We start from the raw sequence: 72,089 nt of genomic DNA on the forward strand, positions 1-72,089 counted from the left end.
AAGTTTATATTATTTTGTTTCTAATTACTTATTTATTTTATTTGTTATTTTGCATGCACCATTTTTCATGCATTTACTAATTATTTTGAGCTATAAGACCCTAAAATTGAAAAGCATTTCAAATGAACTCTGAAAAGGTTGAAAGTTGGCATGGTATCATCATTTCATCCACATAGCATGTGCAAGAAAGTTGAGAGGGTTACGGCAAAAACTGGATGCACTTCGTGTACAAAACGGACAATCTCTTTCAAAGTATCAGGATTTCATACGGAAACTCGTCTGTTACAAAGGGATTTCATTTTTTTAAACTTATTTGAACTCCTGACTTTTTGTGTGTTCAAAATGCACCATTCAAAGCCACATCATCATTTTTCAATCCTTTCTGACTTCATTTGTTATTTTTCATGCATTTACTAATTATTTTGAGCTATAAGACCATAAAATTGAAAAGCATTTCAAATGAACTCTGAAAAGGTTGAAAGTTGGCATGGTATCATCATTTCATCCACATAGCATGTGCAAGAAAGTTGAGAGGGTTACGGCAAAAACTGGATGCACTTCGTGTACAAAACGGACAATCTCTTTCAAAGTATCAGGATTTCATACGGAAACTCGTCTGTTACAAAGGGATTTCATTTTTTAAAACTTATTTGAACTCCTGACTTTTTGTGTGTTCAAAATGCACCATTCAAAGCCACATCATCATTTTTCAATCCTTTCTGACTTCATTTGTTATTTTTCATGCATTTACTAATTATTTTGAGCTATAAGACCCTAAAATTGAAAAGCATTTCAAATGAACTCTGAAAAGGTTGAAAGTTGGCATGGTATCATCATTTCATCCACATAGCATGTGCAAGAAAGTTGAGAGGGTTACGGCAAAAACTGGATGCACTTCGTGTACAAAACGGACAATCTCTTTCAAAGTATCAGGATTTCATACGGAAACTCGTCTGTTACAAAGGGATTTCATTTTTTTAAACTTATTTGAACTCCTGACTTTTTGTGTGTTCAAAATGCACCATTCAAAGCAACATCATCATTTTTCAATCCTTTCTGACTTCATTTGTTATTTTTCATGCATTTACTAATCCTTTCTGACTAACAGATGAGTTCTCGTCCGAAGCCCTGATACTCCGAAAGAGATTGTCCAGTTTGTACACGAAGTGTGTCCAGTTTTTGCCGTAACCCTCTCTACTCTTTTGCACATGCTATTTGGGTGAAATGATGATACCATGCCAAGTTTCAACATTATCAGAGTTCATTTTGTAGCGATTTTCAATTTCACGGTCATTTAGCTCTCTAAACAAATCGGTAAATGACTGAAAAACAGCAAATGATGTCAGAATGTGTTGGAAATTGATGACGTCGCTTTGAATGGTGCGTACTGAACGCAAAAATAGTCTGGAGTTCAATTAAGTTAAAAAAACATGAAGTGCCGGTGTAACAGATGAGTTCTCGTGCGAAGCCCTGATACTCCGAAAGATATTGTCCAGTTTGTACACGAAGTGCGTCCAGTTTTTGCCGTAACCCTCTCTACTCTCTTGCACATGCTATGTGGGTGAAATGATGATACCATGCCAAGTTTCAACATTTTCAGAATTCATTTTGTAGCGATTTTCAATTTCACGGTCATTTAGCTCTGAAAATAAATCGGTAAATGACTGAAAACAGCAAATGATGTCAGAAAGTGTTGAAAATTGATGACGTCGCTTTGAATGGTGCCTACTGAACGCAAAAAAGTCTGGAGTTGTAATAAGTTTAAAAAATGAAGTGTCGGTGTAACAGATGAGTTTTCGTCCGAAACAGGCCCTGATACTTCGAAAGAGATTGTCCAGTTTGGACACGAAGTGCATCCAGTTTTTGCCGTAACACAAGAAGTCCGGAGTTGTAATAAGTTATTAAAAATAAAAAAGAGGTGCAATGCTCGTTAGTTAGCTTCAAGCCTTTTGGAATAGTGTAGACTGCACTACACATAGCTCCATGCAGTCTACCTTATTCCTCAAGGCTTGAAGCTAAGCAACGTGAAGGTGAGCATTGCGCCTCTTCTTCATCGTCTCTGCACTCAGGGCTTATAAACCGCTCCTAGTGCCTCTCTCTTCGCGAGGTGGGACTAAAAACAGCTTAGTAAGAAACTCTAGTACCGGTTCGTGCCACGAACCGGTACTAAAGGTGCTCGTGGGGCCACAACCTCATTAGTACCGGTTCGTGGCACGAACCGGTGCTAAAGGTTCGCCACAAACCGGTACTAAAGAGCTACTCCCGCCTAGCCGTTGGAACCGACACTAATGGACATATTCAAAGCCACATCATCATTTTTCAAAGCCACATCATCATTTTTCAATGTATCATCAAATGAACTCTGAAAAGGTTGAAAGTTGGCATGGTATGATCATTTCATCCACATAGCATATGCAAGAAAGTTGAGAGGGTCCCGGCAAAAGGTGGATGCACTTCGTGAACAAAATGGACAAAATCTTTCGAAGTATCAGGGTTTCGGACGAAAACTCATCTGTTACAAAGGGATTTCATTTTCTCGAACTTATTTGAACTCCTGACTTTTTGTGTGCTTAAAATGAACCATTCAAAGCAGAGACTGATTTTGAATGGTGCATATTCAACACACAAAAAGTCTATAAAGAACGCCAACCCCAACATAAAAAATTAGCATAGATGCGCCTATAGAGAAAATTCAACCTAAATTCATAATAAATTTCTGTGAATTTCAGAGAAACTCACTATGAATTTATGTCAAATTCCCTGTATAAGGGCATCTATTTTCATTTTGAGAGGAGCTCAACAAGGCAGAGAGGGACGGGCTTATAAACCGGTGTGAGCGCCCTTCGGTTGGCGAGGTGGGACTAAACTGGACCAACCCTTTAGTCCCAGTTTGTGGCACAAACCGGGACTAATGGTCATGGGCCAGGGGCGAGGCGCATTGGTCCCGGTTCGTGCGTTGAACCGGGACCAAAAGGTCCAGACGAATCGGGACCAGTGGCCCGGCCGGCCCCCTGAGCTCACGAACCGGGACTAATGCACCCCATGGGTCCCAGTTCGTGCGGAACCAGGACTAATGGGCTGGCCAGGCCCGAAAGAAAGCCCAGTTTTCTACTAGTGCTTGGAGGAAAATCCGTATGCTCATTATATACACTGCTTTGCCCATCAATTGCAATTAGTTGTTGTTGTTGTTGATGCAAAGTGTTCTTCATCAGTAAGAGATTTTTTTGAATACACTAGCATGGTTGTCAACATTGTTAATGCTTCATGTAAAAGACATGATCAGTTCTCCCAAGAGCAACATGATGAATTTGTGCGCCAAGTGGAGGCTAGGGAACTTCCTGGGGGAAAGGGAAAAACCAATTAACTAACCTTGCACGACCTGGTGATACACGATGGGAGTCACATCGTATAGGACCTTGTGTGGACTAATTTCTATGTGGAAACCAGTTCTGAAGGTACTAGAAAATGTGTACAATGATGTTGATAATGTTGCACAAAGAACCTCAGCTGGGGTGGTGGGGGTAGATAAAGCACATGGAGACATTTAAATTTGTTCTCATATTGCATCTTATGATTAGATTATTGGGAAAGATTAATGATCTATCACAGTGCTTGCAACAAAAAAACAACACATTGTGCGTTCTGTGGGATTGATTAAAATCACAATGGACAAAATGCAAGAGATAAGGCAGAATGGGTGGGATGAGCTCTTCCAAGAGGTAACTGACTTCTGTCTCAAATACAATATTGTAGTGCCAAATATGGAAGATACAAGAACTGCTAATGGTCGTTCAAGAACTTGAGGCGGTCAATTGGTAACTTACCACCATCATTTTAGAAATGAAATATTCAATGTGGTGCATGATCAAATTATTGTGGAATTAAACAACGGCTTTATTGAAATATCTACTCAATTGTGAAGATGCATTGCTTGTCTTGATCTGAAGAATTATTTTGCCAAATATTGTGAAGACAAGCAGCTTGTTGACCTTGCTAGTTTGTATGTTGCCGATTTCTCTGCATATATGAAGTTAGTTCTGTCCTTAGTAATCAATTGGACTCATTCATTCATGAAGCAAGAGTTGATCCACATTTGATGAATTGAAATGACATTGGTCATCTTGCCATGAAGATGGTTTTGAGTAATATGCACACAAATTTCCGTTGGTTTACCGCCTTGTTGAGTTAGCATTAATTTTACCTGTTGCAACTACAACAGTGGAAAGGGCCTTCTCAGCAATGAGCATTATCAAGACCGACTTGAGGAACAGGATGGGTGATGATTGGTTGAATCACAGAATGGTATGCTACATTGAGCGAGATGTATTTGTTAGTATTGAAGAGTCAAAGATGATTGAGCGATTTCAGGATTATCGCACACGCAAAGGCATTTCACCTCGTCCTAGAGGTAATGTTTCATATTTTGCATCCAGTAGCAAATTTTTTTACTTGCTTTCTATGCACTTACTTGCATACCAAATTTTATACTTGAAGGTGAATCATCTGTTACAATTGAAGATGAAATCACGGGAAGCTAAAATCAAACAACCCTTTGATTTGGTACCCTCTTTTGTATTATTTATCCTTTATATTGTCTTTTGTTATGTGTTACATTACCAGATGAATCACTATTAAATAATATGTTCAGATTCTTATGGGTTGCAAATGAACGTTAATTTTGGTATGCCTTAAAACTGTGGTAGTTTTTGAGAAAAAAAATTGGCCCTTCATTTTTGGCCCGGGGCGTCGGCCAATCCTGGCTACGCCGTTGCACGTGGGTGGCATCAAGCCCCACCTAGACCCGGTCAAACCTGTGGAAACCGTGGATGGGTAATCTTGTGTGAAGTTTGGATCACCAAAACCTTCAGAAGTCGAAACGGATCCGCTGTTGTAGATGCAATTTTCTTCACACGTAGTTTTCCTTCGATCCAAAAAAACACAGGGCTTGTAGCGACTCGGCGGCGGCGTAGGAAACATTGCTGGCTATCGACTTCTTGGCGACTTGCCGTAGGGAACCGATTGCAACCCTAATTTCCTGGAATTTTAAATCTCACAGACTGTAAACTCGATGAACTTGAAGCTGATCCAACTCCTTCCAAACCGGCTCTTCCTCATCCAGAAAATTGCAAGCTTCTTGACCCTTGAGAAAAATCCCTCCAAGAACTCAACACCACCGTGCACAGGCCCCATTGTGGGCGCCAACTGTCGTGGAATTGTCACGGCAGATGTCCTAGTGTGAGGACTTAGCCGTGAGGCCAACGCATCTATGTAGTAGCTTGAGAGGGGTTGAGTGAGACGAGAGGCGCGAGGTTTTTACCCAGGTTCGGCCCCTCACGATGGAGGCAAAAGCCTACATCCTACTTCATTGATATTGACGATGATGATCACGATTACAGGGGTGCTCTATCTCGAGCGCTATTGACTTGTCTGTCTATCTAGACTTATCAAAAACCCTCCCCTCTTGGGGTGCCCTGGCCCTCCTTATATAAGTTGGAGGGGCGGGTTACATGACTAGTCCTAGTAGGATTAGGATTACTCTATTGCAAGTGGAGTCCTAGTCTTGCTTCCTTTGTAGGAGAATATTCCTTATGCCTTTCATCTCAAGCCGGCCCACCATATCATGAGCCGGCCGTCTGGGCCTTGGGCCTTGTCGTCCGTCTGACTCGCCCGCCGGGTCACCAGCGAGTCACAATGTTCAGGCGGGTTGTCCGTAAACCACCAGGTCCGAGCGGGTCGCCAGTGAGTCGCCAATCTCCGGGCGGCTTACAAATGAAACGCCAAGTCCCAGCCGGGTCATACCTCCGGCCGGATCACACCGCGGGGTATATCCCCAACATAAACCATTCAGTTTGCGTCAAGATTCATACTCTCCTTATATAGAAACGTCTCTCCTTATTCATCTGGATCTGGCACTTGGATGTTGTCGGCCGGCGCAGAGTGGTGGTCTTCTCCGCTGGCCTCATCGGATCGTTGGATCCGGCGCCTGGAGATCTACTGCGGCAGTTCTTCTTGATCCTCCTTCCTGGTGGGTTGAGCCCCATGGCACTTGCATCTCTGCTGGTTTCGGTTCGTGGTTCGCTGTCGGATCCGGAACAGACGGAGGTTTGGTGGTATAGGTTAGGGACCGGAGGAAACTTTGGTCGGCTGGTCCGGCCCAGCTTCGGCGGCATCCCTCAACGCCATTACCCTCCCTGGAGGCGAAGCCAAGGTCCCTCCTATCCACATCCGAACCCCTCCCGGACGAAAGTCCAAAATTCAGTCTGGATTGGGCAGCGGCGGCGTCCTGCGCGTCGTAACCTCCATGGAAGTGTCGTCTTGGGAGGCTTAGATGGTTAGGCGAGAGATGCTATGAGTGGTGGGCTCCGTGTAGCTCCAGCAGCGGCGACGGTATGAAGGTTGGCAGGAGGAGGGCCGTTGTATCTACCGCGTCTATGACGACGAGTATTGGCGGCATGGTGCAGTTGGATCTCGACGACGGACACGGCTGGATGAACGAGCGCAGGGAGGTGGGCCTGTTTGGCGCCGTGGCAGCGTTGACGGCTGGCCTAGCAAGGTCGATGCATCTGTACTTGCTCTGAAGATGGATCGGTGAAAGATGGCGGTGACGACCCTTGCAATATGCGCATGTGATGCCCACTAAAAGTGTGCCGGACCGGTGTGTTACCTAGACCAGGTGTTGTGGCTTGGATGGGGCATTCGACACTAGATGTTAGGTGTTAGTACGATGTCTGTTTGGTATTAGGCTCAGATATTCAGCACCCCTTCATCACAGAGATAGAAGTAGCGACAGATATTGCCAAGATGATGGTTTCAGGCTTATTGATATATTACCTTGTAATGGCTTTATGAATAATTAATAAGATGGCTGCATGCATCACCCACATGTAGAGGCCGGAGGTACATCCTCCTGTTCAAAAGAAAAAAAGCTCAAGGCTAGTGTCAGCAAGTCACTTATAGAAGTCTCGGACCAAAGTCTGCCTCTTTGCTGGAAAGAGCTGAAGGTATTCAAATCTGTGTCAGACGTCAAGAAAGAATTCAAGTCACTTTTCTTGAGTTTGCCCAGAAGTCTTGTCATGGAGACCCCTCCTGAAAACAACCCCATTGTCACCGTAACCGTAAGCGACGGATAACTAACTGACACTAATGTTTACTAAACATTGACTGAAAAAATAAGAGCTAAAATGTTCTTATATTGTTGTGCCAGAAGTATGGGAATGTATCCTTAGGCATCCTTTACGGTACGCCGTACGCGGCTAAACTGATATTCAGCACAACTGGAGGTATGAATTCACAGACACAGTACCCAGTTTCTAAAATTAGGATATCATGAATCTTGTAATAATTGCGATTGATCTTGTGTTCTGTAGACATCACAATGCAGGATCAGATGATAGTAATTGCAATTTATCCCTCATCACCTTATGGCTCTGTCCATTCTGTTTTAAACAGGGGAAATGTTGTGGGGAACATGGTCTGATAGCTGAAAGCCGTCGACTCGTCGGCCAAAACGAAAAATGCATGTCTCGAAAAAATTGCTATATAAAGTTGCCCACTACTACTGGGCACAATTCACTGTTACTCAAAAATGTACTATGTCTCGGCAAACAATGGATTTGAGGTACTCGTTCACAGCCATCATGGTCAGCTGTTCATGTCAGACCAGTAGGTGACTCACATCAACAACATTTCTGGGGAATTTGATCATTTGCTCCTGCTAAAAACATCACGCCTTTATTCCACACCCTAGTCAGACCACGGCGCCGGCACCGGCGTCCCTCAAGCCGGTGGGAGGGGGAGCGCGGCGACGGTCTTCTTCCAGGCGGGGCGGGCGGAGATCTCGTCCCACCACGCCTGCACGTGCGGCCTGGCCGCCACGAGCTCCGCCGCCCGGGGTGTCAGGCTCATGACGAACAGCTGCGCCATGTGGTTCACGTCGGCGAGCGTGAACGCGTCGCCGGCGAGGTACCTGTTCCCGGCGGCGAGGTGCGCGTCGTAGACGTCGAGCACGTCGGCGACCTTGCGGGCGAGCGCGTCAACCGCGGCCGGGTCGGGCGGCGCGCCGCCCGGCAGCCGGGGCCTGACCCGGAGCTCGTACACCAGGTCGGCCACGGCCGGGTAGAAGTGGTGCGACTCCACCTCCAGCCACACCTCCAGCTTCGCCGACGGCGTCACCGGCAGCAGGTCCGTGCCCGAGGACCGGTACTTCGCCGCGATGTACCGGCTTATGGCGCGCGACTCTGCACGCGATCCCAAACCAAGTCCGAGCAAATTCGTGCAGTTGATTAGCCCAAAATGCTTACAATTAACTCCGGCGAGTCTGAAAGATTGAGTTTCTTGGGCGTACCGAAGAGGGTGTCGTCGCCGTCCTGGAATGCCGGGACCTGGCCCAAGGGCTGCACGACGCACGCAAACGAGGTAAAAATTAGTGAACGATCGCATCGGCTGATGATCAGTAGCTGGGGAGTGCGTGGGCGGGCGTACGTACGTTGATGGCGAGGAACTCCGGCGACTTGGTGTCGTCGACGACGACGAGCTCGTAGTCGAGCCCCTTCTCGTTGAGCAGCGCCGCGATGCGCACCGAGTTGGACGACAGCTCGTACCCGTACAGCTTCCTTGTGCTCGCCGCCGCCGCCGCCGCCTCGGCCATGGTGCCTCGATCGCTTCTCTTCTGCTGGCAAGCACGGTGCGGCGACCGGCGAGATCCAAGATCGGAAGAGCTGCGGAGGGGAGCGTGGTAGGTGGCCGACAGAGCAGAGACTGCAAGTAGATACCAATGGCACCCCACCTAACGCAACCGGATCCTCTAAGAAGAAAAGTCAACCTAGCGTAAAATAAAAAATAAAAGTTAAAGAATATTGACAGGTTGTTTACTTTACTGTAGACATAAATAATCTAAAATTAATTTTATTTCAACATCAGTTGGTTTGTGTGTAATTATTATAAATGTACTTCGTAGTTCTGTAATTTACAGATTAATTTAATTTATTTTAGCCTTAATCATATGAATTAAAAATGGATTGAAAGAAGGCATATTAGGGTACGATATCTTCTCTAACATTCCTCTTGTATGTTAGAGGATCCAGCTCCCCACCTAACACGCCGCTTCGGGTCAGCTCTGCATATGTACTAACCATGGAAGCAACCACACTTGGTTAATTATTAGGGAAACGATTTCCTACGAGGCCGGTCGGTCGCGTCGCTCGCTCAACGCGGCAGGCTACACCCACCAACGCCATCACGCGTCCTTACGGACCCAAGCACATCCCTTCTTATTCCCTCTTGCTGGACTCTTCTCCCCTGATGCGCGCCGCCATGTTCGCGCTCCTTCTCATGCTTGTCGTCATGGTCATCTCTCCTCCTCTCGCCTAGTGCTTGTCGCCGTGGCCTCCTCCTCCTCCAACCTCAGCGAGTTTTTTCACAATTCCACAAATGTCGTAGCCGACATGCTCGTCGCTGGAACTCGCGTGGTTGCGTACTGCATTCCACAGCCATGGATGCGAGCTCTTGTTTAGGGTGGAGGCCATGTTGTTTTATGAGCTCAACCGTTGCGGCCCCGTGTTGCCACCGACTTTTTTTTGGCTGGAACTGACCATGCACTTTGCTGGAATGCGAGGTCGATGGCCGCGGCCGGCGATGCTATTTTGGCTATTTTTATAATAATATATTTTTTATTATTTTTTAGAAATATTACGCCAATTTTCTTTCTTTCAAAAATAATACATAGTCAGCCATCTGGTGGCCGACTGGATCCAGTGGTCAAGAGTAGGCCGATTAGTACCCTGTCAGCTAACAGCAGGTCGATTGGGCTCCTGTCGGCTAACTGTTGACCGACTGGAACTAATTGGCTTACGGTAGGCTGACTGGAACTAATTAACATACAGTAGGATGATTAGTTCTTATTGACTTACAGTAAGTTGATAGGTGCATGCCCCATTTAGAACTAATCGGCTCATTTAGAACTAATCGGCTTACTGTAAGCTAATTAGTTCCAGTCGGCCTACTGTAAACCAATTAGTTCCAATCGGCCAACAGTTAGCCGACAAGAGTGGGCAGGAGCCCAATCGGCCTGCTGTTAGCCAACAGGGTACTAATCAGCCTACACTTGGCTGACTATGTAGTATTTTTGAAAAAAAATAATTCAACGTAATATTTCTGAAAATTAATAAAAAAATGTATTATTTTAAAAAATAGTGCTATTTTTGCTGCAGCAGGCGATTTTTTTCCTAGAAGCGGCGACTGTCGCGACAACGACTTGCGCACGGCCACGATGACAACAGGGGTGTTGCAACTGGCAGCAGAAATGTTGGAATCATGGTGCAACTTGGCTGGAACCGGTGAGTTCGATTGCTACATCTAGCGACACAAAATGTTGCGACCTGCACGGCAAGCTTCAACCGGCGGCGATGACGATAATGATTTTGCTGCAACCTTGTCTCCATTTTGCTACGGCCGACAATGAAATTTGTTGCTATGACGGCGGCCATGGTTTTTGCGACCAACAGGGGTTGTTCCTCGGTGAGAGACGGTGAGCGTGGCGACTAAGGAGCGAGCGGTAGTGGCCGGCAGTAGCGGGACGAGGGAGGGGTGCGGAGAGGGCACGAACGAGCTTGCTCTGTGTGTGTGTGTGGGGTGTGTGTGTGTGTGTGTGGGTGGGGGGGGGGGGGGATTTGACCCGTGTTGGAGGAAGGAGAAGAAACAGATCACGCAGGACTACTCGCTCAAATCGGATGGCTCCTAGCCGACCGGTCGCCTGGCGCCTAACAGTGACCACTGTTAATTCCTCATAGTCATCTGACGTAACGTGTATTAGTCCACCCCCCACATTCGGACAAATGCTTTGAGGGCATGTGCATAGTTTTAAAAAACTGGTGGTTGGGTAGGAAAAAACTAAACCGGTGATCCCAATTGGTTTTATAAGCCCCATGGACCGTTCTGCTACTAGACCAGTAAAATTTGAATTAATCAAGCGGTTGTTTTGAAAAAAATTGAAATAAAACCAGGCGATTCAGCCAGAAAAATGTTTTGTGAAAATTCAGATGGAGTGAGAGTCCTACAGATTTGATGTCGTGACTTAGATAACCGTGGGTCAATAACAACGCCAGCTGGGCTTAATTGTTGCCTAGTTTTAGGAATACTTTCTATTTAACCAACTTTTAGTCTATATACATATCTATATCTATATCTATATCTATATCTATACCTACTAATAAAGTAAGGTGCGTTTCTTCAATTTTTTTCATCCGTTCACAGTTGAAAATATTTTTTTCTATCCGAGGTGGTACTAAACTTTTTTGCGTCTATCCGCTAGAAAAGAAAATAATTGTGCCAGTATTCGTAATTGGACCACGCACACTTCGGCCCAACTAAGCTAGCCCACTTATTATTGCCAATGCAGTTAGGAAGAACTTATTTCTCGCATAAGGTGATAAATAGTTGAAGCTGCCCACATGGCGCCTAAGACTTGGCCGGCCCATTTCCCCTTTTTCGTTGTCTTATTTCTATTTTTCCTTTTCTGTTCCTTTGTATTTCTCTTTTATATTTCTTTTTCCTTCTTTATTTTTTTGTCAAGTAAAAAATTTACAAAAATTCAGAATTTAAATATTTGTTCAAACATTAAAAACTGGGTCAAAATCCAAAAAACAATTTCCTGATTTGAAAAATGTAGGAAAATTTTAAAATAAATCCTATTTCGAAATTTTCTCATTTTTTAGAAAAATGTTTGTGTTCTTAAAATATTCTTCAATGTTTGCTTCTAAAAAATTAATTTTTATAAAATATTCCATATTTCAAAATATTCTTGTTTTAGTGAATATTCACAAATCCAAAATATATTTCGTCCAAGAAAATCTTATCTAAAATTGTTTTGCATGTTTTCCTTTTAAAAAATCCAATAAATCACAAAGTTTTGTGTTTTTATGAACTTTTCATGTTTTCAAAATATTGTTTGTGAATTTAAAAAGTATTAATGTTTCTAATTTTGTTCATGTATTTTCAAAAATATTGGAATTTTCAATATACAATTGTTCGCCATTTTTCAAAATTATTCGGATTTACAAAATTGTTCACGTTTCCAAGAATATTCGCCAATTAAATTTTTAATGTTAAAAATAATAAAAATATTTCTAATCTGACGCTATTGTATTTTCTTCAATATTCGCGCTGGCCATTGGTTACCGGTGCGTGTTCGTTCTATGCTGGTTGACTATAAATGGAAGTAATTGTGGGCATGTGCCAGTGAAAAAGAATATATTGTTTTGCTTTAGTTAGAGAAAAATTATGGGCACTTGAGCACTAAAATAATCCAAGAGAATAAACTCTCAAAAGGAAGGGACATTCATGCCTGATTATGCTAATGAAACGGGATTTATGCGTTGCAAATAATAATCCACCTGGTTACGCCGTCGTAGGATAGAGTGGTCGAAACAATCGTGTCCTAAAGGTTGCCTCGCAACCACCAAATAAGGAGGCAGGCACAACACAAGATGAAGGCAGATCTTGAGGAAAAAAGGCATGAGTTGGGTGCTCGCTATCATGCCGACCAACCGCACCACTATCAAGATTTCCCGTGTCAAACATGTCCAGCAAGAAGACCATGACTCTTTGCTCTGGCGCCTACCATTGTGGAGACCCTTTTTTTATGACACATCAATTATCTTTCCCGTTGCTTCTCGCAAAAAAAATCTCTTCCGTTACAACGCACGGGCATATGTGCTAGTTAACATATAAAGGCATGTTCAATGCGAACTCTCAAACCATCCGCGTACTTCCAGACCGCACGGTTTGGACGTATTTTGTTATCAAATGTGGTCTTTGATACATCTCCAACGTACCTATAATTTTTTATTGTTCCATATTACTATAGTATCAATTTTGGATGTTTTATATACAATTATATATTATTTTTTGGGACTAACCTATTAACCTAGTGCCCAGTGTCAGTTGTTGCTTTTTACTTGTTTTTGGCTTTTTAAGAAATCAATATCAAACACAGTCCAAACGGAGAAAAAAATAGATTAATTTTTGCTAGACCAGAAAAGACCCTAGAAGGTTCGGGAGAAGATCTGATGAGCCATGAGGGAGTGACAACCTCGGGAGGCGCGCCCCCCGTCATGTGGGCCCCTCGTGGCAACTCTAGACCTAATTATGCCTCTATAAATTCTCAAACATTCCCCTGACACCATACAGCCACCCGAAAATACGTTTTCCGCCGCCACAAGTTTTTGTTCTCGCGAGAACCCATCTGGAGGCCTTCTTCGGTACTCTGCTGGAGGGGAATCGACCACGGAGGGGCTCTACATCAACCTTCCTGCCCTTATAATGATATGTGAGTAGTTTACCACAGACCTACGGGTCCATAGCTAGTAGCTAGATGACTTCTTCTCTCTATCTGATCTTCAATACTATGTTTTCCTCGATGATTTTGGAGTTCTATTCGATGTAATCACTTTTTGTGGTGTGTTTGTTGGGTATTGATGAATTCTGAGTTTATGATCAGATTATCAATGAATATAATTTTATTGATATTTGAATTTTTTTTATGCATAATTATTATAGCTTTGTATTTCTCTTCAATGTATTGATTTGATTTGGTGGTGCTTTCTGATGGGCTCAATCTTGCGGTGACCTATATCCCAGTAACAGAAGGGGACAAGACACATATTTGTATTGTTGCCATTAAGGATAAAAAAAATTGGTTTATTCATACATGAGTTAACTTTGTCTACATCATGTCATCTTGTTTAAGGCGTTACTCCGTTCTTTATGATCTTAATATTCTAGATGCATGCTGGATAGCGGTCGATGTGTGGAGTAATAGTAGTAGATGCCGGTAGGAGTCCGTCTACTTGTCTCAGACATGATGCCTATATAAATAATCATTGCCTTGGATATCGTCATGATTATTCGCTTTTCTATCAATTGCCCAACAGTAATTTGTTTACCCACCATATGCTATTTTCAAGAGAGAAGCCTCTAGTGAAAACTATGGCCCCTGTGTCTAGTTTTTATCATATATTAAAATCCCAAAAATATCTTTCTGCAATTTTATTTACGTTATTTTTTTATATTTTTGTGCTATCTATCTATCACTACGAGATTTGATCCTTGCAATTAAGCGCCGAGGGGTTGACAACCCCTTGTTCGTGTTGGGTGCAAGTATTTGTTATTTTGTGTGTAGGTACTGCTAACGAGGTGTTGTGTGGTTCTCCTACTGGATTGATAAACTTGGTTCTTAATTGAGGGAAATACTTATCTCTACTGTACCGAATCATCCTTTCCTTTTCGAGGAAATCCCGATGCACCTCACAAGTAGCAGTCATGTATCCGCCCGTTGGGCCGGTCTGGATGTCTTTTTTCCCATAAATTGGAAGCAAACCAAGGGGGGGAGGGGCTTTGCGGGTGTCCGGTGTGGGGGTCAGCCTTGAAGCTGCCCTAATTGTTTATGCGATGCAACGGGCACATGCATATTCTAGTGGTTCAACACTAATTATATTTGACATATGTTTTGCACGCATCATATTTTTGATTTTGATAAGATTTAATTTGGTTTGAGTATGAGCAGGGAATGCAAGGCAAATTTTGATTTAGTTGAGGTTTTGATAAGATTTGATTTGATTTGGGTATTCATAGGGATGGAAAGATATTTTTTGATTTAGCTGTGATTTTGGGAAGATTTGATTTGATTTAATTGAGTTAATCATAGACATAATTTTGTCAAAGTAGCAATTTGGTATGGATTATTCCAAATTACTCTATTTATTTTGGTTTAATTTTGTGCAGTATCGATTGAGAGTATCAAAAATCAATAGAACACCTAAGAAAGAGGGGGTAATGGGGAGGATAAAATCAAGGAAAAAGGGGAAATGACGGAACCAACTTCTCTTTTAATAGTATATAGAGATCATTACTGAATATTTATTATTTCATGATTAATACTACCTTCATCCGGTGAAAAGTGTATATATAAAATTTTAAAACAAATTATAGAGTGAAGTAAAAAATGCATTGGAAAGGTGCAAGCCACCATCTCTTCTCTTGAATTACCTAACCTTCAATGAGCTAAGTATAAGTACATGTAGAAATTAAGAAGACTATATGTACAATATTATTGGTCTTGATTATCGTATAATAAAAGAGAAACATTTTTTTACTTTAAAGTGCATTGAAAAACATAAGTACACTCTTTTATGAACAATTTTAAAATGCATTGAAAACATAGAAGTACACTCTTTTATGGACAATTTTAAAGCCGAACGTACATTCTTTTGAGACAAATTTTAGAATCAAACATACACTCTTCATCGGACGGATGAAGTAGGTGAACCAACGATACGACATGTGAAAACCTGAACAAGCAGGGTCACCGGTCTGGTTTTTAAAACCATGGGCGCGTGGTATGTCTCGGCTGAACAAGAGCAAACCCCGGTCTCTTCTCGTGGTCCGCACTTTGCACTCCATGCTCCATGGTCCATCCATGTACACGCTCATCATGTCACCAGGCCCGGTCCTGAGGGGGGCGGGGGAGGGGGGGGGGGAGGGCGGCCGTCCCGGGCCCCCCAAAGTCAAGGGGGCCCTTTGACCAGGACGCAGGTCAGTTCATCATCTAGGGGCATGCAGTCGCGACACACCCTCACGTAGCAGGTGACTGACAACAGACCACACACGATTACGTCGTTGTATTTTTATCCTTCCGATCACAAAAAGGGGCCCTAGTAACCAACGTATGTTCAGATTTTGGGCCTGGCCTAGCGCGTGAGTCATTGTGGAAAGAGGTAAAAGCACCTCAGGTACCCCAACTTGCATAGAATGTGATGATTTAGTCCCAAACTTGCAAAATGCAACTCCATCACACCCCAACTTGCACTGGATGTGATGATTTAGTCCCCGGCCTATCACAACGTGACAAGTGGCAGCCAGCTAGTCGGACTGGTCGTCGCCCACACTTTTGCAAAAAACACCCTGCCGTTTTGCCTAATCAACCCGCAGTACATGGCCACCTGAATTAAATCTGCCTCCAACATGATCATGCACACCGCGCGGTGCGTCCAGTTCGCCGAGGGCGGCCCGGATCACGAGGTAAGCATAGGGTGCTCCGGCGGCGGTGGTAGCGCGAAAGAAGAAGAGTTGTGGGTGAGCGTCGACGGGAAGCGCGGTGCAGGCGCGGCCGCCGCGGCTGAACTTCAGGGGGAACCAGACCGTGTTCGTGGACGGAGCGCCGGTGGACGTCATGTGGGACCTGCACGGCTGTTGGTTCCGGGAGCCTACATACGGCAGCGCCATGGTCATGCTCTGGGCGCGCAGCGCGCTGGAGAGCCAGTGTTCTCGCTCGTCCGCCAGGCCTCCAGGCCGGGGTTCTCGCTCGTCCTCCAGGCCTTCAAGTCCCGCGCTGATGGGCTATCATCTGCCCCTGCCCATTGATCATACATGTAGCTACTCCATTCAAATGAGAAGACGGCGAACTTCGTGGAATTAAGCAAACTGCCTGTTTCACTGAAGTCGAAGGGATTAGTAAGTTTACAAGCAACATGATCATGAACATAACAGGTGAGTGTGTAGTGTAGGCAAATTTCATCTCCCTTGCTAGTTGATTTTACTCTTCTCCGAATCATAACTTGTGATGTGTGCAAGTACAGTTAGCAAAGAACAGCAAAAAAAAGTGTGCAATAGTTTGGATCCTTCTGTGTTGAATGGTGAAATCATACTTTAGATCCTTCTGTGTTGAAAGATGAAATCTTACTTTGGATCCTTCTGTGTTGAATGATGAGGTGGTGTAGATATGGTGGGCAATAGTTTCTGCTTGTTGCCACTTACCTTCACTACTGACTGTTCTTATGTAAATACACCAATAAGAGTGGTACAGTTACAAGTGATTGTTGCAGCATAAATAATCTATCAACAGGTAATAGTAGATGTAATTCTACTAATGCTGAGGGGTATTATCAACCTACTGTTTGATTGCCATTGACATTCACATGTTATCCTGGTGAGACCAGTCATGAAATTTTAGTTACCAAAAGAAAAGAAGATATGGATACATGATGCTTTACTAGACATACACTGTCTTCCCAGTCCCAAGTAGATGCAAACAGTTGATGTTCGGGAAGAAACTGTGCATGCCTGCCTGAGTACTTGAGTGTGATAAGCAGTCAACTGCTTGAGTGTGATCAACAAATAATGTGGTGCTTTAAGAAAAAACCTGAATGAATTCTCATATTTACATCAACTCCCTGTAAAACTAACATATAACAGCCATCCTTGCACACATGAAAATGTTTTTGATTCTACAGGTCTGCTAAGACCGCAGGAGAAGGAACTTCACGCAGCTTCTAGCTAGGCCTTGCATCATGGCAGCAAGCCAACACCGCGAGGACTCTCTATGTTTGATTTCACTGTCTTGCAAGTAAAATATCTGACACTCTTGTGTTGTAAGCTGTACATTGCCGAGACTGTGGATAATGTTTCTCTCTTTGCATCATTGAGGTAAGAGGAGACCGTCCAAGAAAAAAGATCACCACCGTAGAGACCAAATGCTAAAGAATGGGGGCATCATCCACAGCGGGGAATTGGAAACAGATTTAATTCAGGTGGCCATGTACTGCGGGTTGATTAGGCAAAACAGCAGGGTGTTTTTTGCAAAAGTGCGGGCGACGGCTGTTCCGGCCCGCTGGCTGCCACTTGTTGCGCTGTGATAGGTCAGGGACTAAATCATCACATCCAGTGCAAGTTGGGGTATGGTGGAGTTGCGTGTTGCAAGTTTGGAACTAAATCATCACATTCCCTGCAAGTTGGGGTACCTGAGGTGCTTTTACCTCTTGCGGAAACGTCCCAGCCCTAGTCCCCTTTTTTCTCCATAGACCGCCGACGCCAAACTTCCAGTCCCCAATTGTGGCGATCACATCGCGGCCGATCTGCCGATGCCATGACCGCGGCGACGTAGGACGAGCACGCCGGTTGGCTCGTCATCAGGCTTTTGGTAAGAATCGCTTCGCATGTATTTTATCGAATCTTGTGGGGTCTATATGGATTTTGAGATTACTCTCTTCCCCTGCTCCCGACGGGAAAATATATACTAACCATGAGTAGGATTTCCTTTTGGCATTCAAAACTTAGGAAGTGTGATGTTACAGATTGATTACGAAAATTTGGAGCATGGGAGATGATGTCTACTAAAGTAAGATTAACTCGGTGATTAATTTTATGGTTTTGTAGGGACGCTGCAAAAGCTTTATCTCAAAGGCGTTTGGATGGTTCCTTCCCTGTAGAAGATTTGAACTTAAAATCTCCAGAACCAAAGTTGTCAGAAAATATTGCTTTTGGATCTGCAGATGATATCAAGTAATATACCGAATCTTCTGTTGGACAATTTTACTCATATAGTTGATGAAAGTATATGAAACATAACTCATTATCTGTGTTATCTCTAGGGTTTAGAAGATGGTTCTAATGCTTGATCAAAGAGAACATGTATAACAAGGTACTACTGGATGTGTTGATGATGGCCGAGGTATGCTGCCTTATTTGATCATTACTGTCCTACTCGAAGTAGCACATACATCTTTTGGAGAGAGGTATAGATTGAGGAAAGCAACGTGAAGTTTGTAATTGTCCCGAGAGAGGTTAAATGGTTTGATAACTTTATGCATTTAGGAGATTGATATTCATACCATCAATGAACCTACATCTAAGAACTTTATAATTTTTCTTAAGGTAAAACTAGCACATATGCCCGTGCGTTGCAACGGAAGAGATATTTTTTTTGCGAGAAGCAACGGGAAAGATAATTGATGTGTCATAAAAAAAGGGTCTCCACAATGGTAGGCGCCAGAGCAAAGAGTCATGGTCTTCTTGCTGGACATGTTTGACACGGGAAATCTTGATAGTGGTGCGGTTGGTCAGCATGATAGCGAGCACCCAACTCATGCCTTTTTTCCTTAGGATCTGCCTCCATCTTGTGTTGTGCCTGCCTCCTCATTTGGTGGTTGCGGGGCAACCTTTAGGACACGATTGTTTCGACCACTCTATCCTACGACGGCATAACCAGGTGGATTATTATTTGCAACGCATAAATCCCGTTTCATTAGCATAATCAGGCATGAATGTCCCTTCCTTTTGAGGGTTTATTCTCTTGGATTATTTTAGTGCTTTTTTTTAACATAAAGATTTTATTAACTTAGGAGCATTTGACAGAGACAAGCGCGAAAGGAAGCACGCTAGATACAGAGAGGGAATCCCTAGTTGAACAAAGTCCTGCATGAAGACATAAGCAACGAAACAGTACATGGTTGTTTTTAACTTTCAAAGCTAGGCGTGCAAGATGATGCGCCTTGACATTGTTTCCCCTGCTAATATGAGCAACTTTGCCACTCTGAAAAGAAGGACTGTTTTGTATCTGTGCAAGCAGTGGCCTGTTGTCCCATGGACCTGGAGCAGAGAGAATGTCCGTCGATTTTGCTGCCGAAACTAGCACTAAACAATCCGTAAAGAAATGTGGATCCTGAACATTGAGTATTTCCGCCAGCCTGGTTGCAAGCATGAGACCAAAAGTCTCAGCTTGAAGAGGAGAAGAAGCCATAGGAGACATAGCTGCAATGTGAAGTTGATGGATTCGATCATTATTCTGAACCTGAATGAAGACTCCAATTCCTGCCTGTTTAGGAGTGTGAGCTAGATGTATTTCCCACGCAGCATCACAAAAGATTGTGTTGCCTGAAAAAGAGTGTGGATTTTGTATTGTCGGCTGCACCAATTGGTCCTGTAAGCAATGCATAGCATGAGCTTCAGCAGGGATTTCTCCTAATTTGGTTTCTTGTATGATTGCGTTTGCCGCTGCATACACCTGAGAGGGCCTGCAAAATTTCCTAGCAAAGAGAGCATCATTTCGAGATTTCCACAGGCACCACAGAAAAGTATACAAGTTAGAAGGATTAATTTGTGGATTATATGTCTAATATTCTTTTTTCTAAGAATTTCCTAGGAAAGCTCATTGCGATTATAAGAAACTTTTGGTGGACAGGTGTAAGAGATGAACCTACTACAGAAAGCTTGTGCCTAAGGGCATGGGCGGACATTTGCGTTGAGAAGAAAATTGGCGGCTTAGGCATCAGAAACTTGCAGGCAATCAACCAAGGACTTATTCTTTCGGCGGCATGGAGGTTGGCAAAAGAACCACATAGCCAGATGGCTTTGATCCTCAAGGCTAAGTATCACCATGAAACGTCCATTTGGAGAGCCAAAGCAAACAAGCCGAAATCAGCTTTCTGGGTTGCAATACTAAAGATGAAGCCTCTCTTAATTTCAGCATCTACCTATCAGATTATAGACGGTAATATTTCTGTGTGGAGTTCTCCTTGGTTTTCGAGATGGGAAGGAATTTACGATCATCTAATTATACAAGAGCAATCTTTTGTCTATCCTGCTATTGTTAGAGATCTTTGGTTGCCAAATCAAAAAGCTTGGAATGCGGATCTAATTAATTCTCTGTTCTCACCTGAGATAGCTAATGATATTCTTCAGACTCCTATAGTTGTTGCTGCTGGACAAGATGCTTTGATTTGGAAACTAACACCTGCAGGAAATTTCTCCTCCAAGAGTGCATATAAGCATTGCTTCAACAACCTTGACCTACCAGCTAGACAGCGACCGAAAGAGGTTCATCCTCAGATCGTTGCTCTTCTTAATCAAGTTTGGCAGGACAAACTCATGGCGCCACGGGTACAGACATTTGCTTGGAGACTTCTTAGGAGAGCGCTTCCTACATGTAAGAGAGCAAGTAAATTCTCTAAACACATAAATGAAAACTGCTCCAGGTGTGGCAATACAGAGGATGAAATGCACACGTTTTTTCTTTGCCCTTTCTCTAAGGCAGCCTGGTTTTGCTCACCTTGGTTCATTAAAACGGAAATCCTTGCTGCTGTTAACCATTCTATTCCTATCATGATCCAAACTTTGCTTAACTCTGGCCATCCACAGATTATTTTAGTGCTCAAGTGCCCATAATTTTGCTCTAACTAAAGCCAAACAATATATTCTTTTTTACTGGCACATGCCCACAATTACTTCCATTTATAGTCAACCAGCATAGAACGAACACGCACCAGTAACCAATGGCCAGCGCGAATATTGAAGAAAATACAATAGCGTCAGGTTAGAAATATTATTATTATTTTCAACATAAAAAAATTTAATTGGCGAATATTCTTGGAAACGTGAACAATTTTGTAAATCCGAATAATTTTGAAAAAAGGCGAACAATTGTATATTGAAAATTCCAATATTTTTGAAAAAAACAAACAAAATTAGAAACATTAATATTTTTTAAATTCACAAACCATATTTTGAAAACATGAAAAGTTTATAAAAACACAAAACTTTGTGATTTAATGGATTTTTTAAAAGGAAAACATGCAAAACAATTTTAGAAAAGGTTTTCTTGGACGAAAATATATTTTGGATTTGTGAAAATTCACTAAAACAAGAATATTTTAAAATATGGAATATTTTATAAAAATAATATTTTGAGAAGGAAACATTGAAGAATTTTTTAAGAACACAATTTTTTTTCTAAAAAATGAGAAAATTTCGAAATAGGATTTATTTTAAAATTTTCCTACATTTTTTAAATAAGGAAATTGTTTATTTGATTTTGACCAATTTTTTAATGTTTGAACAAATATTTAATTCTGAATATGTTTTGTAAATTTTTACTTGACAAAAAAATAAAGAAGGAAAAAGAAATATAAAAGATAAAGAGAAAGGAACAGAAAAAGAAAAATAGAAATAGGACAACGAAAAAGGGGAAACGGGCCGGCCCAGTCTTAGGCGCCATCTGGGCAGCTTCAACTATTTATCGCCTCATGCGAGAAATAAGTTCTTCCTAACTGCACTGGCAATAATAAGTGGGCTAGTTTAGTTGGGCCGAAGTGTGTGTGGTCCAATTACGAATACTGGATACAATTATTTTCTTCTCTAGCGGATAGATGCAAAAAACTTTAGTACCATCTCGGTTTTTTTTTTTCGAGAATCACCGGGGGAGCTCCTTAATTTTCAACTGTGAAGGGATGAAAAATTGGAGAAACGCACCTTAATTTATTAAGTAGGTATAAATATAGATATTAATTATTTGCTTTTGAAGTGATTTTAAGTGTTTACTCATAACGTTTCACATAGTATACATCTATTAAATATTATTTCAATGTGTCGGATTTTAGTCACGCCCCCGGCCCCATAAATCTCAGGACCGGCCCTGCACGGCACGCGTCCGATCGCATGAGATGGCCAGATCGGGGTCCTGCCTCGTGGCCTAGCACCTTGTGCGCTCTGAACGTGGTTGTGGGCAGCCCTGTCGTCGCCCTGAACCTGTTCGACAGCTGCTACGCCATTGCCCAGCTCCCGCGACAGCAAACACTCGTAGTACTGCACGGCACGGGGTGGTTGACAGAGGTGCGTGATCAATCTTTTACTGTAGATCTTGCGCCACCGAATGTGCTGACAAAGAATTAAGGGCCGGACACCAACAAAGTTCAAGCCAAAAACCGGATAAATAGATGTGCCATAAACATTCAGCACCAAGATTCAACATCCAACAGCAGCAACACCAAGAATTCCAAGCTTCTTCTCTAAAAAGTTGTTTATTCCATCATCGCGATTTTATTCCATTCAGGCCGCAGCTAAGCAAGCAAGCAAATCGAACCCGCGGCGGCGCCGGCAGCCTCAGACGCCGGGCGGGAGGGGGATGGAGGCGACGGTCTTGGCCCAGGCGGGGCGGGCGGAGATCTCCTCCCACCAGGCCTTGACGTGCGGGCGGGAGGCCACCAGGTCCGCCTTGGGGCTCTTGGTGAGCATGAAGAGGTAGGACATGTGGTTGGCGTCGGCGAGCGTGAAGGCGTCGCCGGCCAGGTACTTGTTGCCGGCGGCGAGGTGGGCCTCGTAGACGTCGAGCAGCTTGGCGAGGTCGGCGGCGTTCTTGTCCACCTCGGCCGCGTCGGTGGGGGCGCCCAGCATGGGCTTGATGACCAGCTCGTACACCAGCGTGCGCGCCGGCGGGTAGAAGTGGTGCGACTCCACCTCCAGCCACGCCTCCAGCTTGGCCGACGGCGTCGGCAGCAGCTCCGCCCCGTACTTGGTCGCGATGTACCGGTTGATGGCGCGCGACTCTGCAGCCAAATTCGTTCGTTTAGAAGGTCATCAAGCAGAAGGAATGGAGCAGCGTGCTAGCTCCTCCTCCGTTGGGAATTACTTGTCACAAAAATGGATGTATCTACAACTAAAATACATCTAGGTACATTCATTTTTTGGACGAGTAATTCCGAACGGAGGGAGTAATTTGCTATTCTTCTGTTCGTAATTACTTGTCATAAAAATGGATATATCTACAACTAAAATACAACTAAAATATGTTTAGGTACATTCATTTTTTGATGAGTAATTCCGAATGGAGGGAGTAATTTCCAGTAGATCTGCTTCGTAGGTTCTTGCTTGCTTTGTTATTGACCAAATCCTCACGCTCTAATTTTTTAATCTGAGACAAATTGAAAGTACATTCCACTCCTACCTTTTTCGAGAAAAGTGATAAGTAGATCCTAGTTGATGTTTGGATAGATCGGCGGAGGATAAAATAAAATTACTTCCTCCGTTCCTAAATATAAGTCTTTGTAAAGATTCTACTATGAACCACATACGATTGTATATAGATGCATTTTAATTGTAGATTCATTCATTTTGCTCCTTATGTAATCCATCTATAAAATCTCTACAAAGACTTATATTTAGGAACGGAGGGAGTAGAAGAGAAGAACAAGATACATCTGGTCGGTGACCCGGTGTGAGTAAATCCTACTACCACCGAGACTGATGCGCGTCTACCAAACCAGATCTGAGTTAACGAGGAAGCAAATGAAATTCGGATCGTTACCAAAGACAACTTCGTCCCCGTCCTGCAGCGCGGGGATCTGGCCGAAAGGCTGCAAGCAAGCAACCAGAGGAGAAATGAAATCAGCGTCTGGATCTCAGCGAGGAACTACAGTAATCAACGACGAAGCAGGGGAGGGGGAGGTAGGGCAGCGTACGTTGAGCTTGAGGAAGTCGGGGTGCTTGTGGGCGCCGGTGCGGAGGTCGACGTCGACGAAGTCGAACTCGAGGCCGAGCTCGTTGAGCAGCGTGGTCACGCGGGTCACGTTGGCCGACAGCATCATCCCGTACAGCTTGATGGGCGCCATCTCCACCTCTCTTGCTTCCTTCCTGCTCGCCTGTTGCCTGCTTCTGCTTCTGCTTCTGCTCTGCTCTCCTTCTTCCCCTATCTGCTCCCTCTGCCTCTCGATATATATCGAGCTTGGGAGCGGTGGTGAGTGCTGACCTGGGGCTCCATCGGGGTCAGCCGGTCAGGCCACGAGGTTTCACACCCAGCGGCCACTGACCTGCGGGGCCCGCGTGAGAGTGACGGACGGGCATCGATAATATCGGCCAGCCGTCGCTCGGGGTCCGGTACAGCGCGGCTGCGTCTACGTGGTGGGGGTAATAGACTAATAGCCGGGTAGGAACGGTGCCGCCTTACGTGGCGATAGAATAAATACGGTATCTCAAAAACTCGCAATACAATCCCTATAGGTGCCATCGCGTATTAATCAATAGAATCAAATTAATTAATAATCATATCGCGTATTCATCAATGGAATAAATTATACAAGATACACCAGAAAAAAAATCCTGATACAATCCTAATCATGATTGGCCGGTAAATACGGTAGGCGATAAGTATGAAAAGGAATAACCAAATATTCACATCCTCCTCTACACTTCCGGACAATAATAAGAGAGTAATTTTTTTAGGAAAAAGATATGTGGCGAGCGATCAGAAACCTCGCGCCCACCCAGTGAACGCCCTTCTAGCACTGAAGGTTTCCCACGTCAGGCGTATCCACCTGTTTGCTTGCTTGGAGCAAAGCCCTCGCCACCCCATAACTCCCCGTCACTCTCTCGCCCTCTTCCTACGTGTGGATTTAGATCATTTGCTGAACCACCAAACAACACAACTATATGACACATTGAGCAGAATGATCCATATGAGGCCCAACTTCTGCTATCACACAACATTGTCCGGTACTAGTACTACAACAATACACTAAATTGCTAACCTAATGTTGTTATTTTATAGCCGTGTGAACAATTGATTAATTTCTTGTTTTGCTTCTATTTTTCTCTATGGCTTAATAGGTTTTTATGTTTCGGTCAACGCCCGCTTCCATTGCCATGTTCACTCCGTATTCGTTTTGTGATCGTTTTCCAGTAGTTTCTGTATTCAATTTTGGAGTTCTATATTCGTTTTTGCTTCCATAAAACATATGAAAACTAATGTGGTAGCACCATGTTCTGTTTGATTTCGTTTCGTTCTCATCCTAGTGGTAGGTGGACAGGAACGGTGTTGTGGCGCCAATTGAACCGTGTCTGTGTCTTGGCGCGATGGGCACACATGATGCAATAATGTGGAAGTAACCTACTGATCTTAAATTTCAAGGGACCGGGACACGATCCTAACCTTCCTGCCATAGTCCTATCTCATATTAGTTGAATAATTTCATCGTACAAGATTGAAAACAATCCTAAATAGTACAATCCTTATCAACGACGGAGACATACCCTAGGCAGCTCGGGCTGCGGGCTTGGGGCGTGTGGCCCAATCCCTTTGTTTTGTGTTTGTGAAATGCCCAATCCCTTTGTTGCCGGTAGCAATCATTGTAGCTACAGTGCTCGAAGGTGTCCTGGGGCCTGTCCTACGCCTATGGTCAAGCCCATTCCCGGCGGTGCCACTGATCCTAATCATAATTGGCTTATAAATACAACATGTGCTACATATGAAAAGGGGTAACCAAATATTTATGCTATTAGACTTGCCCAACACTCCTCCGTCGCTATTCGGTTTGATAACAACCCTCGACAGTCCCCATACATGGAATCGGGTGTTTCGTTACACATGTTTGCAAGTGCTTGCACTCTCCACTCACTCTCCATCCATCCTATCTATCGACAATTTGTCATCGTTAACGGGTCCTTCATCGTTTTTGCCACATCCAACCACCTCTTACTCCCTACTCTTTTCTCGAATTGTCCTATTCTTGTATGCCATATTCTCCTTACTCCTATAGTCCTATTACTATTCATATTTGATCTTTGTTCAACAATTCACTTCTGGTAATAATCGTACCATTTCATTTCATCATGTGGGTTTTATGTGAAGGAACTTGAAACTAAGGGCACGATTCTTAGGTGCAGTAGTCTGTGCGACCCGAACTCTTTCCACGCATTCACGTTCTGCCCATGTCTTCTCCACCACTGATTAAGATCCATGTTATCATTGACTTGAACACACCGGTCATCACATTCTTCGTCTTCTCACATCATGATGTTCACTTCCGCGCATATAACATAATAAAAGAGAGTTTTTTTAGTCATCAGTGTTCGCTTGGGCGCCCTGTTCATTTGTCTTTTTCAGCCCTTGATATTTGCACGTCATGTCCTTTTGAACTTGTATGTTGTGGTCTCTGGATTTCTACATTAAAAGTTGTTCAACCTGGCTGTCAAATCTGCATCGATTAGGAGCACCCTTTCCATCATGAGCTCCCTCAACTATAAGAATCGTCAACTTTATGTGAAGAACGCTTTCCTTCATGTATTACTGTTCGAAGTGGTCTTGTGTTGCCAACTTATGAGGTTTGTCGACCCGTCCCGACCCAATCATGCCTGCCGCCTCAACATCTCTCTCTATCGACAAAAGGAGGCTCCGCATGTGTGGTACCGACACTTCTCCAACTTCATCGTGACTGCCAATTTGACATGCTCGAACATCTTTTTCCTACACGACACAATGTTCCTACTACTCTATGTCGACAACATCATCCTCACGGTTTCTTCTCCCATGCTCCTCGAGCACGTCTTCACAACCCTCGACTCCAAGTTTAACACGACCGACAAGGGCAACCTTCACTACTTCCTTGGCTTGGCGGTTATACGCAACTCCTTTTTTTTAGAGGAAGTAGCTGCCTTAATAAAACTTAGTCTGTGGCACCATCAGCCACTGCAACATCACGGATACATGAAGGTAAAACATTAAACCAGGTTATACACAACTTGGCTGGTATATTTTTCTGACAAACCAAGTATGCACTCGAGATCATCGAGAATACTGTCATGAGCACTTGCAAGCCTCTATGAACTCAACTCCCATGGTCACTTCTCCTAAGCTCGCTACCATAGACGACACGCCGTTCGACAACCCTACGACTTATAGCAGCCTTATGGGGGGGCTATGTAGTAAATTACGTTCACACACGTCCGTACATCTCCTATGCAGTGCAACAGGTCCGCCTCCACATACATGATTCACGTTGCACCTCTCATTGATTCACGAAGTGCTTGGTACATGAAGAACACTCAACCATGGTTTGCAGCCGATGCCTCTCTCATCGCCTACATTGACACCGACACTATGTGTGCGGGCTGCCCTGACACCCGTCACTCGACTTCGAGCTATTGTGTCTTCCTCAGTGAGAACCTTGTGTTTTGGTCCTTCAAACGCCAACGTGTGGTCTCTCTCTCTCTCTCTCTCTCTCTCTCTCTCTCTCTCTCTCTCTCTCTCTCTCTCTCTCTCTCTCTCTCTCTCTCTCAAGCCGAGTACCACGGCGTTGCGAACACCTTCTCGGCTGCCTTCGACAACTCACGTTAGAACTGCAGTGCCCCTACCTCAAATAAGTCGTGTCCCAACGCGATGATGTCAACACGGTCTACATGTCTACGAACCGGTGCAACATCATTGAATTAAACACACCGAGATTGACTCGGCACTTAGATGCCAACCAGGGGCACATACAAACTCCTTCAACGAGATACAATGTCCCTCACCTCCTCCATCAAGGGCGTACTAAAAACAGAAAATAGCCTGTCTAAAAAAAACAGAAAATAAAGCCATCGTGAGTGGTTGGCTCCTGGCTGCTAATTAAACAAGTTATTTGTTTCATGTCATCATGCATATGGGGGCTGCTAACAACGCTATCTTAGGATCTCTGGGTAGAAAGTGTGCAACATGCCAAAATTAGCTCCATCCGTGTCGACGAGTTTCGTAGTATCTACGATTGGCGTAGGTACGTGGAGGCGGCCCACCACACAACCCAGGAAAAATCATTTCTTGAGGTAGACTGTTTGACGACGGCGTACAAAGAAACAGAAAACAAATCGCTAGCTCCCAACAACCGTCAATGATCTGATCCGTGAATACTAATTAAGAAATTGTTTATATTATGTTTTGAGGGAGGCTGAACGAAGCTGTCGAGTCCTCATGTATATAAAAGTGTCCAGCATTTCAAATTGTCAATTGAGTCGATCGGCACGTAAGAGACCTCAGCTGGAGCCATCAGGCAACGACTTCTGTACTGAACCATGTCAGCACGAGGCACTGCTCGCCGGCAACTACAGTGCCTCCCGGACTGTCACCAAGTTTTTCTACTCTGAGCGCCGGACAAACCTGGAGACATCGCATTGTATGCCTTAGAGCATCTACAGCCGGACCTCTTAAACCCGTCTCATCACCCAAACGAGCTGCCCGGTCACTGTCCTGTCACCTTTTTTCGATCCAGACAGACGCCTCAAATGGGCCTCAAACGCCCGGTCTAACTGGCGCCCCCATATCCAGCCCAAATATGGGACGGTATGTGGGCGCCCGGGCGCGCCCGCTAAGTCGGACTGACGAAAGGGTCCCAGCCGGAAACGCCCTCAAACCCGGCGGTTCCAAGCTCGTCTCCTCCGTCGGACCGGTGGCGCCACGTGGCGCAGCTCCGGCGGGCCGCGTGGTGCATTGTCTGGCTATTTAAGTCGACCGGCGACACCGAAACCCTACCATCCATCCATATTTTCCTCCTCTTGTTCGCCTCCGCCGCCACTTTCCACTCCACCCGTCCGCCTGGTAGCCGTGCCCCCACGCCGCCGGATGAGGAGTGAACCATTTCTGACGCCAGAGCGCCGGATCGAGCTCCTTGAGCAGATTTGGGCTAGGCGCGAGGCTACCTCCGGATCTAGTGGATCCGGAGAAGGAGTTGGAGGAGGAGGAGGAGATGGAGGAGGAGGAGGACTTTGAGGCGGAGGGGGATCAGCCGGAGGAGGAGGATGTGGGGGACACTGGCGATGGGGATCTGCAGGCGGAGCAGCAGGCCATCCTCAATTCCCTCCGGTCGAAGTCCGCTGCGGAGGCCAAACGCCGTCGCCGGCAGGAGATGGAGGCGCAAGAGGCCGCGGATGAGGCGGAGATATTCGCCTACCTGGATGAGGTCGAGCAGGAGGAGTCTGAGCCGGAGCCCTCCTACCCGCCTGTCCAACCGGCGCCCGGCACCGGCGTCGTGGACATCTTCGATGACGAAGAGTAGTTAGGGTAGTATTCTTTTGCATGCTTTCTATGGATGTAAGGGATGAAATATGAGAGAGACTGATGCAAAGTGGCTAATTTGAGACGCGACCGGTCAGTGCCGGCGGGTGTTTGAGGGACCGGGTTTACAAAGTCCTGTTGTAGATGTTCTTAGTTTCCCAACAGACCATGTGTATTGGTGGTACTAAGCAAAGGAGTTAGCCCAAGCATGTATGTACTCTATTGCTTTTATGAAGAACAGTGACTCATCTTATCGATTTGAACTCAACTATATTGTTTTTCGATAAAGGGTGAATTTTATTGACTATAAAGGAGCATCAAGAGAATACAAATCCAAAGAGCACACATTCGGCCTCTGCATAGCAAGGATGCACATAGCCAACACCAACACAGGCACGTAAAAACACGCCAACAAATAGGGAAGTCATATATGACCAAAGCTATGCGTAGGCCGAAAAAAAAGAAAAATACAAAGTGACCAGATCTGTGTTCCGCATAAATCATCTCATGACACCACACAGACGACGAGGTTCTTCAACAGCAACACCTTCAGGAGGGGAGCGACATTCAAGCATTGTCGTCACCGGATCCAACCACATGGCCAGAATCTAGGTTTTCACCCTGAAAAATCAATCCGAGCATATGAGGAATCTTCAAGAAGTCCTGCTCATCCTTGGGAATGTTCCTATGTGATGATAGGAACTTTGTCAAGGGCGGCTTTCTGATTAGAGGGTGGTTGTGGTCGTCGTTGAAGCGTTTGACTCTGCACCACGCATCCGTGTGGGTGATGTAAAGGTGGGCCGGACATCCTGACCTCACAACCTTCCCTCTTTTCCTCTTCTTCACGATGCCTTTTGGGTTCTACACATCCTGTGTCTCCTCCTTGTTTTTTTTGGCTTGCCGCCTTTCCCACAAACCAAGAGGACTCTGCTTACAGTATCGTCTTTAATTATTTTTCTCTATTCCAGCCCTATCCCAAACCCATGTTTGAGTGCGTATTGCTTGTAGTGATCATAAGCTTCCTCATAAGTATCAAACTTCTTCGTTTCACCAGGAGGCTTTGGTGTGGAGTATGCCTCGGTGTTTTTGTCTCCCTGATCAGTATTTTCTCTTTCTGTTTCTGGACTCGCTGGCTCGCTGACTGACTGATCAAAGAAGCTTTCTCTCCCCCTATGCTGCTCGTAGTCGGTTCTTTGCTTGTCTCTTGGACCATTGGGTTGCTTTTCTAGATGTAGCACTTGCAATGTTTTTGAAGTTGTTAGTTTGTGTTATATTTTCTGCACGCCAAAACGTGTGGTAACTTGTACTCCACTTGCCTGGTAAAGTTTGCATGCACTAAGCTGTTTTGTAGTTGTAGACTGAAAGCATGTAATTGTAATACAGATTGCATGATAATTCGTATGCAGTAAGAGTGGTAATTGTACCAAATTTCATGGTAACTTGTGTGCATTAAGCTTGGTGATTGTGAATTGATGCATGGTGAATGTGGTAGTTGTAAACAACATAGTTGGTAATTGCAATTCAAGTATGATGGTAACATGTCTGTGTATAAAAATGTGGTAGCATGGTAAATGTTTTACCTTCGTCTGTTTTGTTGAGGTTGGTAGAACCAAAGCTTGTCATGTGTGCATACTCACACTGTTGGTTTGTCCCCACACCACTCATCATGATATCCACATTACCCCCATTGTCCTACGCCATTTTTTTTGTGTTGCAGCACCTGCTAGCACATATAATTGCATCCATCAATTCCACACTTACAAGTAATTTTGATTATTTTTTCACAACAACTATATTTTTTCTTTTTCTGCACTGATTACTTCATTTTTTATAGCAGGTATCATTTTGGGAGTAACCAGCGTACGGGAGTATGACAGCAATAGTTCCTACAACCTCATTTCATCAACATCATTTCTTATCAAACAATTCTGGTTGCAACAATGTAAATCAACACATGGTATTCTTGTAGTGTTTTAGCACCATTGATTCTGAGTTTTCCTGGTAAATTGTCATGAATTAGCATGATAACTCGTTCTGACATGGGTTTGTTCAATAAAAAAGGACCTTTTTTACGGTGAATACGTGTTAAAGGATGTTGATTACTCGATGCATACACTTTGGTAATCTATATTGACTTGAAATGGTAACTCAGTTATTAATGAGAAATTTCATACATGTAGTTCTAACATGCTTCAAAAAAGATAGCTTAATAGAATGATGATGATAACATATATGGATTTATGATGGTAACTCAATGATGAGGTAACTCAATGATGTATAATCTGTAGGTACACTAGTAGAAAATAGGGCTTTGGTTGAGGCCTGGCCAGCCCATTAGTCCCGGTTCTTCCACGAACCGGGACCAATGGGGGCATACGTCCCGGTTCGTGAGCCCAAGGGGCCGGCCGGGCCTCGTGGGGCATCTGTCCCGGTTCGTCTGGACCCATTTGTCCCGGTTCCAGGCACGAACCGGGACCAATGGTCCTCGCTCCTGGCCCGCTCCTGGCCCACATCCATTAGTCCCGGTTCGTGGCTGGAACCGGGACAGAAGGGGTGCCTTTAGTCCCGGTTCCAGCCATGAACTGGGACCAATGAGGTGCCTATATATACCCCATCGCCAGCGAGCAGAGCAGTGCACTGCTCTATTTTTCTGGCCGGCGAGGGGAGAGCTTTGTGGTGATCTAGCTCACCTCCTATGCATATGAGGTGTTCGATGAAATGCCCGAGCCACACTAGTTAAGCTTTCTCCTCTCGAAGCTTGACCTCCAAGATCCATTTTCCTAAAGATTTGTCTAGGTTTACCGGTCCGTCACGTCCCGTCCCCGTCTTCACCGCCGCCGATCGCCCGCGCCGATCTCGTCGCCGGCACCACCGTGGTGAGCCTCTTGTTAATTCTTATCTTCTTTCTGAGAGAAAAAAAATCTTACTTGTATCATTATGCCGTTGGATCAATTGTTACCTTAATTATATATAATGCACGCAGATGAACCGGCAATGGATGTACGGTGACAGACACACCTCTGAGTACATTAAGGGCGTGCATAATTTTCTCGAAGTGACTGAGGCAAACAAGCAGAATGGTTTTATGTGTTGTCCATGCCCTAATTGTGGGAATACGAGGTCTTACTCTGACAAGAAAATCCTTCACACCCACCTGCCTTATAAGTGTTTCATGCCACACTATAATGTTTGGACGAAGCACGGAGAAATAGGGGTTATGATGGAAGACAGCAAAGAAGAAGAGGACGATGACAACTATGTGCCCCCTGAATATGGACATTTGGGTCCTTGTTGATAAGCCTCCAATTCTACCGCTATGTGAGTTTCTCAAACATAGTTATTAACTAATTTATATTGTTCATTTCAAAATAGTTGACAACTTATTTCCATTGACAGCTTATTTTGATTGTTCGAACAATGTGCGGAACATGGTAGACAGAACCTACTACATCGATGGCTCTGGGTTAACTTATAAGGAGAAAAATCATCTGGTCGCATTTTGTATTGATCTTGAGAATTACAATATCTATTGTAAAACTCCTCCACATTATGGTCAATACGTGTCACTAGTGCACGTGTTGAACTACGGTAACATCCATGGAGATGCCATGGTAAGATTTTTTAGTATTACGACATTCGTGCATCTTTTGCATAAATTCTTTTAAAACTTAACTACATTTCTAACTACGAAGTTATTACTATATGTTTTTCAACAGGAAGTCCCGAATGATTGTGTGCCTCATCTGATGTATCAGAGTGGTCGCCTTGATGTTTTGAACATACGTCCAGGTCATCCTACGAATCTCAACTGTCCATACCGGATTTCTAAAAGAAGTGGAGACATGAAAATCAAGGAATGGAAAAAATGTATGGACAGTCGTAAGGAGGTTCTTGGAAGCAAAAGGAAGCGAAGCGCAAGAATTGGAGACAGGATGATCTCCATTCTCCATAATGGAGAGTCAGGGTCTATATTGTTTTATGCTATTTTATCTTAAAGAGGGTATTTAGGTCCTACCTAATACTGATGATCATGTGCCTAGAACAGTTAAGTAGGGTTGGTTCGATGGCTATGAGGATGATGATCGTATGACTTGTTATATTAATAACGAGTAGAAGTAGTATGATGATGATTAGTAGGACTTATTATTATGATGATGCATGATGCGAGCATGAAGAGTTATTATATATCAGTGGGTGAAATGAACATGGATTGGATTGAAGTGAAGGCAACATGCATGTGGTCCATGTCAAAAGTAGTACTAATCCAAACTTGATCAAGCTAGTTAGGATTAGTATTACTTCGACATGCACCACATGTTGCCTTCACTTTAATCTAAGCCATGTTTAGGCATAGCAGTAGCGTTGGTAAACCAAGCACGGAGATAAGAGAGGACACTTCTCTCTATTAGCTAGCTAACACACCCTAAATTACCCCCTAAACCACCCCCTTTCAGAAAAAAACAAAAACCTCAGCTCCTGCCAGCTGCTGACGCATGGATGCCTTTTGGTCCCGGTTGGTGCCACTAACCGGGACCAAAGGTCCTCCTGCCTGGGCTCGCCGCAGCGGCCACGTGGAGGCCCATCTGTCCCGGTTCGTGTAAAAACCAGGACTAAAGGCCTAGGGCATTAGTAACGACCCTTTAGTCCCAGTTCCTCAACCGGGACAGATGGGCCTTACGAATCGGGTCAAATGGCCCTTTTTCTACTAGTGGTAGGAACATGGATCAATTTTACCAACGTTTTGGCTTAAGAAAAGGCAAATTAATACAATCTTGTTGGTAACCTGACTGAATTTGAATGGTAACTCAATTACAACGGAGGAATTCCACACATGCAGTAAAAGGGCTACCTTTTTCTGCATCTTTTTGGCTTTATTCTTTAGTTCTTGTTGTTCTTTTCCCATGTATTTTTTGCCTTGATTTTATTGGTATGAAATGTAAACGCACCATGTGTATAGAGGTTGAATCACTTACCTCCTAGATTTTTTGCCTGATTATGGCGAAATTCAGACGAACTGGGGTATTTGTCCCCGTAGCATGTGGTAACCCTTTGTGATGATGATGCGGTAAACCAGGCCCTCTCTCAAATCCTTGTGTTTGGTGGTGTTTTTCGTGGATTTTTTTGGTGGATCAGATCTGGGCGCAGGTCGTCGGCGATGGAGGCGCGTCGGGGAGAGAGGAGAACAGATCGGGGCAGGTGGCTGTTTCTTGCGATGAAGGTAAGAAACTAGGGTTTTGGGATGGTAAGTCACGTGCGGGGGAAGGTGGGCCAGAGGGCTGTCTTTTTTGTCTTGGGCCTCATGCACTGGGCGTGCTGGGCCTCGTGAAAGAAGGTTGGGTCATCGTGGGTGGCTCTGGCGAAGCGGGTCGCGCGGGAGGGACGCGGGTTTACGATCGTGCAGATCTGATGCTTAGCGTCCAGTCGACAGGACGTTAGTCACGTCCTTTTCAAAATCGATGAATTTCTTTCAATTTTAATGAACTTTTTCTTAATACATGAACATTTTTCTAATTTGTGATTCTTTTTAAAATCTGTGGACTTTCGTATTTTGTTCACGTATTTGTCAAAATAAATCACGTTTTTTATTTTTTCCAAATAATTCAATAATTACCTGGAAATGCGCGTGCAATAAATTACGTGGGTACAGTTGTTCGTACTTATACATTGTTGCGCTACTATTTTTCTCAAGTGCTGAGTTGCTCTCTTGGTTAGCCATCTTTTGGAGGTCAGGGCTCGAGTTCGATACCGTAGCTCGACCATATTTTGTGGTTTTATTTTTGCGCGCGTTTGCAGTATTGCATGTTTGTGGGCCGGCCCACCTGGGTGCTGCTGTGAGCGCCTGTTGCTTCAACTGGCGCTTAAGGTGCTCTATAGGAGCTCCCCTGAAACAGGCCTCGTAGGATAATAGTTCGGGTGCCTAAACTAGTTGTATATCAGCGGAGCCGCGTCGAGCTCGGATGAGGAGGTGATCTGCTATTTTTTTCTTCAGTGGCTGCTGTGGTGATGCCGGAGACAGGTGACGGGTGTTGATGTCAAGCTCAGAGATGTTCTGCTATCTTTTTAGTTTTGTCATATCGGTCATTACGTGACTTGTACTTTAATCTTTATGATATAAATGAGACACGTATTATCATGTAAGAAAAAAACTGAGTATCACATACAAAAGTGGTAGCATTATTTGTTCCATAAAATGGGTATAATTTCAGCAATACAATCTTGTTTTAGAAATGAAACAAGCGAGATGCATACATGATTGTTTCCTCTACAGAAATAGGACATCAGACTGGCAGAAATCACGACTACATTTTTAAGCAACCAACACGTGTGCCTCTTTCACGAGATCCGAGAGGAGGGGTCTGGCAGTCTTCTTCGTTCCACAATCAGTCCCAGCGAAGAGCATGCAGCTTTCAAGGTTAGACATGATTATCGAAGCCTTAGACAGTGTCTCCACGAATTTCTGATCCTTGAAGTGCGCACTGTACTGGCCACGCCGCATCATTCTAACAGCAATCTGACCACAAAGCTTGACAATTCTTAGGCTGTTAGCCGTGTCCTCACAGTTCTCTTCTATTATAGTCTTCAGCTTCGCCACAAATCCACCTTCTGCTGGGGCAACTTTTCGAGCCACATCATCAAAGTCATCCGCACTGATCAGTTCAGTGCATATCACCAAAGTAAGAGATAAAAACGCTTCTTGCAATTCCATCATAGCAGTTTGCTCCTCATTTGCTTGATCGGCTGACTTCATTTGCCTCTTGTGCTTCGGAAGTTGTTTTTCTTCATCATTTCCCAGTGCAGAAAGTTGATGGTTTTCTGCATCATCTCCCAATGCAGAAACATTGCTTTCAGATGCTTCAGTGGTTAGTACTTCTCTTAGTACCTGCAATAATAAACACGAGACAGGTAAATGCAGGACAGCTGGAACTATTCAATTCTTATACTTATTGGATAGTTACAGTTTTTATGCTGTTAGAAATACAAGGATAAGCCAATGAAGTAACACACCTAGTGCCAAGCAGACTAATGTTGATAGGAATGTTAGATGTGTTAGATGTACCTAGTCCCTTTTCGGTATATCCCCATTGTATAAGGGGTTTTCTGCACTTTGCCACACATGCATATGTAATGGCCTTTCGCCCTCAGTGAATACTAGTTGGTCATTATCTAACATGGTATCAGATGCTAGGTTAGCCTTGCTCTCCCGCACGATGGAGCTCCGTGCTCCCCTTTCCTAGCCTCCCTCGTCTCCGGGCACTCCCACTCGATTCCGGGCGCTCCCTCCCCTGCTGCTGTACACCGCGGCTGCTCCTGCCCCGTCCGGCCCCGTCTCCCCGGCTGGTGCATCTTCGCCCGTGCGGCTGCCACGCCACTCCCCGCTCGAGCGGCCTCCTACCGCGCCGTTCCCCGCTTGAGCGGCCTCCTCCCGCGCCGCTCCCCGCTTGCGCGGGCCCTGCCGAGCCACTCCCCGCTTGAGCGGCCTGGCCGCGCCACTCCCCGCTCGAGCGGGTTCTGCCGCGCCGCTCCACACTTCTGGATCGAGCGCTCCACCGCCAGATCCTGCTGAGGTCGGGGTCCTCCAGCGTCGGGCCGGGCCTCCTCTTCTCGCGCCGGGCCGCGTCCTTCTCTGGCCGGCCGCGCATCGCGCTAACTGCGGTCGATCCAGCCACGCATCGAGCGCGTTCCTGCTCGATCCAGCTCCTATGTCCTTCGTTGACTCCAAAAAAAAAACAGAGACAGCAGAGGAACTTCCTCATGTCCTCTTCGGCTACGTCGCGGTCCCTCGGTGCTCGGTGATCTTCGATGGCACAAACTATGCTGAGTTTGTGGGCTTCATGCGCATTCATATGCGTGGCCTTCTTCTGTGGGGTGTTTTTTCTGGCGAGGTCCCCTGTCCGCCATGCCCTGTTGCACCCGTGGTCCCAATCCCACCGGTGCCACCGGTACTTGCTGCAGATGCTTCTCAGGCTGACCGGTATGCAGCCAAGGCTCTTGATGATGCTGCCGTCGATGCTTATGATCAGCAGGTATCAGCTTATTCAGATGCTCTCACTGTGTACCGCGATGATCTGTCTGCTTACACTCAGTGGTGCAATGATGATGCTCGTGCTGCTGCTGTTCTCACTGCAAGCGTCCTCCCTCAGTTTGCTTCGAAGTTCATGGGACTTGGCACAGTTGCAGCGATGTGGTCTTATCTCTGTCAGCGCTATCAGCCCTCTGGTGATGCTCTCTACCTATCTGTGGTGCGTCAGGAGCACGCACTCCAGCAAGGTGATTCTTCTGTTGATGAGTTCTATACACAGTGCTCTGCCATCTGGCGCCAGCTTGACTCTCTTCAGACAGTTGTTTGTGGAACCTGTCGTTGCTGTCAGACTACTCGGTCTGATCTGGAGTTTCAGCGGGTCCATGAGTTCTTATCTCGTCTCCGGTCTGAGTTTGAGCCCAGACGTGCTCACTTGCTTGCTCGTGGTCGCGTTCCTATCTCGGAGGTGCTTTCCGAGCTTCGTGCTGAGGAGACCCGCCTTCGCTCTGCTGGGTTGCTGGTGGTTCCGTCTGTGTTGGCTGCTCGGGCTCCTGTGTCGTCTGCTCGGCTCACCGCTCCACCGCTCCTACCCACACCTTCAGGGGGGTGGGTCGCCCTTCTTATGCTGAGAGGGGTCGGTCGTGCCGCGACACTTTCTGTGGCTACTGCTCTCGGCCAGGTCATCCAGAGTCTGATTGCCGTGAGAAGAAGCGAGACCAGAGGCGCTCCTCTTCCAGTGGGACTCCTGAATCTTCCTCGACTCCGTCACTCACTGATCAGGACATTGTGAGGCTCAAGCGTCTTTTGGCTTCCTCAGGCTCTTCGTCGACTGGTTCCGCGGCTGTTGTGACTGCATCCACTTCTCCACCACCGCAGGCATCTACACAGTCAGGTACATCTTCGTGGGTTCTGGATTCTGGAGCCTCCTTTCATATGTCTTCTGATTTTTCTCTGTTGTCTTCTCTCCGACCTCTTGATTCAACTGTTAATGTTCTTACCGCCGATGGCACACCTCTTCCTGTTGCTAGTCGTGGCCTTCTATCCACTCCATCTTTTTCTGTTCCTAGTGTTCCACATGTTCCTCGCCTTACCATGAATCTTTTTTCTGCTGCGCAACTTACTGATTCTGGTTGTCGTGTCATTCTTGATACCGACTCTTGCTCCATTCAGGATCGTCGCACCAAGGCTTTGGTTGGTGCTGGCCCCCGGCGCCGTGAGTCAGAGGGCCTTTCGGAGGTTGGCTGGCTTTGTGTTCCTTCCGCTGCCACCACTTCTGCCAGCTCCCATGCTCTTGCTGCCTCTTCGTCTGCGTCCTTCCAGTAGTGGCATCATCGCCTTGGTCACATCTGTGTCTCTCGCTTGTCTTCTTTAGTTCGTCAGGGCCTCTTAGGGTTTGTATCTGGAGATGTTTCTTTACATTGTAATGGTTGCAGACTTGGCAAACAGACACAATTGCCTTATCCTACCAGTGAGTCGGTATCTCAGCGTCCTTTTGACTTAGTTCATTCTGATGTCTGGGGTCCTGCTCCCTTTGATTCGAAAGGTGATCATCGCTACTATATCTTGTTTATTGATGATTTCTCTCGCTAAACTTGGCTCTATTTCATGAAATCTCGTAGCGAGGTTCTCTCTATATACAAACGTTTTGCTGCCATGGTTCACACCCAGTTTTCCACGCCCATTCGTACCTTTCGTGCTGACTCCGCTGGTGAGTTTATCTCTCAGCTGTTGTGTGGTTTTCTTGCGGAACATGGTACTCTTGCCCATTTCTCATGTCCTGGTGCTCATGCTCAGAATGGCGTTGCCGAACGTAAGCATCGTCATCTACTTGAGACGGCTCGTGCGCTGATGATTGCCGCTTCCCTTCCACCCCACTTTTGGGCTGAGGCTGTTTCTGCATCCACCTATCTCATCAACATTCAGCCATCGACTGCTCTGCAGGGTGGTATTCCTATGGAGTGTTTCACTGGTCGTTCTCCTGACTACTCAGCTCTTCGTATGTTTGGATGTGTGTGCTATGTCCTTCTTGCCCCGCGAGAACGCACCAAACCGACTGCTCTGCAGGGTGGTATTCCTATGGAGTGTTTCACTGGTCGTTCTCCTGACTACTCAGCTCTTCGTATGTTTGGATGTGTGTGCTATGTCCTTCTTGCCCCGCGAGAACGCACCAAACTGACTGCTCAGTCGGTTGAGTGTGTGTTCCTTGGCTACAGTGATGAGCATAAGGGCTATCGCTGTTGGGATCCTGTTGGTCGTCGTTTGCGCATCTCGCGTGATGTGACCTTTGACGAGTCTCGCTCTTACTACCCCCATCCTTCTTCCTCGAGTTTTTCTATGGACGATATTTCTTTTCTTCTTCTCCCCGATACACCCTGCTATGTACCTCATGTTTCACCTCCTCCTCCTGCACCTCTCATTCCTTCTCCTTCACCACCGACACCATCTTCCCCATCCTCCTCCTCCACCTCTCCACCATCATCTCCTGTCCGCCACCCTCTCTCAGCGTTTCCTCTCCACTATACTCGTCGCCCTCATTCTGAGGATGCTTCTCCTGATGCGCCTTCCACCTCTGGTGCACCTCTCTTCAGGCATCCCCCGGTTCATAACCTCCATGCTCGGCCTCGCCCCCCGCCTGATCGCTACTCTCCTAGTCGGTACGGTCTCTCTGTTATTGCTGAGCCCACTTCCTATCAGACTGCCATGACTCAGCCTGAATGGCAGCTTGCGATGGCCGAAGAGCTTGCTGCCCTTGAGCGCTCTGGCACATGGGATCTGGTTCCCCTCCCCTCTGGTGTTCGTCCCATCACTTGCAAGTGGGTCTACAAGATCAAGACTCGCTCTGATGGTTCTCTTGAGCGCTACAAAGCGCGTCTTGTGGCCCGTGGTTTTCAACAGGAGCAGGGACGCGATTATGATGAGACATTCGCTCCTGTGGCCCACATGACCACTGTTCGCAGTCTTCTTGCTGTGGCTTCTGTTCGTCATTGGTCTATCTCTCAACTTGATGTTCAGAACGCCTTTCTCACTGGTGAGTTGCGTGAGGAGGTTTATATGCGGCCACCACCGAGGTACTATGCTCCTGATGGTATGGTCTGTAGACTTCGCCGCTCCCTCTATGGCCTTAAACAGGCCCCTCGCGCCTGGTTTGAGCGCTTCGCCTCTGTGGTGACTGCCGCTGGTTTCTTGCCCAGTGATCATGATCCCACGTTGTTTGTTCACACGTCTCCTCATGGTCGGATTCTTCTCCTCCTCTATGTTGATGACATGATCATCACTGGTGACGACTTTGACTACATTGCCTTTGTTAAGGCTCGCCTTCGCGACCAGTTCCTCATGACTGATCTTGGTCCACTTCGCTATTTTCTTGGGATTGAGATCTCCTCGACCTCTAATGACTTCTACATCTCCCAAGAAAAATATATCCAGGATCTTCTTGCTCGCGCTGCTCTCGGTGATGAGCGCCCAGTTGTGACTCCTATGGAGCTCAACGTTCAGCTTCGTGCCTCTGATGGTGACCCTCTTCCTAATCCCACTCGCTATCGTCACCTTGTTGGCAGTCTTGTCTATCTTGCTGTTACGCGTCCTGACATCTCCTATCCTGTCCACATCCCTGAGTCAGTTTGTTTCAGCCCCCACCTCTGTCCACTATAGTCATCTGCTCCATGTTCTACGATACCTTCGTGGCACGATCTCTCAGCGCCTTTTCTTTCCCCGCTCCAGCTCTCTTGAGCTCCAGGCCTACTCTGATGCTACCTGGGCTAGTGATCCCTCTGATCGCCGCTCGTTGTTTGCTTATTGTGTCTTTCTTGGTGGCTCTCTTATTGCCTGGAAGACAAAGAAACAGACTGCAGTTTCTCGCTCGAGCACAGAGGCTGAGTTGCGAGCCATGGCTATGTTGACGGCTGAGGTGATCTGGTTACGGTGGTTACTTGAGGACTTTGGTGTGTCTGCTACTACCTCGACTCCCCTACTGTCCGACAGTACCGGTGCTATCAGTATTGCGCGTGACCCGGTGAAGCATCAGCTCACCAAGCACATCGGTGTGGATGGCCACTTTGTGCGTGCTGCTGTGCAGGATCAGACTCTCGCTCTTCACTATGTGCCTTCTGAGTTACAGTTGGCGGACTTCTTCACGAAGGCACAGACTCGAGCGCAGCATGGCTTTTTCCTCCAAACTCAGTGTTGTTGATCCACCATGAGTTTGAGGGGGGGTGTTAGATGTGTTAGATGTGTATAGTCCCATTTCGGTATATCCCCATTGTATAAGGGGTTTTCTGCACTTTGCCACACATGTATATGTAATGGCCTTTGGCCCTCAGTGAATACTAGTTGCTCATTATCTAACAAGGAGGAGGTGTTTATGGGTTAATTTTTCCCTTCTTTCATAGCTAATTGCAATAGACATGAGTGTGATCCCCATGAGTAAGAAACGAAGTGTGTTGATTAGCACAAAAAAAGATAAATGGATTGAAACAGTTACCTTTGGCAGCAAGATAGTCTTCACATGTTCCTTGTCCATCTTATGGTGACTACACAAATTCTCCAAGATCTCCGCTGCAATTGTTCTGTAAATGATTTTGTTCTTAGCATCAAGTACTTCAACAATGTTCTCATATTCCCTCACTACAAGCGCGGACACAGTTGCTGTCTTGGCTAATAGTGCCAATGTTTTACCAGCCGTTACTTTCAGCCTTTCTGTGATGAACTTACTGTCATGTTCTTCTGGTTCGCCATCAGTAAGGAAGATCTGCAGCTGCTTCTTGAGGAGAATTTCTTTTGTTTTGCTGCTAAGATCTGTTTGCATATCCAAAGCCAGTTCGGTCAGGATCTCTATGGCTCGCATCTGCAGTTCTTCGACATTTCTGTTGCCCTCATCAAGAATTTCCTCCAGGTTGCTCACTGCATGTTCGCTAGAAGCTATTTCAGAGTGCACCCATCTACCTGTCCACTCAGGAACGCAGATGAGCCTGTGAAGCACTTTGAACGATCCGTTTACTATATCTGCCCATGCATTTATACTGATATCTTGGATTAGTGTCTCGGAGTTAAGAGGCGCCATGATCTTGGGGAGCAGACCAGGGGTGCTGCATATGTCGCTGCAGTTCTGCTGGTCGGCCACGAGCTTCTCGAGAATTGTCATGCCTTGTAGAATCAGCTCATTCCAGCCAGCTCCTTTGCTGCCATTGGTCGAAGAATTATTTAGTTCGTCTTGCTGAAAGTCACCCTCTTGGGCTTTAACCTTGTTTGCTCTACGTTCCTCTATGTTTCTGACATGAAAAATCAATTTTCCTTTAGAATAAAAAGACTTTTTTGACTTACTTTGAGTTGAGTAATGATTGTGTCCTTGTTGGTTGTTCCAATATGGCAGGGTGGTATCGAGCACAGAGGATATGCACCGTATTGCCCCAGGGAACTGGGTTAGGTGGATATCACCTGCAAGATAGGCGATGATCCTGGCCGCAAGCTCCCTGATCTCTCTATCACTGCTTCTCGATCCCACTGTATCGATCAGCTTCTGAATCTTTGGCCTAGAGGGGAGAATAACTGATCTTACATCAGCGTCCAGCTTAATGAAGGTGTCCAGCATCCTTGCTCCCGAGAGGTAATCTTTCTGCGAGTCAGAGTCAAGCAAGTCAACGGCATAGTTGATCACCTTCCTGCCATGTATGGACATAGGGTCCCGCCAGCATTTCTCTAGTGTGTCCAGGAGGTACTCCGAAACCGATATGCTGCCCCACTTCTCCGGGAACTTGCATGCTCGACGCAGAGAAACGACAAGCCACATCGCCCCAGAACTGATCCACACCCATATAAACCAGAGCGCACCTTGGCAAAGAACCAAAGAATAGAATATGTCTAGAGCTGGCATCATATTTGCTTTGCTGCCGTCTCCATCGTTGCTTCCATAATCACGCTGTACTATGCGCCACAATGAGAGCACGACACAGACGAAATGCCCATAATGGTGGATGAACAGTACAAGTAACACTAAGCTCATAAGCACGGCGATGACAGGCCAGCATAGGATAAGACCCGATAAAAAGGCACAGTAGCAACACCGAGACAGCTCTCTAGCAGCATATTTGTTAGTAGTAATCTGTATGATTCCCACAAAGTACGCATGAGCGTTGACGTACAGTTCGGCAAAATTGGAGGACCGCTGGTCCTCCACATCGCTCACGATCCTGCATGCGCCATAGCAATTGTGTAGTCAGAGTCGAGGTCAATCCTCGTTAACATTTTGATAGTCCTCCATCCGTTCTTAAATATAAGACCTTTTAAAGATTTCACTATGAACTACATACGGATGTATATAGACATACTTTAGAGTGTAGATTCACTCATTTTGCTCCGTATGTAGTCTACAGAATAATCCTAAAAGGTCTAATATTTAGGAACGGAGGGAGTATTTGGTTAAAGAAAAGTAACGTGAATATAATAAATACAATGAGAGTGTTGAGAAAGGTTGAAAAGACAGACCTGTTTAGCTGAAATGTAACGTTATTGCATTGCACATTTACCAATTCACAGAGTGGGATGCAACAACAACAAAGAACAAATCACAGACTGAAGAAGTCTGAGAATCATCAATTTACTGATTCACTAATGACCAGATCACAAGTTTAGATTTGACTGATTCTCACAAACAAACCAACCACAAGTGAGTTGGACACTTGCAAATTCAGCCTGAACTAACTCTCACAAACAAACAAACCAACCACAAATGAGTTGGATGCTTGCAAATTCAGCCTGAACTAACTCTCATAATGTACTGTCTTACGCCCTGTAAATTCATCACATTAATTAAAGTACTTGGCGATTGTGGTTTTTTCCGGTTGTTCGTTTAATTAACCGATATCTGCAAGGTTTCTGGTCTCGTTTCCCTTATAAATAAGTCAGTTCGATTCTACAAATACCCTTCCCAAAACACACCACGGTTGGATAGTACTTTAAAATAGGATGCAAATGTCAAAATATGGATATTAGCGAATGCAAGTTCAACAGAAATTGAATATCTACTAAACGGTTGGATGCGAATATCCTACTACTATTTCTTCAAAAGAAGAAAAAACAGTGAATTAGAGATCCGCCTAATGTAAACATGTGAATATCGGAGAAAAGAGAGCACGAACCAAAAGGTCACGACATAGTCCTTACTTACCTGGATGCCTGTAACATGCTAATGGTTGCAAGGCACCAGAAATCCTTCCTCCGCAGCAAGGTGACGAAACCACCCAGGAGGACCACCGTCGACCATAGAAGAGCCAAGTAGCCCAAGCCTCTTACGGCCATCAAAACGTACGTCTGCCAGAGCACATAATGGTTAAGCGACCTCTCTTCTGGCCGCACCCGCTTCAATGGGCTGGGTCTGCCCTCCTTCCAATCTTCTCGGTATGCAGCCATCTTCTTCCTACGAGAGGCCATTCTCCGGCCAAATCGTGTTGCGTAAGACTCTTGTTCCATATTTAGCACCAGTCCAAATCAAATCAGTATTGGGGAATGGTAGATCTTGCAGCCTGGCTAGCTATCTTCTGAAGCTGCAGTGCTGCTTGAGCAGAAATTTTATAGCATCAATCCATGGTGTAAGGATGCATGATGTATGGCTAGTCTGAAAGCGAGCGCGTGCTCGGACGAGCAGCGGCAGTAGGGGAGCGCGGGCGAACGGGAGGTGGCCGGGCGCGCGGGGCTGCGCAGGCAGCGGAGTCGGGCGGAGGCGAGGGCGTGGCAACGGCGGCGAGCGAGCGCTGGTGCGGGCGGCAGCGAGCGGCGACAGCGGTGTAGCAAGCAGTAGCAGCGCGGGCGCACACTGGAGCGAAGCTCCCGTCCATGGCGGTCTCGGCGAGCGTAGGTGGCTACAGCGACGGATTCACGAGAAGGAAAGGGGCAAAGGGGGCGGAAGCTCACTGTGGATGCAGAGGAGCGAACGGCGACGACAGAGGGCCTCGGGGTGGACCGGAACGTCGAGGACGAGCCGGGGCAGAGGAGCGTGCTCGTGGTGGAGACGGCAACGATGGCGAGCTGCAGGGCGGTCCGGCTTGTCCCGGTGGATCGGAGAGGACGAAGGAGAAGGCGGCGGCCCCCCTGGACGTTCAGAGGCGGCGCGGTGAGGTCCCCGGCCTCGCGGTCGACGGCGGTGTGGGGCCAGATGCGCTCGGGAGAGAGAGAAAGGGAGCGAGGGAGGAGGATGGTTGGTGGGGAAGTGGTGGGGGTTTACCCCCTTCTTAGGCAACGGATCTATTGTAATATCAAAGTAAAGAGACAAAGGAGAGACAGAAATGATTCTATTGCAATGTGGGAGACCCACTTATATACATGCTGAAGGGGTGTGTTGGGGAGACATCTCTTTTAAACAGACACCTTCTGAGAGACATCCCTCCCATACAATTGATCACATGTTTTTATTTCTCAACACCCCCCATCAATTCGTCATATGTATATTGCAAACTGAAAACTCCTCCAAAAACCCTGTGGGAAAAATTGAGGAGAAACCTTACAATAATATATCATCGAAAACTCCTTTAAAACCCATTGGGAAAAATATAAGGAGAAACCAATATGACATATATCCGGACTTGTATTTATATTGTTTCATTAAAAACCTTATATGAGAAACCATCATGGAAAACTCATAAAGGAAAAAAAGTACAATATGAGTGATTTGAGGATCACCAACGGGTTATAACTTAGGATTTTACTCCTCCTGAACTTTGCAAACATAAAGAATATCTCATACCAATTCCACGAACCTAGTTCTGGAATATAAACATTGATAGAGACATTGTGAATATCACAATAATCTGTTTGCATATTATCCTCGTACATTTCTGTAATTCACAAGGATAAATATAACCCATAAGTAATACAAGTGACATTATCTTGGTAGATAATGATAATCTTCACATGATTTCACATGTGGCCAATCATTCTATGAGGTCATCCACATTTTGTGATGCTTCGAATAAAACAGAATGATTACTGGAAGGACTTGTTTAGAGTCTATTGTGAAGACTTCCCTCAAAATACTCTTCCAGCAAACACAGTCTTTGATATGGCATTGTGGGATCAAATAATTAGCCACTATCAATATATCAAACCATGGTTCCATCTTGATTTTCGAGATAAAATTGATCAAGACCCTTTGTGCCCTGGATATATCCGAGGATATTCCTTACACAAACCTTATACCTTTCGGGGAATTGCACTCTCAATAAATTGCCAAAAACTATAGTGTCAGGCCTGACATATATTGCTAGATATATGAGTGCTTCGATGGTATTTAGATATGGCAATTCATGCTCCACTATCACGTCACCATCTCCCCTGTGTCTCAAGGATCTGTATCCCATATTAGGTACAATATGACCATATGTATCTTTGATATAATATATCCATATTGAACTTCTGCAATACTTTCGGATATGAAGACTGATATCTTAGGGGGATATGCTCAAGTCATAAACTTAGCATAATTTGGTTTAACTAAAATATCCGTCTTAAGATGATTGTGTGTATTTCATGTCTTATATAGACTTTGATGATAAGATCATCGACACCACAAATTAAGATGATGTGAAATCCAGTCCAGGATTTCTTCATGAATACACCTTAACAATCATTAGTATGAGAGTAATCCTTGTCAAGGAATAACTCACTTAGTTGGTTGCACCACACAATTCTCCGACTACTTCAAGTCATGGAATGACTTCAAAAGTTCCACACATGCATGTTGCGATTTACCTTTGGATTCAAAATATTAAGTCATTCAATGACTAATATATACATCCAAACTAATTGACCCATGGTAGTATGTAGACATTACATCATCAATCGTATGGATCTGTACTGCCATTAACATTCAGTATCGAAACATAATTACACTCATACCAAGAAGGCATGCTACATCGTAACCGATGTCGGGTCTCTGCGAAAAACCCTTGTGCTACAAGCCTCGCTTTTCACCACCTCATTTATTTTTGTTTCCAAACAAAAATTCACTTCTCTTCCCTCTGATACTTATGAGGAGCAGGTTTCACAATGGTAAATACCTCTCTTTTGATGAGCGAGTGCCAATCTTCCTTAATTGCTTTCTTTCATTTGGACCAATATAAGTGCAACAACACTCTCCATGGATTTGGTTCAGGGCCCAAAAGGATTCTAGCAATTCTCGAGAAGAATTTTATGTCGACATATGTAGACTTTCTCATACACGATTCTCATGAATCAATATCATTGTGGAATTCTTATTACGCATATTAACTCCTTGTGATTTCCCACAACAACAGAGTCAAGATGTTTCGATGTCCCAACACTTAAAAATGTGTGCACATATGTGTTGGACTTTAGATGCTGCGCATCCCTCAGGTGTCATTCAACCCAAGGTTGAATCATATTTACCGATCGAGGTCAAATCTCCTCTGTTTCCGCTGAAACATATGAGAACTTAATCTCATGCGACCAGAATTCTCCCCCTCTTACTCTCGTCTAGGGAGATGAGTGGTTTATTAGGTACCTTCACTCGTTCTAGTACTTGACCATAGTGTCATCTTTGTCATCAGTAAATATACTTGGCAGATTATTTGCAATATGCTGCAAATTTCTCATAACCTGAACCTCAAGTTCAGATTCTTAAGTACGTGGACAAAATGTCTATGACATTTATTATCCATTTTCCTGGCATTCTTTGTGGTATACATCTCCCCCTAATGCCAGCAAATATTTTTATTGCAAAAGCAATCAACGAATGGGCTGCAAATAACTCCCTTGCTAGGGTCAAGGTATTCGGCGGATTAACGAATATACCACAGCTATTCCTCACATAGATCCCAACCATATTTGAAGGCCCATGATGTACGCTGGGGTGGTGATATCGGTATACAACCGAATTACTGCAGATGGGAAATACTTTACTTATTTCCACGTACAAACTGCATGGGGGTGCAGTATCATTTGATCTCACACTGGTACGCGCTGGTGCTAAACAAACGGTTTTTAACCCCTTTGCGCGACGGTATTCGGAACCGTCGCCAAGTGAGTGTGGGCGATAGGGGGGGGGTCCTTCCCACACGACCCAGAAACCGTCGGGGATATGCCCTCCTGGAACACACGCTCGGCAAAATGAGGTCGTGTGCGACCGGCGAGCACTCAAATATAGAAATACGTACAGTAGTGCTCAAAAAAATACAATTATACAGGCGAAATCATTTCCGGTCGTAAGTACATCCCACACAGTCAGTCACGGCTAAACGTTTCCGTTCGTATATACATCCCACACAGTCACTCGAAGGTAAACGTTTGCGCAAGGTGGCGTAACGCAAACAGTTTTCAACAGAATGTTGTGTGTGATTGTTCATTGATCCAACGCGGTTTATTCCTAGAAACTGTGTGCGTTGCTTGAGGTCATCGCCCACGGTCTTTTCTCATTAACCGTTTGCAATAGGAAAACCCAATTAGCGGGCTAATTTCCCTATTGTTAATAATCCATTTACTAATCTAATTGGCATTCATATTAAGCACATAATGTATTCCATTTCCATATTAAGGAAGCAGAATTTCATAATTGAAATACATCGTAGTACAACATGATATAGCTTGAGCACTCAGCCACCCCATTACACAACTGCACCAGCAGCAAGTTTCACATGCAACATCTAGAACCTTTCGAAATTTGCATCATAGACGGTACATAAAGAGATGCATCTCATCTGGAAAACTGCTGAAGCGGAAGGCGAATATTGAGCCTTCATTCATGTTGAAGGTCTTTGCAACTTTAGGCCAGTGCCTGTGGATGATTGACCGTCCATCCTTCGACCTCTTCAGAAACACTTCAATATTGAACCGTGGGTGTTGTACGAAAACTTTCCTCGCTTCCTGACCACAGAGGTGGTTTGAGAGGTAATCATCAGTGAAGCCTGAAAACAAGGATGTGCATAAATATCTTCTCTATATTGGAAATGGGGCAAAGGAATAAAAAAGGCAAGGTATAATAGTTAGTACCATCTTATAAACCTCAGTGCTTCCCATTGTTTCCCTAAACACATATAAGGTAGTTAGTCATCAGGTTAAGTAAGGGTTCGCATGCTATTAGTAAAATATGTTGATGAAAAATAAGCACATTGCAGATTCATCAGATTAACTCAAGCCACATGGAAAACCCATTTATCCAAACCAAGCATGATTAAGAACTAGAAAATATATCACTTGTATATGTTTCTCATGTATTAAGTGCAGCCAAATTTGATTTATTCCTCACATGGTATACAATAAGAGAATGCAGCCACAACAATTGAACATCACATTGCAGAATTGAACCAAGCAGTTAACTAAACACCACAACAAATGAATCAAACGTTAACTGAGCACCACATTGCACAATATAACATACTCCTAATAGAAGATCAGACAGTTAACCAAACAAAGCATGCTTAACAACTTGGAAATATAGCAATTGTATTTGTTTCTCATGTATTTAGTACATCCAAATTCAATTTATTCCTCACATGGTATACAATAACAAAATGCAGCCACAACAATTGCACATCGCATTGCAGAATTGAACCAAGCAGTTAACTAAACACCACAAGAAATGAACCAAACGTTAACTGAGCACCACATTGCACAATATAACATACTCCTAATAGAAGATCAGACAGTTAACCAAACCAAGCATGCTTAACAACTTGGAAATATAGCAATTGTATTTGTTTCTCATGTATGTAGTACAGCCAAATTTGATTTATTCCTCACATGGTATGCAATAACAGAATGCAGCCACAACAATTGAGCATCGCATTGCAGAATTGAACCAAACAGTTAACTACACACCACAACAAGTGAACCAAGCCACAACAAAGGAGCCAAGCAGTTAACTAAACACCAATTGAACAATATAACATACTCTTAATAGAAGATCAGACAGTTAACCAAACCAAGCATGCTTAACAACTTGGAAATATTGCACCCTGAAGAATTGAACATCACATTTGCAGAATTGAACCAAGCAGTTAACTGAACACCACATTGCACGACATATAGAACATATACACTATAGCAGAAGATTGCTTGGTAAAAGTAAATAACACAATTCACTAGAATTTTTTAAGGAAGGACAGTAGCTAGCAAACTGAACATGGGTCCTTATAGTGAGCTAATAAGACAATCTACTCCTCATTGCCGGAGATATCGATGACGATTGGCTCCTTGGACATGGAAGAGGGCGAGGCCTCCGCATTGTGGGTGCCCTCGTTGTAGTGGTGAGTTGCCTGAGCCGCTCCGGGCACCAACCTGTTGGCTCTCGAGATGAGGTAAGCACATGCACGCTGAGAAAACACCTCGTATTCTTCGTCGAAGGAACCGACGGTGGCCTCGAGAAAACGCCACGGTCGTTTAAAGCAGCCAACCACGTCGCGGCGTCGGCGCGCGAGACGTCAACGGTGGCCTCAACGGCGAGGTGCTCCTCCAAGATCTGGGGGTCGGCACGAATGGCAGCCATCGTGACCTCATCCGCGCGTGCGGCCGCGATTTGCTTCTCCGCTGCCAAATGCTCCTTGACATCCTGGCTATACTACGTGCACCATGGCTTAGGCCGGCGCTTATTTGGTGGAGGGGTCGATGATTTGGGTGGAAGGTGTCGCACTCTCGCCGGCGGTCGGGGCATGTGGGATGTGGAAGGAGGAGGAGGATGGGGGTCGGGTGTGGATTACCTGCCTGGATAGGTGAGGCCGAGCAGTGTGAAGGAGGGTCGCCGGTGAGGAAGCGGCGGTGCTGCAAGCAAGGAGTGAAGGTTTCAACTTGGAAAGGAAGGCGAAAACAGGGGAAATGTGGCTTTTGGTAAGGGGGAGGGGGTGGGGAGGTAGATATTTCCGCGAAAGCCAAAAATTTGGAATCGCTTCAGCCAAAAAACTGGCGCGCAAAGTGTCATCAGACACGGTCCCTTATTCAGAACTGTGTACGTTATGTGAACATCACAAACGATTCAGATAGCTTAACCCATGTGTGTTGAACTTGAACGTCAAAATTTTTGGTTCGAATTTCCCTGGTTATAGTGGTCATCCACGTCATTGCATAATTTGGGTACACAAAGGAGACTAACTTCTTAATCGAGCAAGTTCCGCAATTAAACAGAGCTAGCTGACCTAAACATTACTCTAACAAATTAAAGACCGGTGCTCTTAATTAAACAAAACAAAGAGTACTACTACGGCTGGTGCTCGTCGATCTCCGCCGCCGCCTCCATTTCCAGCTCCCGCCCGACGGTCTCCTGGGGAAAGGGCTCCATGGCATCAATTGCACCATACTCGGCAAGCATCTCGCCATCCGCGTCTGCCATATCTTTGGCATAGGCCGCCACGAGCTGGGCGTGGGCGGCCGCGATCTGGGCTCTGGAGGGCTCCGTCATGGCAAGGTATGCCGCGCAGGAACGAACGGCTGCTTGAACTCTCTCGGTGATTTCCAGCTCTTCGGCCGTGGGTTGCCGACCGTTGTCGGAGAAGCTTCGTTCGATTTGTGCGGTGACCGCCACGAGCTGGGCGTCGACGGCCTCGACATGGTAGTGGGCGGCCTCCATCAGGGCCAAGGCTGCTGCTGTGGAATGGACAACTTCTGTGCCGCTCTCGCCAGTTGCTATCCCCGAGGCAGATGCTGCTGCCGCCGCTTGAGAAGCAACAACGGCCGTTTGGGCTGCCTTGGCCGCCCGGACGCAGACTGCGGTCGCCCTCACGAAGCTTGTTAGCACGCGCCTGGGGCTGCGACCACGCTCTCGTCGAAGTGGGCCGCCGAAGTTGCCCTCACGACGTGGGTCCATGTCCCCATCTTTCACCGGCGACGAATGAACAGTGAAATGATATTTGGGGAGTGAGCTAGTGTGCTTGACACGCCGGCCGTGCACTGTAGCCGACACACCTTCTCGCGTAAGCCATAGGCGTACTATACACCGACGGTGCTCCAAGATATTTTGTGCTGCATCTCACACGGTTGGTGATAATAAACTGTGTGCGATCTACTTGATTTATCGTCTTGATTTGAATTACGTAATGGGGTCACAGCTACAAAGGATGGTGTTTGAATTGTTAGAACTTTTATCTGCAGTGAACATGCAACTATAGGTGTGTCGTCAAAAAAATTGGAATTATTCAGGGTTCGTTTGGACGTTTTTATACATTAACTTGGTTTTCCAGGCATTTTATGCATATAATTCTAATTTGAACTACATGCACATGCTCCAGTGCATATAACCTGGTTGAAAAATCAAATATGTGTCCTTGGTTGTATGCTTAGGTCTCATGCAAGAAATGGGAATGAATGTCACACACCCTGCCACCGTCACTCGGCCGCAAACATTGAGATACATGGCTTTTAATTTCTAGTAAATCCAAAACTTGTCTGAAATTCATGAAACCTGGCATGCTATCATGGAGCAGCATCAACATGTCGTGGTAAATTTTTTGTCCCATTTGGGGCAGGTTTGGGTATAAGCTTCTCACAAATCAGAGCTTCTCACAACAAGAGTGATGGTTTCGGTAGGGAACGTGCCACCTTTGGGGACGAAACGATATCCGTTGCCTCTTATTGCTTTCAAAACATTTCGAGTGTCAACATAGAACAACAGGAGTGTTGTGTTCAATTTTGGAATTTTTGGGGTTCGTTTGGACATTTTTATATATTAACTGGGTTTTCCCGGCATTTTATGCGCATAATTCAAATTTGAACTACATGCACACTACTAGGGAAAACCTTATACACAGAATCTTAGCAGCAACACGGCACAAAAAGAAGCGCTACTGCTAATTAGCAGTAGCACGGTTAAGAAAAACACGCTACTGATGTAAATTTAGCAGTAGCGCGTGAGGGCTAAATCGCGCTGCTACCAAAATCGACCGACAGTAACCAACAACCTAAGTTTAGCAGCAGCGCGGTGTCACGACGCGTGCTACTGCTAATGCAATAGTAGTAGCGCGCTTTTTACTCACGTCGCTGCTGCTAATTTTGAAATTGTCCACACGGTTGGCCCCGTTTAGCAGTAGCGTGTGTGGGAAAAGCGCGCTGCTGCTACGCTCTTAGCAGTAGCGCGTTTTCCTACTGCTAAGACGCAGCACCCCACCACCTTTTTCCACCCGTCCTCCCCGCCCCCATCTCCTCTCCTCCCTTTCCCCTACCTCCCACATCCTCCCTCTCTCACTCTTCTTCTTCCTCAATACTTCTCCCCCCATTACTCTCCCTCTTCTACCTACGTTTCTCTCTCTTCATTACTCTAGCTAACTACACCACCTCCATTAATGCATCTCCTTTCTCTTTTTCCTTCCCCCCCCTAACTAGATCTATCTTTGTCAAGAAGAGCTTTGTGCACTTTTGATCTCCCTACATCATCATCTCCACCGTGTGCTCAATCTCGAGATAGAGGTGATTAAAATTTCATGCTTTTGCAAAATGGAAATATGTGTATGTGTGTGTGATATGATAATTGGGCAATATGATGGAAATTGTGTGTGTGGCATGAGTTGACGCCAAATTGTGCTTTTGAGTTGCCTATGTTTTGCCGAAATGTCGATTTATTTCCGTCTCGGCGGATTCCGGGCAAACTCTAGATCTATATATGTCCTACTTTTAGGGAAGGTCATGCCGAATTTTTGTATGACTTTGATGCACTCACGCATTTTTATAATCAGTTTGTTTATTATTACCGTGCAGACGTTCATGATGGTCAGTGGAACGATGGTGGACAGGTGGTTGCGATCGGCGGTGCAGGACATGAAAGAAAATAACCGGACAAAGGTTTTATGTCCGTGTCGAAAATGCAAAGGAATAGTTTGGCTTGACCCCTATGACGATGGTCGTGTCGAAGCGCACTTGCTCATGACTGGTTTCATGGATGGCTATACTCGGTGGATAATTGAAGATGAGGATGACGATGTTGAGGATGCCGACGGGGCAGGCAATGACAACACGGGGCAAGACGAAGAGATGATCGATAATGGCGGCGGGGAAGAGGCCGGACATGGCGGCGGAGAAGGGGCCGGACATGGCGGAGTAGAAGGGGCTGGACATGGCGGCGGAGAGAACATGGACTCCACGCAATAGAGTTCGTCGGTACTAAGTTCAATCGTGCGGGACCCTCATGTTCAAGCACTGCTTCGCAAGGAGACGAGTACCGAGAGAGCTGCTTCTAGAGAGGAGGCTAAGCTGGAGCAACTGGTGGTAGACTCGAACACTCCATTGTATGATGGTTGCAATCCTGAGGTGACCCGCTTGAGTTTCACGCTCCAACTCCTGAAGACAAAGGCTAAAAACAAATGGACCGACACTAGCCTCAATGAGCATCTCAAATACCTTAAGGATGTTCTTCCCGCGGGGAATCTATGTCCTACTAGTGTTGATGAGGCCAAGAAGATCGTGTACCCTCTTGATCTTCCGCACGTTAGATACCATGCATGCATCAACGATTGCATACTTTATCGGAAGGAGCACGCGGAAAAAACAAGCTGTCCGGTGTGCAATGCTTCTCGATACAAGAAGGCCGGGAAGAAATGTCCCCAGAAAGTTGTATGGTACTTACTGATCACTCCCCGTCTCCAGAGGTATTTCGTAGATCCCAAGGAAGCAAAGCTAATGCGCTGGCACGCGGAGAGGAAGAAGCCCGACAATGGAGATGATCCGAAGCTGAGACACGTCAAGGATGGAAGCCAGTGGAGAGCGTTGAACAACTTCTATCGGTATTTCGAATGTGATGCAAGGAACATCGTGCTCGGTGCGTGTACCAATGGCATGAATCCGTTTGGCAACCAGAACACCAACCATAGCACATGGCCCGTGTTTGTATGAATGTACAACCTCCCCCCTGGTTGTGCATGAAGTTGAAGTACATTCACATGAGCATGCTTATTCAAGGGCCGAAACAACCAGGAAATAATATTAATTTGTATCTGGGGCTACTTCAAGAGGAGTTAGACACGTTATCGAAAACACCGGCCAAGACATGGGACGCCAGCAAAGGCGAGTATTTCTACATGAGAGCCACGCTGATCACGACGGTGCACGACTATCTCGGTTACGCATATGTCGCAGGCCAGGTGTGCCATGGATATTGCGGATGCACGCGGTGCATGGATGATATGACGTCTCCGCAGCTAACGTCAAGGAAAGATGGCGGGTCTGGGAAAATCGTGTACATGGGGCATCGAAGATGGCTCAAATAGGACGAGCCGTGGAGAAACCGTGGAGATCTATTCAATGGTCACACTGAGCATCGAGGACCTCCACGTAAGAGGAGCGGTGCCGAAATCGATGAGCTGTTGAAAAACTGGAAGGAGTGCCCCGCGCCGGGAAAGACGATGAAAAAGGCGCCGGAGCCGCTGCTGAAGGTATGGAAGACGAGGTCTGTGTTCTGGGACTTGGAGTACTGGCACAAACTCGATACACCTCATTGCCTTGATCAAATGCATATCTGTAAGAATGTCCTTGAGAGCTTGCTCGCGACACTAATGAACATGCCGGATAAGACCAAGGATGGGCCAAAGGCAAGAACAGACTTGCAAGATTTGAATATCAGGGAAGATCTGCACATGCCGCCCCGTAAAAAGTCAGACGAGACAGAGACGGAGATAGAGGCACGGGAGAAGAAGGGCAAGTAAATAAAGAAAGAGGATTATTTCCCCCCTTATTGCTTCACCTTAAGTCAGGCTGAGATCGATCAATTCTTTAAGTGCCTTACCGGAGTCAAAGTTAGTTCCGGTTACTGTGGCAAGATAAGCAGATATCTAGACACGGACAAGAAAAGGTTCAGCGGGACGAAGTCCCATGACTGTCATGTGATGATGACGCAGATACTACCTGTTGCCCTTAGAGGGATAATGGACAAGCACGCCGGTGACACGCTTATTGGTCTCTGCAACTTTTTCAACGTCATCTCTCGAAAGTCGATCAGTCTGAAGCAGCTCCGAAGGCTACAGGAAGAGATCGTTGTGATACTCAACGACGATGACTTAAGGAGTAAAGAACATTTGACGCAGTTGCTCCTGATGAAGTTGCACAAGAGATTCAAGTTCCCCAACCGGGATGATAACATAGAACAACCGTGGGATGATCCGAAGATGAAAAAGATTAACAATCACGCCATGGGCATGTTCAGCAATGATTTGGCCTCCTGGAAAGGGAGGGTGAAACGAGCTATTGAGGTTGAGGAACCCCTGTCCAAGATTCTGGAGGAAAATCCGACACTTACGGAAGAGGAGTTTGAAAAGTTCAAGGAAACTTGCGCTACCGAGGCAGCCAAGGCTAAGGCTGCAAAATTCAAGAGCCTTCAGCAAAGGAACACGGGGAAGCATCACCTCGGAAGCCATGGCTACCTCGGTAAAAGGCCCATATGGGATAAGGAGGACGCGGAACGTGAAGCCGCGGGTATCCCAGACCCCTTCGCGAAGTTCACCAACCCCTTGGAGCGTGACTTCATGTAGGATCGAAAGTATGTCTAGAGGGGGGGGGTGATTAAACTACTTGACCAAATAAAAATCTAGCCTTTTCCCAATTTTAAGTCTTGGCAGATTTTAGCAACTTAGCACAAATCAAGTAATCAACCTACACATGCAATTCTAAGAGTATAGGAGCGAAATGTAAAACAATTGCATATGAAGGTAAAGGGAGGAGTTTGGAGGGAGCAAACGCAATGTAGACACGGAGATTTTTTATCCGTGGTTCCGATAGGTGGTGCTATCGTACATCCACGTTGATGGAGACTTCAACCCATGAAGGGTAACGGTTGCGCGAGTCCACGGAGGGCTCCACCCACGAAGGGTCCACGAAGAAGCAACCTTGTCTATCCCACCATGGCCATCGCCCACGAAGGACTTGCCTCACTAGGGTAGATCTTCACGAAGTAGGCGATCTCCTTGCCCGTACAAACTCCTTGGTTCAACTCCACAATCTTGACAGAGGCTCCCAAGTGACACCTAGCCAATCTAGGAGACACCACTCTCCAAAAGGTAATAGATGGTGTGTTGATGATGAACTCCTTGCTCTTGTGCTTCAAATGATAGTCTCCCCAACACTCAACTCTCTCTCATAGGATTGGATTTGGTAGAAAGATGATTTGAGTGGAAAGCAACATGGGGAAGGCTAGAGATCAAGATTTATGTGGTTGGAATGGATTGACCTCAACACAAGTGTAGGTGGTTCTCTCATACAAAATGTATGTTGGAAGTGTAGGCATGTTCTGATGGCTCTCTCCACAAATGAAGAGTGGGTGGAGGGGTATATATAGCCTCCACACAAAATCTAACTGTTACACACAAATCACCAACTCAGTGGGACCAAATTAGAAAACTCGGTCAGACCGATTTAGTTCAAAATGTGAACGTTAGGATTTTCGGTGGGACCGACATGTCAACTCGGTGGGACCGATTCCATTAGGGTTAGGGCATAATGTAATCTCGGTGAGACTGATTACACAAAATCGGTGGGACCGGTTTTGGTAATAGACAAACAGAGAGTTGGTGAGGCAAACTCGGTGGGACCGATTCGCTCATTTCGGTTAGACTGAAACGTTACGAAGGGGAAACAGAGAGTTTGCATTGCAATCTCGGTGGGACCGATCGCTCATCTCGGTTGGACCGAAACGTTCTGAAGGGAAATAGAGAGGTTGCAATCCCATCTCGGTGAGACCGAGATCCCTATCGGTGAGACCGAAGTTACTAGGGTTTGTGGCAGTGGTATGTCAAGTGAACTCGGTGGTGCCGGATAGAAGATTTTGGTGGGGCCGAGTTTGACTTTTGGTTTGGGACATATGTGGATAAGAGAAAGTAGTTCAGGGTTTTTGGAGCATATCACTAAGCATTTTGAGCAAGTAACTCATTAAGCAACACCTCACCCCCTTTTAATAGTATTGGCTTTTCCTATGGACTCAATGTGATCTTGGATCACTAAAAGTAAAATGTAGAGTCTTGTGCTTTGAGCTTGAGCCAATCTTTTGTCCTTAGCATTTTGAGGGGTCCACTTTCTAATCCATGCCATGCCAATCATTGAGCTTTCCTAAAATATTTATCTTGAAATAGCATTAGCTCAATGAGCTATATGTTGTTAGGAATTACCAAAACCACCCAGGGATAGTTGCACTTTCACTTCATCAGGGCCCGCTACAAGTGGGACAAGGAAAAGAAGGTTTTTTACACGGACCAGATCACGAGGAAATTGATTAGACTACCAGTAATTATTCTTTTACCACCTTACATTTACCTCCGGAGCTAGTCGACTACACATTCCTAAACGGTTCACGCTCCTTCTGCAGGACAAGCAACACCAGCTTGCAGCCGAAAGCCCTACTTCTCCGATGAGGCCCAAGTGGGACACCCCTCTCAACCGGGCCTTGAACGAACATAAGGGACTCCCTTTGGGCCAGCGGCCGCAATACGGTCGTGTGCACGGCGCTGGAGACGGCGTCACATGGAAGGTGTTTTACAACGAGGTCCCGGAGGCCAAGAAGCAGAAAAAGAAGTTTAGTCAGGCGGACATCAATGAGAAGGTGAAGCTTGCGGTCGAGAAAAAAGCAACTGAGGACGCGAAAAAAACAGCCGAGGAGAAAAATGAGTTGCTACAGCAGGCAGTCAATGCAGCTGTAACTGCCTGCAGAAATGATTTCGCTACTAACTTCGTTCCAGCTATCATCAACTGGACGAAGGAAAATCCAGACAAGACGGTACATGATTTCCCGTTGCCCAGTTTCGTCGGGAGCAACTCCGTGAACAACAACACCACCGCACCATCACTTGCTCATGCAACCGGGCGTCCTCTCGCAGTCGCTCCCGCTCATAGCAGCCCGTCTTCAGTCTCTCGCACGCTAGGTGGGCCTTCGTCTTTGGCTGAGCTCAACGCCCTCACGGTAATTACATGTCGCACCAATATATATATATATATATATATATATATATATATATATATATATAGAATATTCCATTTTCGTTGCCTTTCGAATGTTTTACGCCACAGACATGTGTTTGGAGGCCGAAGAAACCCCGTGCACCATACTCTACTTGATCAAAGGCCAGTAGAGGTTTCCATCGCCGCTGACGAGGTCTCGCACGGGTAGGAGCACGACCTTGAATTCATCGGCGCCTTCGTGCCCCCCCAGCCGGAGCCGGAGGTCAACAGCAACTTGATACGTCTCCGTCGTATCTATAATTTTTGATTGTTCCATGCCAATATTCTACCACTTTTACATACTTTTGGCAACTTTTTATACTATTTTTTGGGACTAACATATTGATCTAGTGCCTAGTGCCAGTTCCTGTTTGTTGTATGTTTTTATTTCACATAAAATCTGTAGGAGATATGCCCTAGAGGCAATAATAAATGATATTATTTATCTCCGAGTTCATAATTATGTGTATGTTCCATGCTATAACTGCAATGATTCTCGAGTCTGCAATATCCACGAGGCTCGGAGGAAGACTCAAATGCACGTGTGGAATAATAAACGGTAAGAAGTATTCCTAGTCTGGCCTCTAAGACTAGCTCAAGTGTTGCATGATGATTCTGTTTTCCTGGTCATGGGCATGTCTATGCCAGCAACTTTGAGGGCACAATGTTTAGAGAACATTTGTGTTGAATCGACCCGGATTGATGTTATGCTATGAGATTCATTCGTCACAAGTTTATTGGTACATAACACAGAGATGGTTAACGTTTGCATGATTCCTTAGACCATGAGAGTATCGAGTTTCTTCATGCTTGCTTCATGAACTTTGGGGTTTGTTAAACGTCATCCGTAAATGGGTGGCTATTACGGCGGCTTACGGGTTCATGGAAAAGTGTGTCAAGTAACTTGATAGCTCAAGATTGGGATTTGCTCCTCCGACGATGGAGAGATATCTCTGGGCCCTCTCGGTGTTACGGTATCCATCATCGTCTGGCCAGACACTTTGTGATTTGATCACGGGGATGCCGGAACACGATAACGAGAAAAGAGAACAATACCGGTAACGAGGTAACTAGCATAGTGGACAAGTTGTTGATCCACGGGAATGCCAACATGTCTCACCTCGGGTATTTGTAACATATCGCGAAGCAACAGGAATAGCACACGGCAACTGGAGGTTCACTCGAATATTTATTCGTGTGGGTATAGGGGTCAATATGGGTGTCCACGGCTCCGATGTTGATCATTGATCGGAAGGGGTTCCGGGTCATGTCTATACTTCACCGAACCTATAGGGTCACACGCTTAAGGGTCATCTATCTGCTGAATACTAGACAGGGAGTCTGAGAGAAAATCACCGAAAAGTTCGGACACCGAAAAGTTTCGGACAGCGGAATCGTACCGCAGAGAGAGGTCATCGGATAAGTTTCGATGATACCGAAAAGTTGTTTCGGGATACACCATTAAGTCAAATTGGTTTCGGCACATGCCTGATAATTCTTGGAGGATGCCAGAATCATTCTGGAAGCTTTTTGGAATTTTCTGAGATAAAAACCGGAAATGTTCCGGAGCTGCCGGAGCCACTTCAGATGCGTTTCGCAGATGAAAATCACTAAAACCGGAATTGTTTCGGAACGCGTTGAAAATCATTTTAGTGGGTACTGGAAATGTTCTTAGCCCACATAAATATTTTCAGTTCGATCAGACGCTGAAAAATGTCGTCGTGAATAGTGAAAATCAGCTTTATGGTTACTTTATGGAAAGCCACCTTTTGGGGCTTTGCTCCAAAAGATCTTGGGGATGACATGGATGGATAGGAGCCATTTTTTGGGCCCCTCATGGGGGTGTGGCCGGCCACATGGGGTATCCCCCCTTGGGGACCCTCTTGTTCCTTGGTTTCACTCCTAGGTCCTTGTGGAAGGACTTCATTCATGTGCATTTTGGGTTTTTTGTGAAACTACCCTACCCCCTTGGGATTTCCTATAAATAGAGGTGGAGGGGCAGCCCTCCACACTCATCCCTTGCTCTCATACACATGCCATGCATTATCTGGCTTCTTCTCTCCCTCCCACGAAAAGAGTTTCGTAGAGCCGTAAGGCTGTCTGGGTTCCGGCAGGAACTAGTTCTGGACGGCGAAGCCCTGCCGGATAGATGACACCGTATGTGTGCAACTCTGTAGAGAGATCGTAGTTTCGGTCTTAGTTCGTGAGTGCCTCCCGAAGGGCTGTCCGTGTGACCGTCCGAGTTTCGAAGGTCCTCCCGAAGGGCTGTCCGAGTGACCGTTCGAGTTTCGAAGGTCCTCCCGAAGGGCTGTCCGCGACACCGTCCGGGGGGCTGTTCGACCGCCTCCCGGAGGGCTGTCTGAGGAGCAGATGAGGGTATACATCCTCGCGGTTGGGAGGTTGTAAATCCTAGCTGCGGGGATCTGCACCGCCGATCGTCATCGACTCTACTTCCCGCTGCGCTACGAGTCGGTAACGAAAAAGATCAAACCATGTATGCAGTCTCCATAGTGGTCCTGGGCTGGTGCGTAGGTCGGAAATTTTTTGTTTTCTGTCGCGTTCCCCTTCAGTGGCATCAAGAGCCGTGCTATGCGTAGATGCAGGTTTCGATCTAGAATACATGGAGATGTATGGGTATTGCATAATATAATTAGGTAGTAGATGAGATCTATTGCTGAAAATTATTTATGCGGGTGACAGATGAAATCTGTTACCCGAGGTTCTTGTTGCTTCCCTAGAATTTGCGTTTGCTCAATCTCGAGACAGCATGGTGGAATTTGACAAAGTTCTGGCAATCCGTGATCCTGATTGATCATGGAAGTGCTATCAGTTCTTTGGGTTCTGCCGTAGTCAAAAGAAAGATGAAATTCGCAGATGAAAGGGCATTGCAGATATGATCTGCACGGGGGTCATGCGTATGACGAAGTTTAGTATGGGGCTCGAGATTTAATTATCCCGTGTTTCATACACCCCGAGATGTTAATCTAGCAACTTGAATAATCATACTTGATGATAAAACGTTGGTCGCTGCGGTTTAAGTCAAAACCTTAGAAGCCACGTAAAATAAATTTTGCATAAACCGATTAGAGGCGTCTAACTTGGTTTTGCAGGATGTGCATATGATGTGGTATAGCAGTGCTCATACTAATTCGATTATGTATGAGATGACTATATGATGTAATTTGATTAACATGACCTGCGTGTCATGATTCGGCATGATGGTTGGAGCCATATGATTGCACTTTAATGACCTGCGTGTCAACCTTGTTGTAATGCATTATTTTGTTAGCTATAGAGATAGCAATATTATCTGGTGCATCGACAAGGTGGTGGCAATCTTCGCGAAGGTGAACACCGACGCGAATGCCGAAGACGAAGAAATGAAAGACTTCTCCGTCAGAAAGGGCTATACCATATCATGCTATTATGAATTGCCTGAGATGTTTATCCCTTATGATGCACCCTTCTTGATTGCGCGGTAGTCGCTTTTATTAGGGTGATCTCTCACTTAAAATACCAAGTAGTTAGTGTTCTCCCAAGTGTAGCACCGTCACGGCACCTATCTTTTCGGGGTGCGCCGTGTCACACGGGTACGAACGATTAGAGAAGTGTGAGGCGGGTGAGTTGAGACCTCGCAGCGAGATCACTTGGTTGTCTTGACGTTCAGGCATGACCGTCATGAGCTCGGAACACACGCATCGAAAGATGAACAAGAGTCACATAGAGATGTGATTGGCAAGTTGGCCTACCGGTTGAGATTTTTCGTCATCAGTGGTGTTACACCAATGGCGAACAATTGAAATGTGGGTCTTGTATCACTCACAATCAATTTTGAGAGATATTGATTTGAGTGGGAGCGCACTGTTGAATTAACATGTTTAATTCTTAGTGCAATTAATTATGAACATTGTCTAAGTGTTATATGCAAAATAGTTGTAGAATAATGGCTCGCGTTTCCACCTTCCCTGTTAAAATTGAATAGCTGTTAAATATCTGGTTAAAACTTTACGATTGGTACCGTAATATGAGGATTGTCCTCAAAAGTGCCGAGAAGGACTTTGTCCTATCGCATGCTTTCCGTATCCTCCCGCTAATGCTATGGATCATGTGACTCTCGTCCTTTGATCCAAAAGCTAGAATTCTGTTACGGTCAAGTGGAATATGTTTGCTTCCATGAAACCCAAACTTCGAAAGTTGGGATAGTTATATGATATTCATGGAACTGAAAATTATTTTCAGATACAAACAAAGCAATGTTTGTTTGCAAGTATTAGTAAAAGTGTTTACTATGCATTTGACTGTTGGGAAAGGGATCCAGAAGAACGCCTGTCATATAATGAAAGGTGAATAAAACAACAACTTAAAGAGAAAGGAAGTGTCCAAAGGGTGTTAGTATGACTTACACGCCTAGGAAGTCCGGGGCTAATGCCACTCTTAAGTTGGGTGCTTCTTCTGAGAGTAGGAGAAATACTAAAAGTTAAACTGCTAGAAGTATAAAGGCAAAAGGAAAGAAGACTGGAATATCCAGCTCATGTATGAATGTCATACAAGTTTTTGATGTATAGAAGGCTGGTCAAAGATATAGTTCTTGCGAATTATGGTTAAACATGTTAATCACTAATTCTTGGGTATTGTGAGTTCATCACAAAAATGCCCGCTCGATTGCATTCTGTTGCAACTCGATGTAAGAACTACTATGGCCTGAAAGACTAGCTAGAAATGAGGTTAAGGTATACACAGGGAACATAGTAAATGTTACTATACCTTCCATCGGTGTATTGCCGTCTGTATTTATTTTCATAATTCATTTAGAGTTTTACAAACTCTATCCCATTGCATAAGGCATCTTGCAAGAAGGTTGTTCATAAGAGAACTTTTTATGTTCGATGTTATGAATAACACAAGGGCCATACTTTCATTATGAATGAGATGTATGTTATGAATATTGATAATAATACAATACCTCTGGGTTTACTTTCATAATTCATTTTAGAGTTTCATACACTCTAGCCCATTGCACAATGTTTGTTGCAAAAGAGTTGTTCATAAAAACAACAATTGTTGTTAAGTATTATGAATAACATAAGGGCCATACTTCCATCATCGATGGGACGTATGTTATGAATATTGAGGGTAATATGATACATCCATAACACTGACGCTAAATGTCGCAAGACTAAAAGAATACCACACAAGTGTGGCACTACATTTGGTCACATTGGAGAAACCCGCATGGAAAATTCCATTATGATGGATTTTGAAGTCTTTTTGATTTTGAATCATCTGACACTTGCAACTTTCCTCCGAAAAGTGAAGTGACTAAAATACCGTTCACAGGCCATAAGGAACGAACAACAAACTTATTAGTGATCATACATTTGATGTGTGTAGTCCGATAAGTGTTGTTAGTGGTGGATTTATTTATCTTCAGAAATGACTCAAGTAGATATATGGATATTTACTTGATGAGACGTAAGTCTGGATCTTTTGAAATCATTCGAAAGGTTCTCAAAAATGAAGTAGAAGTTATTGTAACAAGAAAATTATGTTTCTGCAATTTGATTGCACAAAGGAATATTTGAGTTACATGTTTAGCGAATGTCTGATGAGTTGTGAAAGGGGTTTCATAAACTTGCACCTCCCGGAACACCACTGCAAGTGGAAAGTCCGTGGAGATGTAATCAAACCATTTATGACATGGTAAGGTCAAAGATGACATAAATAAATTTGCCATTATCCCTTTTAAAGTGATGCTTTAGAGACTGCGGCTTTTACACTGAAAAGAGCTACATCGGGTCTGTTGAAATGAAGCCATGGTATGGTACGCCCAACCATGTTATATCTTTTCTTAACATTTGGAATATGGGGCTTGTGTAAAAGGTTACAAACCTATTCCAAATCAGACAAGTGCTACTTTGTAGGTTATACCAAAATGTTGGGTATTCCTCCCTCACTATACCGAGGCAAATAGTTTTGCCGCGAAACGGTGTGCTTTTAAAGAGAATGGTTCTTTCTAAAAGGTGAGTGGGAGAATAGTGCAACTCGACGAGATAAACAGTATCTTCATCAGATCAAAGGAAAGAGACCTTGGAAGAAATTCCAGAGTTTCCTACTGCGACTGATACAGAAGTCTCTACAATAAAATGTATGAACTTCGGTCGAACTTGCAGCTGAACCACGTAGGCAAGGCTCGTGCAAACCTCTCAGGTGCGCAAACGAGATATTGTTGTTAGACAACATTATACCTACGATACACAAGGAAGCGTTGATGGGCCCTGACTCCGGAATTGGCTAAATGCCAATACAACCCGAGTTAGTTTCCATATAAGTGATTCAAGATTAAAACCTTGATACACCTTTCGGAAGACTTAGAGTCTAACGAATATTTATGGAACTTAAAACTGATACGGATAAAATGTTTTATCCATAAAGCTCGACTTGTTGAAATAATACGATGAGGTTGTTTTCATCGTAGCGATGCTTAAAGTCGGTTCGGGTTGAACTAGCAATTAATACATATTTCAATCATGAGATATGAAACATGGATGATAAAAGGATTTCCATCTGATGGAAATGAAAGCTAGGACTTGTATATGATACAGTCCAAAGTAATTTGTCGATCCAGAGGATGCTAGTAGGTATGCAAACTTCAGAGTTCCAGCAATGGACAGAAGAGAGCAAAATGGAGTTGGAATCTTCGTGTTTTGATGAAATGGTCAAAGGGGTTTTGACTTCATCAATGGGTAACGAAGATGCTTGTAATTCAAGAAAGTAAGTGGGAGCGTAATAATATTTCTAAAAACCTTATGTGCTTGGCACATTGGTAATTGGAAATAAATTTCTTGACACAAATTAGGACTTCATTTGAAAATAGTTTTTCGATGAAGTGCTTAGGCTAAATAGCCTCAATATTAGGCATGATGATCTATGGAGATAGATTTACCTAATGGGGCTAAGCAATGAATACATATTGACAAGATGCTAAAACCTTTTAGCATTTAAAACGCCAAGGAGTGATTCTTGCCAAAGTCACATGGAAAGAGTTTTTGCAAGACTCGGTGTCCCAAAACACTGATGAGTAAAATACATGATGCAGATTCCACACACTTTTGTGTTTGGATTAATCATGTATTCCATGGTATGTAAAACAACCAGATATGTCCGATACTCCCAAGGTGTTGCGAGTATGGATACCAAAGTGATCAAATTACTGATCATGGGACAACAGTGAAAGATGTCACAGAGTACTAGAGTAAGTACTGATGACATGGTTTTCTCGCAAGCAGAGATCATGAAGAGTTCGTTGTAAAATGTTACATCGATAGAGTCTTCATCTTTTCTCCATGCGATTTTCGATTTAAATTAAGGGTTTTGTGTAACACACAATGTGGTGGCACAGTTAGTTGGAATTTGTTCAAACTAGTTACTGTGGCGAATTCTATAACAAGGGCTAAGTATGTTGACGCTTTAGAAGCGACAAAGAAGATGTTGAATCATATAGTTCATTCATGAACTTAGTATAGTTCCAAGATGGCTTTTGACAATGGGACACTACTGCAGGTAGTTGCTCCATAACTCAGTCTGAGGAATCCAGGTTCGACCTGTGATTCACATACATACAAAGCCAAGTCCACACAAAATATGAATTTTGTGAAAACGTGAAAACGCGAGGACATGCAAAGATACACACGGAACTGAAGTCGTCAGATCCGTTGGACATCAGGCTATACCACAAGCGAAGCATATTTACACCGGTGTGCCACAGGTGTGAAGTGCATTAGCATAAGCTAGATTATTGACTCTAGTGCAAGTGGGAGTCTGTAGGAGATATGCCCTAGAGGCAATAATAAATGATATTATTTATCTCCGAGTTCATAATTATGTTTATGTTCCATGCTATAACTGCAATGATTCTCGAGTCTGCAATATCCACGAGGCTCGGAGGAAGACTCAAATGCACGTGTGGAATAATAAACGGTAAGAAGTATTCCTAGTCTGGCCTCTAAGACTAGCTCAAGTGTTGCATGATGATTCTGTTTTCCTGGTCATGGGCATGTCTATGCCAGCAACTTTGAGGGCACAATGTTAAGAGAACATTTGTGTTGAATCGACCCGGATTGATGTTATGCTATGAGATTCATTCGTCACAAGTTTATTGGTACATAACACAGAGATGGTTAACGTTTGCATGATTCCTTAGACCATGAGAGTATCGAGTTTCTTCATGCTTGCTTCATGAACTTTGGGGTTTGTTAAACGTCATCCGTAAATGGGTGGCTATTACGGCGGCTTACGGGTTCATGGAAAAGTGTGTCAAGTAACTTGATAGCTCAAGATTGGGATTTGCTCCTCCGACGATGGAGAGATATCTCTGGGCCCTCTCGGTGTTACGGTATCCATCATCGTCTGGCCAGACACTTTGTGATTTGATCACGGGGATGCCGGAACACGATAACGAGAAAAGAGAACAATACCGGTAACGAGGTAACTAGCATAGTGGACAAGTTGTTGATCCACGGGAATGCCAACATGTCTCACCTCGGGTATTTGTAACATATCGCGAAGCAACAGGAATAGCACACGGCAACTGGAGGTTCACTCGAATATTTATTCGTGTGGGTATAGGGGTCAATATGGGTGTCCACGGCTCCGATGTTGATCATTGATCGGAAGGGGTTCCGGGTCATGTCTATACTTCACCGAACCTATAGGGTCACACGCTTAAGGGTCATCTATCTGCTGAATACTAGACAGGGAGTCTGAGAGAAAATCACCGAAAAGTTTCGGACACCGAAAAGTTTCGGACAGCGGAATCGTACCGCAGAGAGAGGTCATCGGATAAGTTTCGATGATACCGAAAAGTTGTTTCGGGATACACCATTAAGTCAAATTGGTTTCGGCACATGCCTGATAATTCTTGGAGGATGCCAGAATCATTCTGGAAGCTTTTTGGAATTTTCTGAGATAAAAACCGGAAATGTTCCGGAGCTGCCGGAGCCACTTCAGATGCGTTTCGCAGATGAAAATCACTAAAACCGGAATTGTTTCGGAACGCGTTGAAAATCATTTTAGTGGGTACTGGAAATGTTCTTAGCCCACATAAATATTTTCAGTTCGATCAGACGCTGAAAAATGTCGTCGTGAATAGTGAAAATCAGCTTTATGGTTACTTTATGGAAAGCCACCTTTTGGGGCTTTGCTCCAAAAGATCTTGGGGATGACATGGATGGATAGGAGCCATTTTTTGGGCCCCTCATGGGGGTGTGGCCGGCCACATGGGGTATCCCCCCTTGGGGACCCTCTTGTTCCTTGGTTTCACTCCTAGGTCCTTGTGGAAGGACTTCATTCATGTGCATTTTGGGTTTTTTGTGAAACTACCCTACCCCCTTGGGATTTCCTATAAATAGAGGTGGAGGGGCAGCCCTCCACACTCATCCCTTGCTCTCATACACATGCCATGCATTATCTGGCTTCTTCTCTCCCTCCCACGAAAAGAGTTTCGTAGAGCCGTAAGGCTGTCTGGGTTCCGGCAGGAACTAGTTCTGGACGGCGAAGCCCTGCCGGATAGATGACACCGTATGTGTGCAACTCTGTAGAGAGATCGTAGTTTCGGTCTTAGTTCGTGAGTGCCTCCCGAAGGGCTGTCCGTGTGACCGTCCGAGTTTCGAAGGTCCTCCCGAAGGGCTGTCCGAGTGACCGTTCGAGTTTCGAAGGTCCTCCCGAAGGGCTGTCCGCGACACCGTCCGGGGGGCTGTTCGACCGCCTCCCGGAGGGCTGTCTGAGGAGCAGATGAGGGTATACATCCTCGCGGTTGGGAGGTTGTAAATCCTAGCTGAGGGGATCTGCACCGCCGATCGTCATCGACTCTACTTCCCGCTGCGCTACGAGTCGGTAACGAAAAAGATCAAACCATGTATGCAGTCTCCATAGTGGTCCTGGGCTGGTGCATAGGTCGGCAATTTTTTGTTTTCTGTCGCATTCCCCATCAAAATCCATATCAAACGGGGTCCAAACGGGATAAAAACTGACGAAGTTTTTTTGGAATATATGTGAATTTTGGGAAGTTGAATCAACGCGAGACAATTCCCGAGGGGCCCACGAGGGTGAGGGGCGCGCCCCACGGGTTCAGGCGCTTGGTGCCCTTCTTTCACTGCAAGAAAGCCAATATCCGGATAAAAACCGTGTCCAAATTTCAGCCCAATCGGAGTTACGGATCTCCGAGAATTTAAGAAACGGTGAAAGGGCAGAATGAGGGAGCGCAGAAACAGAAGGAAACAGAGAGAGAGAGAGATCCAATCTCGGAGGGGCACTCGCCCCTCCGCTGCCATGGAGGCCATGGACCAGAGGGGAAACCCTTCTCCCATCTAGGGGGAAGGTCAAGGAAGAAGAAGAAGAAGGGGGGCTCTCTCCCCCTCTCTCCCGGTGGCGCCGGAACGCCGCCAGGGCCATCATCGTCACTGCAATCTGAACCAACACCTCCGTCATCTTCACCAACATCTTCATCATCGTCCCCATCTATCTACAGCGGTCCACTCCCCCGCAACCCGCTGTACCCTCTACTTGTACATGGTGCTTTATGTTGGGGAACGTAGTAATTTCAAAAAAATTCCTACGCACACGCAAGATCATGGTGATGCATAGCAACGAGAGGAGAGAGTGTGTCCACGTACCCTCGTAGACCGAAAGTGGAAGCGTTAGCACAACGCGGTTGATGTAGTCCTACGTCTTCACGATCCGACCAATCCAAGTACCGAACGCAGGGCACCTCCGAGTTCAGCACACGTTCAACTCGATGACGTCCCGCGAGCTCCGATCCAGCAAAGCTTCGCAGGAGAGTTTCGTCAGTACGACAGCGTGATGACGGTGATGATGATGCTACCGGCGCAGGGCTTCGCCTAAGCACCGCTACGATATGACCAAGGTGGATTATGGTGGAGGGGGGCACCGCACACGGCTAAAAGATCAATGATCAATTGTTGTGTCAATGGGGTGCCCCTGGCCACGTATATAAAGGATGGAAGGAGGAGGAGGCCGGCCCTCATAGGGCGCGCCCAAGTGTGGAGTCCTACTAGGACTCCCTAGTCCTAGTAGAATTCCACCTCCCACATGGAATAGGAAAAAGGGAAGGGAGAAGGAGAAGGAAGGAAGCCCCCCCTCCCTAGTCCAATTCGGAGCAGTCCATGGGGAGGGGTGCAGCCACCCTTTGAGGCCTTTCTCTCCTTTCCCGTATGGCCCATTAAGGCCCAATACGAATTCTTGTAACTCCCGGGTACTCCGAAAAATACACGAATCACTCGGAACCTTTCCGATGTCCGAATATAGTCGTCCAATATATCGATCTTTACGCCTCGACCATTTCGAGACTCCTCGTCATGTCGCCGATCTCATCCGGGACTCTGAACCACCTTCGGTACATCAAATCACATAACTCATAATACAAATTATCACAGAACGTTAAGCGTGCGGACCCTACGGGTTCGATAACTATGTAGACATGACCGAGACACGTCTCCGGTCAATAACCAATAGCGGAACCTGGATGCTCATATTGGCTCCCACATATTCTATGAAGATCTTTCTCGGTCAAACCGCATAACAACATACGTTGTTCCCTTTGTCATCGGTATGTTACTTGCCCGAGATTCGATCGTCGGTATCTCAATACCTAGCTCAATCTCATTACCGGCAAGTCTCTTTACTCGTTCCGTAGTGCATCATCCCGTAACTAACTCATTAGTCACATTGCTTGCAAGGCTTATAGTGATGTGCATTACCGAGAGGGCCCAGAGATACCTCTCCGACAATCGGAGTGACAAATCCTAATCTTGATCTATGCCAACTCAACAAGTACCATCGGAGACACCTGTAGAGCACCTTTATAATCACCCAGTTACGTTGTGACATTTGGTAGCACACAAAGTGTTCCTCCGGTATTCGGGAGTTGCATAATCTCATAGTCATAGGAACATGTATAAGTCATGAAGAAAGCAATAGCAATAAAACTGTAACGATCACAATGCTAAGCTAATGAATGGGTCTCGTCCATCACATCATTCTCCTAATGATGTGATCCCCTTCATCAAATGACAACACATGTCTATGGCTAGGAAACATAACCATCTTTGATGAATAAGCTAGTCAAGTAGAGGCATACTAGGGACACATTGTTTTGTCTATGTATTCACACATGTATCAAGTTTCCGGTTTAATACAATTCTAGCATGAATAATAAACATTTATCATGAAATAAGGAAATAAATAATAACTTTATTATTGTCTCTAGGGCATATTTCCTTCAGTCTCCCACTTGCACTAGAGTCAATAATCTAGTTCACATCGACATGTGATTTAACATCAATAGTTCACATCTTTATGTGGTTAACACCCATAGTTCATATCGACATGTGACGAACACCCAAAGGGTTTACTAGAGTCAGTAATCTAGTTCACATCGCTATGTCATTAACACCCAAAGAGTACTAAGGTGTGATCATGGTTTGCTTGTGAGATAATTTTAGTCAACTTGTCTGACACATTCAGATCCGTAAGTATTTTGCAAATTTCTATGTCTATAATGCTCTGCATGGAGCTACTCTAGCTAATAGCTCCCACTTTCAATATGTATCTAGATCGAGACTTAGAGTCATCCAGATCGGTTTTAAAGCTTGTATCGACGTAACTCTTTACGACAAACTCTTTATCACCTCCATAACTGAGAAATATTTCCTTATTCCACTAAGGATAATTTTGACCGCCGTCCAGTGATCT

At 45.2% G+C, this 72,089-nt stretch overlaps 3 protein-coding genes across 4 annotated transcripts; all 3 read right to left on the reverse strand.

Annotated features, from left to right (window-relative positions):
• Nucleotides 1-7,521: 7,521 nt before the first annotated feature.
• LOC123075393 (glutathione S-transferase 3) lies at nt 7,522-8,782 on the reverse strand. Its single transcript, XM_044498007.1, has 3 exons — nt 8,486-8,782; nt 8,345-8,393; nt 7,522-8,237 (listed from the first exon to the last, which is right to left on the reverse strand). Exons 1-3 carry the CDS (start codon nt 8,645-8,647, stop codon nt 7,777-7,779), a joined length of 672 nt encoding a protein of 223 aa, XP_044353942.1. The 5' UTR covers nt 8,648-8,782; the 3' UTR covers nt 7,522-7,776.
• A 13,734-nt stretch (nt 8,783-22,516) lies between these two features.
• Nucleotides 22,517-24,370, reverse strand: LOC123080445 (glutathione S-transferase 3). Its single transcript, XM_044503372.1, has 3 exons — nt 24,063-24,370; nt 23,909-23,957; nt 22,517-23,150 (listed from the first exon to the last, which is right to left on the reverse strand). Exons 1-3 carry the CDS (start codon nt 24,210-24,212, stop codon nt 22,708-22,710), a joined length of 642 nt encoding a protein of 213 aa, XP_044359307.1. The 5' UTR covers nt 24,213-24,370; the 3' UTR covers nt 22,517-22,707.
• Nucleotides 24,371-35,534: 11,164 nt separating this feature from the next.
• LOC123080446 (uncharacterized) lies at nt 35,535-45,641 on the reverse strand. Of its 2 annotated transcripts, none has more exons than XM_044503374.1 (4): nt 45,327-45,641; nt 44,584-44,832; nt 41,902-43,606; nt 35,535-36,281 (listed from the first exon to the last, which is right to left on the reverse strand). In XM_044503374.1, exons 2-4 carry the CDS (start codon nt 44,823-44,825, stop codon nt 35,709-35,711), a joined length of 2,520 nt encoding a protein of 839 aa, XP_044359309.1. In that variant the 5' UTR covers nt 44,826-44,832; nt 45,327-45,641; the 3' UTR covers nt 35,535-35,708. The 2 variants fall into 2 exon arrangements, with proteins under 2 accessions (XP_044359309.1, XP_044359308.1); XM_044503373.1 differs by having other exon boundaries at nt 44,584-44,967.
• Between the last annotated feature and the right edge of the window lie 26,448 nt (nt 45,642-72,089).

The sequence above is a fragment of the Triticum aestivum genome, chromosome 3D, assembly GCF_018294505.1.
Source record: "Triticum aestivum cultivar Chinese Spring chromosome 3D, IWGSC CS RefSeq v2.1, whole genome shotgun sequence".
In the NCBI taxonomy this organism is placed as follows: Eukaryota; Viridiplantae; Streptophyta; class Magnoliopsida; order Poales; family Poaceae; genus Triticum; species Triticum aestivum.

Bases quoted from the DNA above. Each gene is read 5' to 3' on its own strand.
- LOC123080445 (XM_044503372.1), bottom strand. From the start codon at position 24,212: ATGGCGCCCATCAAGCTGTACGGGATGATGCTGTCGGCCAACGTGACC. The intron at 23,958-24,062 runs GTACGCTGCCCT...GCTTGCTTGCAG, and splicing joins CCGACTTCCTCAAGCTCAAC to CCTTTCGGCCAGATCCCCGC. The intron at 23,151-23,908 runs GTAACGATCCGA...ATTTGGCTGCAG, and splicing joins CGGGGACGAAGTTGTCTTTG to AGTCGCGCGCCATCAACCGG.
- LOC123075393 (XM_044498007.1), bottom strand. From the start codon at position 8,647: ATGGCCGAGGCGGCGGCGGCGGCGGCGAGCACAAGGAAGCTGTACGGG. The intron at 8,394-8,485 runs GTACGTACGCCC...TGCGTCGTGCAG, and splicing joins CGGAGTTCCTCGCCATCAAC to CCCTTGGGCCAGGTCCCGGC. The intron at 8,238-8,344 runs GTACGCCCAAGA...GATCGCGTGCAG, and splicing joins CGGCGACGACACCCTCTTCG to AGTCGCGCGCCATAAGCCGG.
- LOC123080446 (XM_044503373.1), bottom strand. From the start codon at position 44,885: ATGGAACAAGAGTCTTACGCAACACGATTTGGCCGGAGAATGGCCTCT. The intron at 43,607-44,583 runs GTAAGTAAGGAC...TGGCGCATGCAG, and splicing joins AGCATGTTACAGGCATCCAG to GATCGTGAGCGATGTGGAGG. The intron at 36,282-41,901 runs GTAACTGTTTCA...TTATTATTGCAG, and splicing joins AGACTATCTTGCTGCCAAAG to GTACTAAGAGAAGTACTAAC.